The sequence below is a fragment of the Rhinolophus ferrumequinum genome, chromosome 23, assembly GCF_004115265.2.
Source record: "Rhinolophus ferrumequinum isolate MPI-CBG mRhiFer1 chromosome 23, mRhiFer1_v1.p, whole genome shotgun sequence".
NCBI lineage: Eukaryota > Metazoa > Chordata > Mammalia > Chiroptera > Rhinolophidae > Rhinolophus > Rhinolophus ferrumequinum.
The window spans coordinates 2,250,704-2,322,792 of NC_046306.1; positions in this window are offsets into that span (position 1 = coordinate 2,250,704).

A 72,089-nucleotide genomic window follows, 5' to 3' on the forward strand; every position below is an offset into this window, starting at 1 on the left:
GTCACATGACGCCACTGGTGGTGTGAAGGTGGAGGTGGGGCCAGGGGCACAAGTTCCGGATGAAGCCCCGGCCCCAACCGAACTGCATATTTGCTACAGAGACACTTCATTTCCACGGAAAGAGGCTCTGTCTTTGGCACACACTTCTTTCCTACCCGTGAGTCCTCCGCGGTGTTGGAGCCAGAGGCCTGTGCACGCTCCAAGAGACCGGGGTTAAAAGATGTCTGTTCTGGGTAATGATTCTGGGCGAATATTGGAGAAGTGGGCAGCACGCCGTCCAGACTCCCTGCTCCTCGCCGGATCGGATCGTGGCAGAACCGAGACCCACCACCCCCAGCTGCGCTGCTGGTCTTTCCGAGGAGAATCGTGCACCGGAAATCATGACCTGGAAGTGGCCTGCCAGCATCCGACCGCTCCCAACTGCTGTAACCATGTCCTTTGTTTTTAAGAGATAACCTTTGTGACAAGGGAGAAACACACCAGCCGTACTGGGGGCATTAAATCTTTGTGGCCAGAAGAATGATTTATGCCCCAATAAAGCCAGACAACACCTAATTGGGTAGGGTGAAACCACCAAAAATTATATTCACAATGAAAAACAGAATGAGAGCTAATTACTCCGGTGCAGTGTCCCATTTGGCTATAATTCCACAGTCAATTAGTATTCTGTTTAATTGTACAATTAATGAAGATATAAATTAAATTCATAGCTTGTTTCTGCCACTAAATTACTTATTTGAATTGCCCCTTTTTGGAAAAAAAAAATAGAGAGGCTCAGTATGTACATTCCGGGCACACCTTGCTTGTAAAACAATTACTCCACTATTATGGCCGGGATGCTGCTTGTGTGATTGGGAGCTGAATAATTTAATTTTCTCTTATCAAATGAACAGGTAATAGTTTCCTTGGCTGACATACAATCCTCCTGGCAGATCCCAGAGCACCCAGTGACTGGAAAGGCGACGTGTTAGAAGCAATGGGTTTGACTGGATCTGTGGGAAGCACAGCCAGAATCCACGTGGACCTATCCTACTCTTCGTGGGCGGGGGAGGAGATGAAATTCCCGATAAAGAGATAGGTGAAGCCGACTCTCACCCTCACTGGCCAGCGACTACGGAAGGAAATACAGTAATAAAAAAAGCCCAATTGTCAGCGGTTCTGATACAAGCTTCAGCTCCCTGGAAGTCGTCCCCCCGTCCCCCCAGGAGTGCCTGGAAGTCCACAGGGGAGCAGGCGCTCATTTATGCTCATACGCAAGACACCCCCACCAGACACCGCTGCTGTCCCACGCTGGCCCCCGCTGCGTCTCTACGGGGCACCCCCCTCTTGTGCCGCACTGGTCCCCTCCCAATGGCTGAGGCATGAAACCTTTGACCTTCCAAGGTTAAATGGTGGCCTGTTGTGGGAAGGAGGCTGGTTCTGTCGCCCTGGGGCTGCACAAGCAGAGGGGTCCTGAAATCTGCACAATGACGTCACGTAGCTGAGCTCATTGCGCTGCCATGACCCACCCCTTTCTCACTCCCCAGTGGACACCCGCCTGCCCTGGACACACAGTGCTTCTGCCAAGAGGGTCTCCCTTCAGCTGGAGTCCCTTTGGTCCCTCAGGAGATGGGTTTCTCACCCAGCTGCCCTGGCAGCAATCTATGTATTCCCTCTGTGCTTACGTTCCTACTTCATGAGATTAAGTCCTTGTCACATTGCACTGTGAAACTGCATCTGGGGGCCACCCTGCTAGGGCCTGATTCCCGGCTCCGGCCCTGTCCGCGCATGGGACCTTGGACAAAACCCTCTGTCTGCCTGGCGTCCTCATCAGGGCGATGGAGAGGACCGTGTTTTCCTGGGGAGTGTGCTCAGAGAGCCCGTTTTTATGATGCAATTTGGCCCTGCTGATAATACACCTAAATGGAGTTGAAAAGCAAAGAGCCCGTCAAAGCAAGTGAGTAAGGGGACCACTCCGGACCACATATCGGGACCTGGGACTTGGACTAGTGCGGGAAGAGAGTGGTCTGCGAGCAAGCACGCGTCAAACCAGTCAGTCCTTCGGAGGATCGCTCGGCCAGGCTGTGTGACTGAGGTGTTCCTGTTTGAACACAGTCTGAATCATTTGCTATAAGCAAACCACGGGCCTGGAGGAACCAGGCAGCACACACGTGTGTATGCACAGGGCTGCAGGCGCTTCAGAGAAAGGCCACAAACAGGGCTTGGAGCACACGGTGTCACTGAGGTCACACAGGACTCAGTGAAAACTGCCCCAGATGAAGTTCAACGAAGCAGCAAGACTCTCATGACTACTGCACGGGGGCTGAGCTCAACTGCACTGCAACGGAAGGTGGGGCGTTTGTAAGCCTGGAGACCCCTGAGGGAGGCTGCAGGACGTCAGCAGAGAGGTGACCAGTGGGGTGTTAGAGCCAGCGAGTTACTGCGGAGTTTGCAAGGGTTTCTTCTCTGAGACCAGCTGGCTGTTCCCCAGGAGCACCTGTGAGAGTCAGGCTCCTCCTCTCCTAGAGAGACGGGGACATGAAGGTGCTGGCTCAAAGAGATGGCTCCCAGGTCCTTGAGGAAGGTATTTCCTGGGTCGGAAAATGGGCTCCAGTCTGGGGGAGAGGGGAAATTGGCATACACTTCAGAGGGACAGAGAAGGAATTTTCAATTGCAAAGTTTTTGGAGGTGACCCTCTAAGAACAGGAAGGCCAGAACCCTACAGATCGGAAGAGACTTGTGTGAAGTTTCCTCTGGGCCAGGGGAGCGGTTGGCCGGGCCGCCTTCCACACACGCCAGGGGGCTCTGGGCTGCAGGCTGGTGGCTGGGGACACTGCTAGTTGCCTCTCCTGCAGTCATCTTGGTGGCATCAAGGATGCAATTTCCCTCCGAGGCCGCCAATCGCCCAGCCCTTGATTCTGAGTCCTAAATTCTCGGCAATAATATATGCGGGCAGGTTCACTTCCTTATTAGCTGTCTGTTAATAACCTTTGGGTCAGGGGCGTTATTGATGCTTGAGTTTAATTCAAATTATACCGGGATAAATCACCTGCCGTCCATAATCCTTACTTATTGAATTTCGTATGATCCATTTAACTTGGGCCTCCCAACCGAAGGCAGAAGCCGATTGAAAACGCGTCTCTTTATCCTCGTGACCTAATTTATGTTTTCCCTTTAACTTCTCCGCATACCTCATTGCTGTCACAGCCTCAGAGGCTGAGAAGATTAACGTTTTTCTGGCTTTATCTGGTGCCCCAGGAAACAGACCTGCTGGGAGGCCTGGCAGGCTCCTCCCCAGGACGTGGCTCTGCCTGGCACTGCCATTCACTTTGATCCCATCAAGCTTTTCTGAGCATCTGCTCTGGGTTTTAAAACATTGAGCACTTTACAAAACCGTGTGTTGACCCCCGAGAGGAGCCCAGTACAGAGAGATGCCTCAGGGAGCACTGGAAGGGTCCCCCCGGCAGTAGGTGCTGGAGGCGGGGGCACAGTAGCTCACAGGACACCAAGGGGGGCGGTCTCTGAGGCAGTGGGGACGGGGACAGATTGGAGTCACCTAAGAGGATTTGAGACAGACTCCCTCCATCCCAAGCCTGTGTTAGACTGGGAAACGGGGGCAGAGGTGCTGTGAGAAGGGCCGCACGGAGGGATTACAGGTGAAAGCACAGCCATGGTCTCGGAATGGAAAACAGGTCCTCTCACCCCACCCCCCCCCCACACACACACCAACTGAGACCCTTTGTGAAGATGGGATTGCAATGGTGGCACTAAATCTTCTATTTTTGAGATTTGGATTTCTGGTATAATTCAAATTAATAAGTGTAATCTACCTTGGGACTTTTTGAAAGCTTTCTTTTCTTTCTTAGCCTCTTAATGATTCTGCTTGCTGTACGTTTACTATGCAGGCCAGTTTCAATGGTTCTCTTTACTTCCGCCTAACGCAAGCGCTGTGACTTGGGAGAGGTTTTGCATCGGTATGGGATCCACTCCCGGCTCCAACTTAAATCTACATAACCCGTGAGAAGGTTGTGATAACCAGCTACACCGCACCTTCCCCCACACCAACTACAGGCCAAAGCAATGGACATCCTGGTTAGAAAATAGAAAACTTGAGACCAAACAAAGACTCCATGCAGAAGTTTGCAGTAGTTTCCAGCAGACTCTGCCCGGCCGGCCCTCCTCTTTAATAAATCTTCCTTCAATATTTCTATCTGACTCATGGATTCTTTCACGGCCCAGGAGCGAGAAGACACCGCACCCTTGAGTGGCCCTGGGCAGCAGAGAGATCGCAATTTGAAGCCTTCTAAGAAGGAAACCAGGAGCGGTTGGCATAGACGGCGGCCGCTCACCCGCGACCCACCGCAGGAGCTGCGCCCACCGATGACCGAAGTCCTCAGGCCCGTGGGAGCGCGGCCGGCACGCGTGCCTTAGGCCCTTCCGCTCCCCGCCGTAGGAAGCATGTGGGTGCCACGGGGTGTCTGCGACTGGACGCCAAGCGTCTCCCCGTACAGAGGGGGCGTGCCACCCCGAAGCCCAGATCACAGTCCCCGGGCCAGGCCTGTCACGTGCCCTGAGACGCAGGCCCGCGAGTCCCAGCCGTCAGTGTGAGTGACAGCCCCAGCTGCGGCCTCCCCCGCCGGCACTGACGCAGCAGCGCCCCCTACCTTTGCTCCCGGATTTGGCGCTTTCAGGTCGGGAGGTTTTCTGTCTCGTGGAAACTTCCTCGTCGCCACCAGTGAATGGTTCACCTCATTTCTCCTGACGACGTTTAAATGCGGGTGCGAGATGCTGCCTGGGAAAAAAAAAAGCAACCGGTTACTGTATCCTCAAGAGGACTCATCAGCAAGAAAGAGGGATTTGCATCAAAACCCTTCCCTTCTACGGTTTTACAAAGTAAGACCTGGGTTTTTGAGATTTTGAAATACTTATATAAAGTTGACGTTTTGGAAGAGCTTATTAGAAGAAAAAAATTACTCAGCGGTCTAAAATATCTGAGACTTCACTGACTTCTAAGATTGAATGCATTTTAACAACTGATGGGAAATTAAATCTTACATCTTTTCGTTTTGATGAAATTTGATTCTTGTGATTCACTCAGTTCAGGATTCTCAGGTTCTGAGTGAACTCTGTAACCGTCATTTCTTCAGTCAACGTGTATTTTCTTTATTGACAGTCTGTGTGTGATGGGTGCAGTGCTTTATGTGTGTCTGCTGTTAAGACAAAACTAATACAGAATGTGAATTTCCCCCAGTCCCTGCAGCTTTCTCTGAGGGCTTTACCTGGGGCTCCTCCTTTCACTTCCAGACTGTCCGGGCCCCTCACCCTTCTGCTCCTCTCCCTCCCGCTGTCCTGGACCAGCCCCAGACCCTGCTTGTGCTTTCTCTGATCAGACTCCTACCCAGTCTGTTCCCCGGCCCCATTCCCTGGGCTGAGAGATAAAAGTCTTTATCCTGCATTCAAGCCTTCAGAACCCAGCCTCATCTGCCCCACGCAGCTGTCCTCCATCCTCTGTTCCACTCCCATCCCAGCTTCGCGGGGAGGCTGGCCTCGCTCGCTGTCCCCGACTGTGTCCATCTGGCTCTGGAGTCCGGCGAGCAGCCTTGTGCAGCCATCGCAGCTCCATGTGATGTTCCTAAGAGCCCATCTGCTTCCTGGCCTGCCGGAGACCCCTTGGACCTGCAGCCCACCAGGCTCTCCCTCACATCCACCCGAAGCAGCTGTGAGCAGAAGGACCTCCATGCTTCTGTGTGCTGGACGGTGACCTTGATGTGAGATATCCATCTCATCAGTGCCACAGCTCAGAACTGGGGGCCCTTTGCAAAGGAGGGCTTGACACTGAGGCCAGAAAGGACCAAACTGAGGTTACAGCGGGGGAGACAGGGGAGGGGCATGCAGGAACCCCCTGAACTGTCTGCATGTTTCCTGGAAATCTAAAATTATTTCAAAGTCAAAATTTATTTAAAAAAGAGAATCGAGTTCTTTTATTGGGAAGAAAGATGTTATTACAAGCCAGTCAATTAGTAAAAGCAAACACCCCGGCTGCAATGTGGCGCCTGTCGTAGCCTCCACGTCAGTGGGATTTTATTTTGAACTTCAGCGTTTTTTACCGCGCAGTGTTCGGGAGCTGGAAGGGACCCACATGGCTTCCCAGCTTTTAATTTTTCCTTTTGAACTCCTTCTGCTCGTCATGGTACAGAATCCAAATGAATCCCAAATCTGATGCCTGGGCTCTGGGTTTCCAATTTCTCCCATTATTTGAGGTGAATTCACACCTCCAAAGAGACCGTCCCTTGTATTTGAAAGAACCCAAGGGGGAGAGAGAGGGCAGGGTGTGCCAGCAGCTGTCCTGTCCAGCTGACACACAGGCTGGGGGCTGAGAGTGTGGACGCTGACCATCCGGCCCGCCCACACTCTGGTAAGGGCCCTGCCACCTGCTACTGGCCACTCAGGGAGGGTTATGTAAACTCTGTGGGCCCTAGTCACTTCGTCTCTAAAACAGGAGGAATAATAGAGTTCTTGTGAGGACTGAATGAGTTAATACGAGAAACCTGCTTGGAACACGAGCTGATTCAGGACACACTAAGCGCGTTATTGCGTTAGTTATGCTGAGCTAACAAATCAAATACCCCATCATGTCCGGGGCTGCCATGACCCGGTCTCCGCCTGGCCTGCGGGTCTGCTCCATGTGGTCCCTTGCTTTGGCTGGGGGGGGGGGGTCAGGGGCCCGGCGTCCAGCAGAGCTCTGGGGCATCACTGTGCCCACACCATGGACAGGGAGTGGCACAAGGCACAGGAAGCACGTTTTATTGGCCTGGTGTTAGCAGGACAGGAAGTATAATCCTGCCAGAGGGAGGGCAGCCAACAGCTGGAGCAATGTAACAACCACAACTAGTAGGGTTACACGTCATCACCGTTATACTCATCAGCGCGACTCTCCAGGACAAGAGCTTTGCAATGAAAGGATCACTATCACTTTCCTCCTTTCTCATAAGTTTCTCAGTAGGACCTGCAGTCGGCATGAAACAACGCTTCTCTTTTGCATGGCTTCCTCCATCCAATTGCTAGAGAAGATGCACAGCATTTGAGAACTGATTTCTAAAAGAACACGTGTCACTGAGACAAAAGGAGAACAAAGATTGTTGTAGGACAGGTTCCCAACAAGGTGTGAGGGCATCTGCTTCAGAGCGAACAGGCCGGAATGGAGCCAGAGATGCTCGTTCACCCAACAATTGTTTTCCTGGACCCGTTTTGTACAATTAAAGTTAAATGAACAGTTCCGAAATATTGTGGGGTTTCTGATCACCTTTTGCACAGAGAGACTACCAAGGTCACAAATCCTCTGTTTCCCTGAAAATAAGACCTAGTTGAACCATCAGCTCTAATGCGTCTTTTGGAGCAAAAATTAATATAAGACCCGGTATTATATTATATTACATTATATTATAACTGGTATTATAACTATAGTAAAATAAGACCGGGTCTTATATTAATTTTTGCTCCAAAAGACGCATTAGAGCTGACGGTCTGGCTAGGTCTTATTTTCGGGGAACACAGTCCTAATGAGCCAGAATCTTCATCCGTTAAAAAGTCCAGAGGTTTAAGGAGAACCAGCCTGAGGGGGCCGGGGGGTGGGGTTCCAGGAGTATTTAAAGGTTGAACATTGCAGATCCCAGACCAAGAAGCCACCAAAAAGGTGACTTCAGGAGAAATACTGTACATGTAAATTCAGAGCAGCTAATAATTGGGAATTGGTTGTCCTGTGTAGAAAGTATGGCAGAAGAGGATGTGATGTCTTGATTCACTGACGATGAACATGACAACAATCTCGGCTTTTCAAGTTAGCCGTTAGGAGCATTTGAAGCACCAATTTTTCTGAAAGTGCAATAAAGAAGAAGCCGATGGTTGTAATGGCATTCCGTGTAGAGCTCTAGAGGACACTGATATTCATTCTTAGCGGTTATCAGTCTGACCTCTACCCAATAGCCCAGATTTATGGGAAGCTCGTTAAGGAGTCAGCCACGTCTCCACACGCCCTCCCCTCTGATAATTCATCCTGTCCCCCTGGGGGCAGCCGAGGGCCCTGCAGACAGACCGACTCCCAGCCGCTGACTCACAGGCCCTGCACGTGTGGGTCAGAATCTAATACCCACTTCTCATCTACAAGCTGAGAACATGCACGACAGTAGCAATTTAGACATAATTTATTGGATATATATGTATGTACGTAGTGTGTCTGTATATGTGTGTATATACATATACACGTATGTATATGTCTACATACATAAATAAAAAGTACATACATGTAAATTAAAAAGTACACGCACACTTTTGTCATCTCAGAAGTTCCTCCCCTCTCTTCTCCAGGTGCCATTTTGTTGGGCTTCTTCACCTCTGTCTTGATCAGAGGACATGGAGAATTGGGGCGCACGCTGAGACCTTGACCACCTTCCCATACCACGGGGCATGAGGCCCAGCTGATGCGTGGCGGTCAAGCCGTACGACTGAAATGTACGGGGATGCACCACCTTCAAGTACAGAAGTTATGGTTTCACTTCTCCATCATTTCAGTCCTTTGAAGTGCACTGTCAATGGAGAAAACGAAGGCCAGAGAAAGACAGCTGAGGTCATGTATGTTGCTTCCCTAACTTATATACGATGAGAAACGAGCACGCACACACACCTCTCTGTGTCCATCCATACGAATGTGCACTCTTTACACAGTTGATAAAGTGACAGGCAACTCCCAGAAGCCAGGGGACTCCTGGGAAGGGTGGTTGGCTGATGCTTGCAGGAACGCCGTGAAATCATTCCTCTCAACCCCCAGAGCAATGCCTACATACTACCCAAATTAACATTCCTATTAACAGTGAAATTCCTATTAACAGTGAAATTCCTATGAAATTCCTATTAACAGTGAGTTCTTTTTGTTTTGTTGTTAAAGGCTTTCTAGGAACAAAGACATTTGTTTCTTCCTTGCATTCACCTGGCCATGTCCCAGCAACTCTTTGCTTCCACCTGTGTGTTCTCAGCAGAGAGGAGCTGGAGGAAAACACGACCATGCTGCGTGGCCTCCACCAGAAATCACGAGCTCACAAGACAAGCCCCCTGTGCAGCCTGGCAGGTTCCTACAGTCCCCAAGCCCCATGGTCATACAGCGAGCTCCCCTGCGTCACCCCGCACCCCCCCGTGTCACCTACTGAATCTGAACCCCTGGGGGTGACCCCCCAGCCGTGTCCGTTGTAACTGAACTTGTGCTCAGGTTGGGGACTACTCCCCTGTTTCTGTCTTACATGCCCACTCTGCCACGTCCCTCCTCATTCGGACACAGTGATACCTCCTGCTCCACCATCACTCACAGCCAACCTTCCTCCTCCGCCACCAGGAACACAGGAGCTGTCACCAGAGGACCCCACACCCACCGGCCTCCATGCAGCCAGACCCCTCTCATCTGCCCTGTGGTCACTTTTGGAGAATGGCCCGGCTCTGGCCCAAGGCCACCACTCTGGCCCTGGACTGTTCTCCCCTCACGGCTCCAGGCATGGCTCCGGCTGTTCACCAACGCTTCTCGCATCCTGGGGGCATCTTCAGAGTGTTCAGTCGACCAGTACTTTGGTTCCTGTCTAAACCCAGGACACATGCCAACATCCAAAGTCTCTTGCTCTTAGACCCCCTCCAGCCCATTTCACTGTGTTCCTGTTACACTCACCTTCTTCCGAGAGCTGCCTGGACCTGTGTCAAGGCCGGCTCCCTTCTCCGTGGAGCTGCTCCATCAGCACTCAGCACTCATCCTGGGGAAGGGCCGTTGCTGAACCCAGCAGCCAGCTCCTGGTCCTCACTTTACACTCCTGTCTGCAGTGTCCTGCAGCTGACCCCGTGCTCCTCTCTTCCTCGGCTTCCGGGACAACAGCCTTCAGTGATTCTGCACTTTCCTCACCGAGCCTCCTTCTCTGTGTCCTTTGCTGGTTCCTTCTCATTTCTCTAACCTCAAAACGTGGGAACGCCCGGGACTCGCGTCTGTGCACTTCTCCCTTCTAGCGGTCCCTAAGGTAGTGGTTTCCAGCGTTGGCTGCACAGCACAGTCCCCAGGGAGTGGTGAGAACTCTCAGCGCACCCCAGATTGACTCAGTCACAGTCTCTCGGTGGAACAGAAGTGCCTGTGTGTTTCCACAGCTTCCCCGCTGATTGCTACGTGCAGTCAAGCTTGAAAACCACTTTTCTACAGGGTCTCATCTAGTTCATTGGCAAATCATCTATATGCTAACCACCCCAATTTTAGAGGCCCAGTGAGCCCGTCTCCCTCACAATCCAGACTCCCACTTGGCATCAACAGTGGGACGGCTGGGACGCAACCCAGACTGAAATGTCCCACCTGAACTTCTGATCCATGACTCTAAATTCAACCACGGTCTCATCGTCGCAAATGGAAAACCCATCTGTCCAGGTCCTCAGACCAAAGGCTTTCCGGGGTCCTTGACTCCCCTCCTCTTCTTGCTCCCCCTGCAAATCTGCAGCAAATCCTGTACATCAGGGCATATCCAGCACCTGGCCACTTCTTCCCATCCTGACGGCCACCACTCTGGGCCAAACCATCATCCTCTCGTGCCTGAGTGTTGCAGCAACCTCCTTCATGCTTCCACTTTCTCTTTTGACATGTCCAGAACGATCCTTTCAAAACATAAGTCACTTCTTCATCCTCTGCCCAGACTGTCCAGGGCCTTCTGAGCCACCAAGGGTAAAACCCGCGGGCACCATTTTCTTTCTGTGGACCTTTCCGAAATTACGTTTTATATCTACAGCTCATTCCATGCCATCGCTGATCACACACAGCTCATCAAAACACACGGTGGAATTGTGCGCAGCTACCACAATTCTACCCCTTCTCTCCGGGATAGGAAAACAGTTGTAGATAGTTGTAGATCAGCATTTTCTAAATTTACTGACCATAAAACATTTTAAAATTATAATATATTGCTATGGCACCAAGAGGAATTCATGAAATATAAATGCAGGCTGAGATTAAAATAGACAGCACTGAGAAAGTTCTCAAAGGTGAATTCGTTGCTGAAAGAAATGATAAAAAATTGAGCCACAGTCACTTCGCTTTAATGTGGAACAAAAACAAATTAGCGAACTCTGCTTGTGCCTACGTCAGTGAGAATAAAACATATCAACATAAAGTAATTTTCACATTGTGTGTTTTTGTTAGAAAAGAAAACACGCTACAAAAATATCTTCCTGAACAGTACTTTCTGGGGTCTACTCGGAAACCCCTGGCTACTCAACACTACGGGTGTCACTGTGCCTCACCCCGTCTGGGGGGGCAGGCTCCAATCTATTTCCACATTTTGTTGAATAAGAGTGGGGCGAGGACATTCTGCTTCTCCACTTGCCATGTGGTAGAGGAACAGAAGGCATCACGCACACTTCTCATATTTGGGCTCCACTGAAGAGGGAGACCCCCAAACATTCTCCCAGGGCACTGCTTACTCACTGATCTGCTCTTCACATCTTCCTAGGCTTGTCTTCCCTTCGAATTTTTCACTTTAGAAGTCCCAGACAGCGTTGAGAAGCTCAAGGACTTTTGTGGTTGTTGTCATTGCTTTTGTTTTGATAACACTGCCTCCTTCCTGCCACAGGTCTGCGGGGAACCAATCTGCGCAGTATAAATATTTCAGACACCATCAGTGATGCATAATGCCACAAATATATGTTGAAATATTCAGGCAAAATCCACAACCCAGCGTGGTGGTCCGTGAGCAGGCAACACTGGCCTGAAGGGCCGTTGGGTCATGCTGCCTGGACACCAGGAGGACGACCGTGGGTCACGGGGAAGGGATGGGCATGGTGGTTCTGAGCCAGGATGCCAGGGTCCAAATCTTGGTTCTGCTACTTAGTGGCTGTGTGCCAGGGCAAATGCTATAGCACCTCTGTACCTCAGTTATTCTATCTGTAAAATGGGAACAGTAACAGACCTAAAGGACCAAATAAAGATTTAGTACCTGGCACGTAGTACGCCTATATGAGCTTTAGACTATTCTTTCGGACAGGTCATGAGGTCGTGGAAACAACTGCGCTTAGTGTCTTTGTACAAATATCTATAAAATACATTTTAAAAGTGAAGGCTGGAAGCGTAGTCCTCGCACTGCCCCAAACACGTCCTGAATCTGTTCCACAGATGACACTTGGGGAGCCACGTGCTGAAACCGTTCATCCAGCTACTTTCCTTCCTGGGCTACACACCCTACGGAGCTGCCCACTGGACGTTTGTTTGGGAATAGTGACCACAATAAGTCCCATTTATTGAACATTTCTGGTCCCGGCACTACGCTCGTGGCTTCATGCGCTTTATGCCCAGTTTCTAAAGCAGCCCTGCAAGTAGCCATCTCATCCCCATTTTCCAGGTGAGGAAAATGTGTAGCAGAGACATCGGTTATCTACTTGACATCCTGGGGACAGTGAGGGGTTGCCTAGGGGAGGCCTGGTTGCCCTGTTCTGAGGCCTGCGACTTTCCCTCTGGCCCACTGTCCCTGCCTTCTTAGAGGACTGTCACCAACGAGGCACAGACACCCTGAGAAGAAATGCAGAGAGGAAAAGTGCTCACTGGGCGTGAGCAAAGGATCTGACCCTAGATGTCAACGGGGTCGAGTGGGAACCCTGGGCTGGGCTCCGAGAAGCCGTCAGTCACGCTGTGGCCTCAGAGGTCAGCTGTCGGCCTAGGGGCCCAAAGCCGACTTCTCTGCTGTTGGAAGAGTTAGAACGTTGCGCCCGCTGCACTGTGGAGGGCAGGAGAGGCACTGACCGCACGCGTCATCCAGAACCCTCTTCCCACAGCCTTTGTTCTGCAACACGAGCCACGTTAGTTCACGCAGATAATGAAAAAGCGTGCCATTCATTTCACCCAATTCTTTCTCAAACTACGTATTTACTGTTGCAAATCTGCTGGTAACTGGGTTTCTCTATAATTCCGCTTGGCCTGACTGACACTATAATTCTGAGACGTTGCCCTGGACCTTTAACCAACACGCAGTACCATAATCTCACCGTGTGAGAAGAATTCCTCGCACGACAACAGACAGCGCCAGCGATCTACAAACAACCTATGCTTTTGGTCCATCGTCAAGGTCGAGCTGCCGACTCGTCGTCAGATGGCAACGCCACACGCAGTGGAGCTCATATTTACTCAAAGATTCCGAGTGCTGGCTTTGGTGGGATATCTATTTTCTTCTCCTTTGTTCCCTCCTAGGCTGTAATGAATTAACTCTTGATATTCACACTGCGTAGAGATTCATTTTGTTTCAAAGAAGCATTTCTTTATATCATATCAGCGTATCCCATTGCTGCAAAGATGCAGTTACTTAAAACATAATGAAGAACTTTCATTAGATTTGGAAAAATATTATAATATATATATGAAAATCTTGATGGATGTGGAGAAACACGATGAAGGAGCTGAATAAAGAAATCAAAGCACCCATTTCTTCTGTTCATTCAGCAAGTACATTTATTAAGCTCCTTCCGGGAGTGTTTACAAAACTGCACTTTATATATTACAAGGTGTGCATTTTTATAACAATTGCATTTATCACTTTCCATAGTTGTCACCGTGGGGATAAATTACAAATCATATTTTGCAACAGTCTAGCCCAGGGGTGTCCAAACTTTTCTCAACGTTTTTCACCAAGGGCCATGTGCAGTAAAATACACAAACAGCCGGGCCACTCACTCGAGGTGAAGTACATATTGCCTCACCTGGTTTATTTAAGTAAACTAAATATATTTTTGGAATTTGCTGCGGGCCAATTAACAATGGATTGTGGGCCGCAGTTGACCCGCGGGAGCAGTTTGGACACCCCTGGTTTAGCCCCTTTTAAACACCTTTTAGCTATGGATTCGATTTACAAACGTTTTCAAAGTTGCGAGACTAGACACTGGGTGAGGAGGTGGGCTGTGGGCTGGCGGGTGACCTGACTGCACAGCCACGCACAGAAACCACAAGTCGCGTGGCCATGAGATGTGCCACACGGCAAGTCAGAACCACAGCCACCATGCTGATTAGACGCTGTCATCACTATTCAGTTAGGGAAACTGAGGCTCGGGGCAGGGGGCCTAGTGGCTTGCCCAAAGTTATCCAGCAAGCAGGTGATTGGTGTTAGGCCAAGTCACGCAAAGGGGCAGAGGACACTGAGTAACACGTTACTGTCAGGAAGCCGCACGCTTGGGTTTCCAGGCCGAGGGCCTTGAGCCTTATCGCATGGACTGGTCACAGCCCCGCCCTCTAAGGATGGTGCCATCTACAGACGTCAGGTGCTGTAGTGATGGCCGCATCTGCCCTGGAATTGCTAAGACTCGGGTCTGATGACCTTCAGTGGACGTCGCTTCTCAATTCATTACATACTTTATGCTCCTCTGTCCCTCTCAGGTCCTGCTCGCCCGCCCTTCACTCCAGCGTCCGGGGGAAAATCCCCAGTGTATATGCACTGAAGAGCACAAAGGAAGACCGCTGCTGACGGAGCCCGTGGGCACCCAGCACCCCATGTCCCCGTCCTTCTGAGAGTGGCCCACCAGTCCCAGCTTCTCCCACCCACTGGTCCCCACCACAAATGCCATGCCCTTCCCGCTCTCCCTGGCTCCCCAGTGCCCACCCACAGCCACAGGGGAGTGGCCTGGAGGTTGGTGTCACACAGCGGTTGGGACAACCAGTCCTTCCTGTGGTTCGTGAACCTGTGAGGAGACCACTTCTCTCCTGTGACTGAGTGTCAGATACTTTAACAGCTGAGATCAGCTGGTGGTGAGAAAGCATGATGCTGATAGCAGAGAGAAGCCAAGCACGTCCTGGAAGACTCTGAACCTTCAGGCCCACCCGCTCCTGAGAGCCAGTTAGTTTCCACCGTCCGCGGTTCAACCAGTCCCTACACATCCTCTAAACCAGAACTTTCCTTGTCCGTTGGCGAGCTGGTACTAGGTTCCTGCCACTTGCAACTGAGAAGTCTTCGTAATGCAGAACATGCCCCATGATGAGCAAGCTGCTTGGCCGTTAGTGTCTGTCCATGGTTCCTATTTGCGAGTCTCACCTTTATGGCTGCATTTCCACACACAGGCATTAAGTGCCAGCCTGAATGGACCAGGACGAAGCATTCACCAGCAACCCAAGGACAAAGCCAACAGCAACCTACACTTCTGTAATCACAGCTCCCAGGGACAAAGTCAGTCCATGCACTCATTCATTCACACATTCAGTACAAAAGGCCTCACTCAGGGCTTCCTGGCAGTACAGCTCCCCTCACAACTGCAGAGCACAGAGAGACGGACCAGAACGGGCTGACCCCAGGGAGCAAGTGACAAGACACAAGCAGGCTCACCGGTCACTGGGAGAGGACAAGTGTCACAGCCGAGGCACAGAGCGGGTCCCTGGGAGACTGGAGAGAGTGGGTACCGCCCCACCTCATGGGGCGTGGAGACGTGCCTCAGGAAAGATTTCACATAAGATTTACTTCTGTCTGACTAAGGGGTAGGTAAGATGGGGAGTGGGGACGTGAGTTCCAGATGGGCTGGGACCCTGTTAGCATTTCCTTCTGACCCTAGTCATAAACAAACAAAGAGCTGGACAGAAGCCTGACAGCTCGAGAGAGAAAAAAGAGGTCACCTTTTTGACAGATGCCTAGCAGGCTTGTGTACCCAGCGCTGAATGAAGCAGCCTGGCCTGTCCGATCACAGGACAGCAAGCCACGGCAGGTCCCCTTCAGAGGGAGACACACTTTTACTGCACGACAAAGACCAGTGGGAGTGTGCGCTTTACCCAAAGTGGACACAGCAAGAGCAAAAGTGATGATGACTCTGGAACAATCAAAACCCAGACTGCTCTGTGGAGAGGACGCCAGAACCTTCCTGCTGCAGAGAGGGAGGCAAATCCCAGAGAAAGGAGCTTGACACAGCACCCCAAACTCATTGTCAGAAGCCCTGCTCCCCTCTGGGGATAAGTGGCAAAGAGAGAAACCAGAGGGTTTAGGGAAGGTCTTTCCTAGGTAAGCAGCAAGACTGTAGAATAAATGCTCTATTAAGCGTGGTTTTAAAAAAATAAAACAGAAAATGACATATTTTATTTTTCCTACCATGGAAAAACTAGGAATAGGATTGCAGAAGTCGGCAGGTGATGCCGCTGACGCGTGCCCTCCTGCTGAGTGCAGGACCCGGACACAGGCTTCATGTAACGTCATGAACACATTTAACTGTGAGCAGCCCTGCAACCAGGGGTCCCGGTCACTGCCCCTGGACAGATAAGGAAACGGGGGCTTAGAGGTATGTGGGGATGTGCTCAGGATGACAGCTACCAAAAGGCAGAACTGGGTTTGGATCCAACACTTGAGGCTCCAAAGCCCACACGCCTCCTGCCTCCGGCCTGGAGCTGGCATACCGAGCACGCTCCTTTCCAGCCATGATGAAAACTCCACGAGGAAACAGGACCCAGAGCCGGCCTGGGCCTTTGGGGAGGAGCCACAGCTCTGTTCTCTGGGAGTTTGCTTGGCTGCGTCTTGGCTTGCGATGGAGCAAAGCAGAGCATAGCCACTCAGCAAGCAGGACGGCGCTCCCTTAGCTTAATTACAGGTAGTCGGCACGGACTCACCACGGAACGCCACGCTTGGTCAGTCCCACAGAAGTGTTCATGGCAACAGCACAAAGAGTCCACAGGAGAGAGCCCGGCGATAATTTACTTGGGCTTCAAGAAAGCATTTGATATAGTGGCACACAAAAGACTCATATTCTAGGTCAGCAAGCCTGTAATGGCGAGGGAGCTGCCTGAATGGGAAAGGAGCTTGTCAGGATCTTCAAGATAGAGAGGATAAGAGTCGTGCAAACAGCTCGGGGGAAGGAAGACGTGACAAGTGGAATTCTGCAGACACCAGCACTCTGGCGCTTTGTTCATTTCCTGACTATTCTGTCAGCGATGCTGGAGTTAAGAGGAGGCCAGTGGCTTTTTCCGAGGGCCTGGAGATGTAAGTTTAAATTCTTTAGTCCACGAGATAGTCCGGAGGGGCGCGTGGGTCAGGAAGAAGTTTTATTTGGCGGTTGGAGCTGAAGCAGCGATTTTCACTGAAGTTGCTTGAGTGAATTTAGATTCTTCAGAGGATTTAAAATTGTCTAAGCATCAGAAGGCTTGCGCTCTGGTTTTTGCTCTCGGCATTTCTTTATCTTCCTAGTAACCACTTTTGCGATTTCTCTTGAGGAGTCATACCTGCTCACCCCCTCAGCTCACATGGCTCCTTTTATCCTCACCCCTAAAAGTGGGGTGCAGAAGCCTGACCTGATATGACCGGGCCCTAGTACTCCCGAGGGCACAGTGATTGGTCAGGGGGACATGGGACCCACATCCTCCCCATCAGAGCGGCCCTCAGGACTCACTGGGAGACGACCACACCAAGCCCCACCCTGCCACCCGCCACAGGCCAGAGTGTGGCACATCCCTGAGCTCTGCCGCCCTCCCTGAGGGGAGGCGGGCTGCGCGAGGCCACTCCCAGGGGAAGGCAGGGCTCCCCGCCGACACGTGGCCCGAGTCTGGGCGCCGGCCCCAGCGCTCAGTGTCTCCTGCACATTGAGGCCAGTCTGGATTGATTCTTCTGTTACTTGCAGCACAAAGATCCTGAGGAAACACATCCCTCCAGTCCAACAATTCAGGCACTGCTAGCAGGGTTCAGACGCAGACCCTGGGATGTGGGCACAAGAGATGACCGTGCGGCATTATGGTTACGGGAGCAGCTCTGAAGCCAGCTGCAGCGCTGGCCCCCACCTCGGCCAGCCGTGACAGGGCTCAATGACCTTACACAGAAGTCTTCCGAAAAGAATCGGGAAACCTTTCCAGACCCCATTCACCCATTTCACATGAGAGAAAGCAGAGACCCACAGAGGGTCCCATCCACAAGTCCCGTGAGCTCCTGCTTCCAGAACAGTGACTTGAATGGATCGTTTAGCATAAGACGGTTTTGTCCTAGGCATGTGTGCACCTGAGGAGTCCCTCTTCCTCATCGTCATCGCCCTCCATGTTTGTGCCCTAACGAACGGTGTGATGGGTGCCGACAACCCCCCAACCCCCCCTGTGTTAGCACAGGCGCCCGCATGAAGCATCCTAAACGTCAGCTACTGTCATCAGCCTGGTTTGCACGTGGGCACAGCGAGGCTTAGGCAAGTCAATATTCATCTGGTCGGCAGATACTGTCCCCGTGTCTGTAACGTGGCTGCGACTGTGCTGAGCACTGAGAGCTGCGTCGGGAAACGCGGTGACCTCCCTGCCCCTGGAGGGTAGTGGTGTGTGTGGCTGGGGCAGGGAGCAGGGGCGGGGGCACAGTTCTGATGGGTGCTGGGGAGCCAGGAGCCGTGGGGGCATCCAGGGGCGTCCAGGAGGTGCTAGGATTTATATTTTTAACCCCACATTATGACCCCCAGAGGATCGTTTATGGATTTTTTAGAAGGAGGCAATGAGCCTGGCACTTTCAAAGAACGATTTAGACTCATGTGGGGCTGCGGAACTGAAGGGCACCCGAGGGGGGTGGAAATGCTGGGGGCAGAGCCTCTAAGGTGCTGGGGGCGCTGAGTACGGAGAATGAAGGCAGGGGCCAAGGATGACGCTAGGTCCGAGCGAAGCCCCGGGAAGCGGGCTGCTGGGCACAGCGGAGGGACCACAGCCCGAGGTCCTGCAGGGAAGACGGGGTAGAGCTGGAGTCACACCGGGTCTGAGCAGCCTGTGACATGGAGGGCTGCTGAGTGCGACGTTGGGCTGAGGGGGCATCTGGGAATTTTCAGGTGTGGGCAGCGACGCGGTGGATGGGAACCTCGAGGGAAGAGGAAAGGGCGAGCACGGAGTCTCGGAGTCTCGGGGGCCCACAGTGGAGAGCCAGGCAGGCCAGGAGGAGGAGGCATCAGGGCGGGGCCGAGGCCTATGGACAGGGAAAGCTGACTGGCCCATGTGTGTGTCAGTCAAATAGCTCAGCAGCCAGTGAATGTCACTCCCGTTGGAAGGAGACATGGAGGCAGGAATGAGGGTGTAGCCGGTGGGGAGTGGTCCGTGGGGAACGGGAGTAGGGCTTGTTGCTTGTGTGTCATGAAGAAGGGAGATGTTTCTGAGCTGGAAGAGAGGGTGGCAGCTACCAGAGTGAGGTTATGGGAGGGAAGAAAGTGTCATTGAGAACCTGTTTCGCATAAAGCATGCGATTCAGAACACAGGTGGGAGAGGAGACCTCATATAGGAGGAGGGTCACCCCTTCCCCTGCAGAGGAGACGGAGTGAAGGCTGGTGCCAGTGGGCGGGAAGGCATCACCCACGCTGGCCGGCCAGCGGGTGCCAGAGGCGAGCTTCTCTCTCCGGCTGGCCTGGCACCAACATTTCTCTCCCTTCAATCACACTAATTGCCATTTAACGGCTGCGTGACTTTGAGTGTAAACAGTTCCCAACAATGGACTGTATATGACCCTCTGGGAATAGCCGCTGTTTAGCAGGGGGCTTGAGTAGGTGATTTTAACACATTCACGGTGTAGCGCCGTCAGTGCTGATCAAGGGTCTCAGACTCTATCTACAGAGGAGCTCTTAATGATTCAAATTCCCAGGCCCCAACTCTGCTGGTGACACAGGTTGGCAGGGGCACCAGGGGAAGCCGTCTTCTGTAAAACCTCCTTGTCTTGTAAGATGTCTGCTCAGGTTTGGGAACAATGCAGTTAAGACATTATTGACAGTCCGTGGCATTTGATGTGGGTCCCTGGGTAGCCAGGTCTATACTCAGAATAATCAATGGTCTCCACAGTCGGTCTGGATTCCAGGCGTCTGCAGAAATTGATTTGCCAGAGTCCTGGACTGACTGTAAACTAGTGGCTCTCGACCCTGGCTGCACGTTAGAACCAAGGGGGACTTCACAGGCTGAGCTAAGACCAGCTGAATTTGAATTTCTGGTTGAGGGATTCATTATTTTTAACAGCCTGACTGAGGTATAATCTACATATTATAAAGATCACTGCTTTAAGTACACAATTCAGTGGTTTCTAACGTATTTGTACAGTTGAACAACCATCACCATAATTACATTTTCATCACCTCACACAGCTTCCCAGGTGACTCCAGCGTGTAGCTGGGGCTGAGACCTGCAGGAAAGAACTTGACTGAGCTATGCTCAGACCACACGCTGCCTGCATGGTGGTCAGCCAATGCCACGTGTGCGGGTTCTGAATTGCACAGAAATTACGAAAACCCAAAGTCTCTTTCAAAGTCCCTAAGACGTGGCATCTATTCAGTCCAATAATACTTGACTAATTCATCTGTACTGGCCACATCCACTCTGTGCCAACCGTGCCATGGGAGCCAGACCCAATAAGGGGCAAAACCAGGTGGGTTCAGGAGGGTCTCGGAGTGTGCAAACACAGGGATCGTGAAGGCAACTGTCATCCGTTGTCTGATAGAACACACACACGATCACACAGCAGGCAGAACATACAGGCCTGGAACATACTAAAACTGGAAACATACTAGAACTGGAACAGAACATACTAGAGCTGGACACTCGCAATAGGATTTTTGATTCTTAGTTGCAGTGACCAGAATATTGCCTGAACTCACCAGATGCTTTGCTGGTCATCGCAATGACCTATGTGCACTGTCATTCACACATAGAAAAGTATATCCGAGCTTCACGTGTTGGAAGCGAGCGAATGACTGACTTAAAACAAGCTGCAGCCTGGTGTAGGAGCCGGGGGTGGAAACACGTGTGCACACAGGTTAGCACATAGGCGAACTCTGCATGACTCGGAAGTGAGAGAAAACGCGGCTTTCTTCACAACTTGTTATTTTGATGATCAAAATAGGGGGTGCTTGGGTTGTAAGTGGGACCAAATGAAAGTTCTGGCTGGACGTGTGCCTCTCACGTTCTGGAGGACTTGAGGAATTTAAATGTGCGAATGGACATTCGAACACGTTCTCTTTTCTAATTGTCATGAAATGCAGGGGCACATACTTTGAGACCCAGGTGAAATACAACTGCCCTGGGGACAACGCTGCTCAGAGGCCAGCATTCGTCCCCCAGAGACTGACCACGAGCCCGTCCGGCCCAGACTGGCTGTCCGGCCTCGGAAGTCCGGCCAGGCGGGCAGTGTGTGACGCCTATGGAGACGCATGCAGTTAGCCGGCCTCAATGACAACCTGGTTGGTGCACTTCGGAGGAGAGAGAGACTGGAGCCAGTTCTGTGATTTAGATGCCAGTAATCAAAGACGTGGCTCTGTCCTGGAGACACATGGGCTTGTAAAACCGTCCCCTTGCCATTAGAATCCTATAACCCAGCTGAGAACATCTGTCACCAAAAGACAAGTCATTTCCTCCACACCTTCCCATCCCGCAGCGCCTGTCATGTTCACGGAACAGCAGGGTTGAGGGGCGGCAGGGGGGGGGGGTCGCTGGGCTGAAGAGCTGCAGGCTTGTGACACTGTCCCTGACGGCTCCTGGAAGGCAGGGCTGGCAGCTGGGCGGGCTGTGTGGCTGGAACACCAGCAATGATTCACGTGTTGATATGTTAACTAGGGACAGTCATTTTTCTGCAGAGCAACCCCACAAATATGATGCCCCAATAAACTGTGCACTTCTGTGCTGGCCGATGGCAGCATCTCATCTGGGGAGGCACAACTCTGAACGAGAAGCTCCCAGGGAGGAGGCAGGTTAGGGTTCACGGGCCCTTCCTTAAATCCTTCAGATTAAAGCCCCCCGCTGCCTGAACCAAGGAGGGGAGGCCCTGAGGGTGGGTGCTGCAGTTTCTGGATGGTTCTCTGGATGGTTCTCTGGATTATGGTGCTGGCACCCACCGGGAATAATAACAACACTGACAAGACCAAGAACAGTGACTGATACGTAGTCCTCGTTCCCTATGTGCCAGACACGGAGACTAAGAACGGCCTGCGTACCAGCTCTTGGAAGACTCACAGGTTCATTAGACTCGTCACTAGTGAGTCTGGAAATTAGATTCACCGATTTCCAGAAGTGGTGGGTGTTAAGGCTCAGAGAGGTTAAGTGACTCACCCAAAAACGCTCAGTACGTGGCCAAGCTGAAGCGCGAGTCATCCCCACATCTAAGCTCTTGACCACAGTAAGAAGTGGGTGACAGACCAACAGCCCGAGTCCCAGCAAATGCCCGAGACTCTTCCTTCTACAGACCATGTTCTCGCGGCCGAGCCCCCGGCTCATGAGGCAGCCAGCACCGTGCGAGTCACTCCACTTGTGAGAATTTCTCTCCCTTCCCGGGACTTCCCTTCCCCACCCCCAGACGAGGCCGTGCCGGGGCAGAGTGAAGCGTCCTGGGGAAGCCAGGCCTGTGGTGTGAGGAGCTGAGGACCGACCACCAGAGCATGGAGGCCCATCCAGGGGCCCAGGGGGCGGTCGTCAGGGGCACAGCAGCAGGCAGGACAAGCGAGGAGATTGGGGGCGCCCGCCGACGTGGGGGCGGGGGGCCCAGACTGACGTGATTGCAGCAAGTCCTCACCTATGTGAGGGAGGCAGTCTTGTCTCCAAGAGCGTGTACTTCTTCCAACCCAGACCTCCAAAAGCACATCCTCGACCCCCAACAACAAAAAATGACAGTCGGGTTCAAAGCATTTGAAAAATACTGCAGATTCTAGGCGCCCTCAGGAATAATTGAACTGCAGTCGTTAGCTAAAGACTCTAGGAAATCCTGATATCAAAGGAAAAGAATTACCTTCCTGTAATACATAACTTACCAAATATATTTGTTCATTATTAAGTGAACCAGAAACACCATCCTAGGGGGTTCACCCTCCCAGAGCAGCAGGGGATCCTGGGAACGCCACACGCCCATGGGTTGTGGCAGATGTCCCAAATGGGGTGACAGGGAAAATTCCAGCCCCTGGCCCAAGGCTGGAGGCCAGGAAAAACCCCAAGGCCAGCACTTCTCCGGTCTTGTTCATCCGAATGGAGACGGAACAGCCTCTAACGTCCTGCATGTCCTTATCCACGAAGGCAGCAGGCTGACTGCGGCTGTAAGGTGATTTGGCCTTTGATCGGTCCCTCTTTAACATGCAAATTGTTATAACAGGGACACTCTTGTTTCTGTTGGTGAAGCCAGGAGGTCATGGGAATGTCCTTGGTCCTAAGAGTTGGTCAATGTCAGTTTTTCTGAACAGCTACGGTCACACTGAAACAGCTCCAGTGGTCCCGTGAGGGCACAGGGGGTCTTATACACTGAGAAGCCACGGGGAGAAAGAAAGGTTGCTGCTCAGCCAGGGAAGGCTGCCTCCACACCCTTCTTAGCAGCAGTCCTTCTGATCCGGAAAAAGCCTGTCTGCTCTGAGCTCTCACACCGGCTTGACTGTGCCAAAAAAAAAAAAGCCTACAGCTGAATTTCGGAGAAGTAGCTGGATTACCCTTCATAGCAAAATTGAAGTGTGCATTCCTGCAGCTGGGGTCCTTCGTCAGGCCCCCCAAACACTGAAAGGCGCCCAGGGTGGACACAGAGTGCCTCCAGCGACTTCGTTTTGGGGGAGGGGTGGGGATGGAGGCAGGGCCGCTTGTGGCTCCGGGTCAGGCCGTGCTGTGAGTATAATGACATCACGGACAGGACGCTAAGTCCACATATCCCCCGAGGAAGCCGGGGCCCTGAGCCAGGCGTGATGCGGAGACCGGAAGCTCCCGGGCGTAGAGAGGTGTTCCGGGAGGGTTTTACACGTCCACAGTGTCCCAGCACGGAAGTGAGGGGACGTGCGCGCAGAGGACGTGCCGAGCAGCGCTGGCAGGGAGCCGACCTTGGAATTGATCTCAACAGGCTCCCCCTACTCTCCTCTCCTCGAAGGTCATGGTGGGAGATGCCTCGTAAGGAAGCCAGGCGGTGCCGTGAAGGTGCCATAACAGAAAGGATTAAAGAAACAAGCTTCAGCTTAATATTCTGTGATGAGCTGGGCTCAAAATATTGCACTGCCCAGCCTGAGACAGAGCTAAGAAACCTCCTAAGACGGGGGAACCAGCGAGACACTACATTGGCCTCCGTCTCCACCGACATACCAGGGTTTTCTCTCATTTGTCACGTGGGGTCCCCTGCACCACCATGTCGCATTGTAAGCAAAAATGAGATGGTCTGGAACCCTCTGCTTTAGCGGTACAAATATACGGCTTCCACACTTAAGACCAACGCTGGCAGAATCCAGCCACGTGGTGACGAAACCTCCAATAATGTCACCACACATGAAGAATGAGCTGAATTTTAGGAAAATCCAGGACTGCAAATGCCACAAGTATGCCTGGATGTAACTACAATTCCAACCTGGAAAGCCCACTCTAAGCTCTTGTAGTTCACAGCTCTCTACTCTGTTCCTTCCTGGAGAGCAGCTACAGGGAGACCCCCAAATGAAGTTACCCCCAAAATACTCAATATTTTCAATCCCCACTCTATGATACTCAGAACTGCACGGTGCAGATAACTTCACTTGAATCCAAACTCCAATTTGAAACCCAGCATAAAATGCACTCCCAAGGATACATAATTAGACAATGTTTATTACAGCGGCCTGAGTGCTTAGTGTGTGAATATGGGTTAATCTTGGATAGATTTAAAACACCACCTGCTCACTTCTGTTAAAAACTATATTATAACGGTAATTTCTGTTTCACCGAAGTACTTAATCCTTGCGTATTTGGTTTCATCTTCTGACTATGTATGTAGTTGTTTTCAGAATCCGGCCCAGCACTCCGAGAGCCTGCAGGCCGCCCTGACCTGGAATCCAGGACGTCTCTGAGGCGTGGCTGCCAGAACAGGCCCGCCCCTGGGAAGCCACGGCTGGTGGAGTCACCACGTCCCTTTCAGGACCCGGGCAGCTGAGGCTGCCCCAGGGACGGGGCTGGCGCTGGCTATGACCTTTCATGGGCTGTGAAGGGCAGAGGTAGCCGGCCTTCACCTGTGTGCTCGATCCTCCAGCCCAGAGAAGCTCCTCGGAAGCCACACCCTCAGCCTTCTCAGTTCTGTTTCCCAGAACCAAGCGGGAAGATCAGCCCTGAGAAGGGCTAGGTTTGCATTTGTGCTGCCTCTTCCACAAAGTGACCAGCTTCTTGGAGAAAGGCTTATGGATGTGAGGGCTAGAATGTGGTGAACAATATGTACTTCATGCCCGGCCACCAAAGCCAGACTCCTGCGGTCGTCTTCAGGTGACATAGGTCGGCGTCATGGCGGACACCCCAGGCTCTGGAGGGAGGTTAGCCCATGACTGCCTCCGGGAGGAAGTGTGTCTCCGTCTGGAGACATTTTGGTGTCACAACTGGGGAGGACAGGATGCTTCTGGCATCTAGTGGGTGGAGCCCAGGGACGCTGCTGCATGTCCTCGGTGCCCAGGAGACCCGCAGCAAAGAACTATCTGGCCCCAAATGTCAAGACTGGGAAGCCCTGTGCTACGGACTGATTGGTAGTGTTCCCCCAGCCCCCCAAAGTCCTATGCTGAAGACTTAACTCCCAACATGACAGCATCTGGAGGTGGGACCCTTGGGAGGCGACTGAGGTCGGATGAGGTCATAGGGTGGGGCCCTGATGGTGGGATTAGTGCCCATTACAAGGGCGGCACCAGGGAGCTCCCTCTCTCCTTCTCTCCACCCCCCGACCCTCCGAGGACACAGCAAGAAGGCAGTCGTGCACGCACCAGGAAGAGAGCCCTCACCAGACTGCACCTTATCTTGGCCTTTCAGCCTCCAGGACTGTGAGAATATGGGTCTGTTGTTTCAGGCGCCAGCCTGTGGCCTTTTGTTAGGGGAGCCTGAAAGGATGAACAGACCCTTTGCTAGCCATTTGACCTAGCGTAGTTACTTATTTCTTATTTATTCACTTAGCATCGTTATTCTCTGTAAAAGGAATAACAGTGACAGCGCCTCATTATCCAGAGGCTGGCAGGATTAAATGAGATAATAAACGGGAAGAGCCCCTGACCTGGGAGCCCTCTCTTTCCTTCTGCCTTTCCCTGTGCAAACAGCCATCTTCATAAACATCTCTCTAACCACTTGCATCTTTGACTTCACCGTAAGTCAACAAGCTCAGGATCTTTTCAGGCCACATCTGCACTGGACAATGGTCAATAAAAGGTCTCGGGCTCTTCTCCATGTGTTCCCAGAGGAGTACCCAACAGATGCAGACCTGACCATGGCACGGCCCCTCTTCCCTCCAGAGCCAGAAGGAATCGCTGCTGGCAGGACAGCATGGCACCCTCTGTGGCTTCACACTGGCCCTGGGACCGGCTGCGGGAAGTCAGGTCACCAAGCCTGCCTCTGCCTCCATTTACCCGTTTGTAAGACGGGCATCAGAACCGCGCCTGCCCGGAGGGTGAGGTCATCTTTGTAAGGTGCTTAGCGCTGCGCCTGGCACACGGTTAGTACCATGTGCTTGTTAAATAGCACCCACTGAGGCCTCAGAGACAATAGGAAGAAAGGTGGCCAAAATGAAGCCTAAAAGATCAGGAGCCTCTCAGAGGCACCTACGAGGACAGGACAATGAGGTCAGACCAGGCCCTTCCAAGGGGATTGTCCTCCACGCCACCAGATACCAGGTCCCAAGTGCCCCCGAGCTGTCCCTGGAGGCACTGGGCGCTGGCTGGGGAGGCACAGACAGAGCACCTCGGGCGCCCTCAGCCGGTTCCAGCTTGACTGCCTCTCCCCACAGACGGCAAGTGCTGCGTTGAAGGCAAAGGAATCGGAATTAAACAGAAATGAAGTTTAAGGTCGATTTAGGATATTATCTTTACAGGTCAGCCTGGTAGCAACAGGATTAAAGAGAGTCTTGTAGGAAAGCAAAATCATAATTTTAGTTTCCTCCAATAGACCAATTTATCTGCAAATGGGAAAAGGCTTTAAAGTAGAATATTCTATAATAACATATTTAAAAGATTCCTAAGAGTAGCCATTTTACACAGAGTGTATCTTGCCTTTCTGTTGGGCACATACTCTAAGATTAATTCACACATTTGAAGAGGTTAGAAGACAGATCGGAATGCAGGAGGAGGAGGGGAGCTGGGGGAAGTGTTTTCCTCGGGACACACACATAGTACGGCAGAAGCAGGCATGGAGAGGCGAATGTCATTTTCGGTGCCGTGAGAACAATTTGAAAGTGATTAGTTCTAGTTCCAGATCTGCGTACAATAACAAGAGGGAAAAAATGTTCCCTTTTGTAAAAGGTCTGAGAGGAGTACCAAAATTCCATTTACAACATAAAATACAAAATTGATTTGATTCACATCTAACATTTTAGCGTAACTAAGTAGCTTTCAGTGTCGGATAGGAATGTGTTTACTGAGGGTTAGTAGCAGGATTTTCGAGATCGCCAAGCACTTTTTGAGGAGTGAGGAAGGAGGAAGAGGATTACTCCTAAGAACCAAATGCTGAGCTGCCAACTGTTTGTTCTCCGTGCAGCAATGTCTGCGAGACACCCAAGCAGTCCAAGGAAGACACATCTGAGGGTGGGTGTTAAGCCAGCGGACAGGTGCTCAGACTCACAGACAAGGAAATGCTGCCCAGGTGGCTGGGACGAACCGAGTCGCCCCCAGGGCACAAGCACCGTCTTAGGGGTGCAGTACTGACCAAACCGGATGCCCTCATGTCACTCCCCTGCCTGTGGGAGAGGATGGCCGATGGATAATAACATGGTGAAAAGAAGCACATGACACGATGTGTCTGGAAGTGAGAAGGGCCATGAGAAGTACACAGCAGGGCAGGGAGAGCCAGGCGGCTGGGGATGGACTAGGGGAATGCGTTAGCATTTTAATAGCACGGTGTCCACCGAGCACAGTGAACAGGTGGAAATCTGGGCGAGGACTTGGAGATGGGGACGTGAGTCATGTGGTTGGTTACGTGGCGAAAATTGTTCCCGGGAGAGGGTAAAGCCAGTGATCACAGAAATGAAAGAAGGAAAGAAAAACAACAGAGAAAGGCAGCGTCCAAATGTTTCTACTATTCATATTGGGTGATGAGTTCTCAACAATTAATTTTCTCAGATACATTTAGGGCAACCAATTTGGGGCTGCTCTTAAGAGGCTGAACACTTCCTGTAAATACACATTTCTATACAATGCTTAATTTTAGGAAACTCAAAACCAATGACTATCAAGGATAAAAATCAAACACTTAAAACGTTAAGTATACTGTTTTTCAATTATTGGGGTTGTTAATTTAACTAATTGGTATTTTAAATTTGAAGCTCTCAAAATCTGTAAAATATTTATAAGAGAGAGAAGGAGTACCACACACTGACAGTGGGGAATAATAAATCTTTTCAATGAGGAAATGAAAATGTCATTTAGCATTTTTGTTATTTGCTTTCCTCTGAGTGTGTCAAATATTGTAGGGCAGCAGCAGACGTAATTAAGTGTATGGAGAAGAGAGAGGAGAGCTTTTTCCAGAAACTATGCAAATGAGAAAATATGCACAGATAATTAATTATGTGAGTGTCACATTCTGTTCCCCATTTGGGCCCAAATTTGTTGTGAGATAAGATGAGTGTGTGAGGTATCTTTGATGTAAAGTTTTTGCTGCAAGCTTTAAACGTGTTTACCCCCGTTAGCCAAACAGATGCCTGAAATATGACCGAAGATTTGACACCTAATACGTCTCAGGAGAAATCAGGAGACGTGGGCATCAGTCACCTGTGGAGGCCGTGTCATGACTGTGGAGTATTTTCCACTGCACCTGATGATTCACACCTATTTTGTAGCAGAGAGAATATTTATATTCCAAAAGTAATCGCAGTTTGGAGATATTTAAACTACATTTTGTATTTTACCGAGGCAAACAAATTTGTAGGAAATATAATTATTATTTATAACCTGGTTGTTTACCGCAGTAAATACTAGACTTGAACAAGCTTGAGAGAAACTGGTAATTGTCCAAATGAATTTCTGTGGTACGCGTACTTTGAGAGGCAACCAAGTTCATCGTACTTAGAAGACCGAACAGCCTGGTGACCATTTATGGATGATTATGACGCACTTTGGGAAGCTCCTTGGCTTGGTTGGCTCATCGATGGTCGACAGTTGCCGTCAGCACTGAGCAACCTCAGTTCCGATTCACACACCCACCTGCCGGTGAGTCCCCAGACCTCCGCTCCTTTAATCATCCACTCCCCACACCCCATCCTGCTTTCTCTATGCCATCATTCACACGGTCATGTTCTGAACAAAGAGCTAACACTGTGCCCAGATGTTAAGCTCTGAAAGGCTGGGGTTCCATGCAGATTTGCACGTCCTCACACACTCCCAAATATGGGGTGCACTTGTGTCAGGAGCAGCTCCTGGTCTTAACTGTTAGATGGGATGGCAGCACTGACCACCCCCCCCCCACACACACACACAGGATTGCTGAGGCCACGATTTACTTGTTGAGTTTCCCGGGCCGCACACACCTGCCTCCAGGCTCGCAAGCCACAGCTGCTGGTCAATTTTTCAGCAAGCCGCCGGTATGCGCGTCTGCAGTAAATGGACGCCAGTTTTCACGGTGAGAGGGTCAAATGCTCACTTCTCAACTCAGCTGTGTAACTTGGCTCCCCGCAGGGAACATCAGACCAGAAAAGGGATTTCAAGTCCCTCTGTTCACAGATGTGTGGCGAAGCCTGTGTGACAAATGGGCCATGTCCATGGTCGTCTTCCCATGACCATTTAATTTCCCAAATCAAGTGTTCCGACCTTGGTACTGAGGCCTGGCCAGCAGTAACACCCTGTGCTTTTGCTACAGAAGCAGTGTCTGGCATGTGCCCTCGAGGCTGTTCCAGGCTCCCGCTCACACGTGGGTCGTGACACTACGTTGAAGTCTTGTCCCTAGAGCTGGCTCCTTCACCCCACGCTGCAGGCCATGCAGAAGCGACCACATCAGATAGAAGAACACTGATCCCCCAAAACTAGTCTCCACTACAGTAAGTGATGTCTTGTCTGCTGCTCATCTAGAATTCATCTAAATTGCTTGCCCAGGATCTGACAGCTCCGAATGCTAACAGAGATGGTGCATTTTATTATCTTTTAGCTACAAGTTCTGGGACATGTCATCAAAGCTGATGAGGGCTGCATAGACTTCCCCCTACTCCCTAGTTTCTTGTGTGTAACCTGTATGAATGCCTGCACACATACACACACACACACACACACACGCACACACGCATACATGCACACACACACGCACACATTCACACACACGCACACGCACACGCACGCACATGCACTTTGGGTGTCTTCCGTTCCTGTTGCCACTTAAGCAGTCCTTCCCGTCACATGCTCCGCCTTCTTCAAGACTGACACGCAGCTCTTTGCATTTCAACAGACATTCACGCAACAAACTCAGATTCACAGAACAAACTGATGGCTGCCAGATGGAGGAGGTTTGGGGGGCTGGGTGGGGAAGGTAAAGGATTCAGAAGTACAAATTGGCCGCTATAAAATGTAGTGTACAGCACAGGGAATATAGTCAGTAATATTGTAATAACTACGTGTGATGCCAGCTGGGTAGTAGACTTATCGGGGGGATCACTGCATAAGTTATATAAATGTCTAACCTCTATACTGTACACCTGAGACTAATATAATATTGAATGCCAACTGTAACTGAATTTTTTTTTAAATTTAAAAGGTAGACATTCATAGGGATGGTCATTGATTCATCCTTTGACTCATTCAATAGGCTATTATTTATTGAGCAACTATGATGTGATAGAAACCGTTTAAGGTGCTGAGTGTACGTTTGAAACAAAACCATCTTCAATCTAGAGACGTGCACGGACGATACCCAAGCAAGCGTACAAATAATCATATAATTACAAAGTGTGTTGATGAAACCCAGTGTAACCTACACTGTAACGGGTCCCAGGTTCTTGCTGGATAGGGTGGTCTGGGAAGGGGCCTCCGAGGACATGGCATTTAAGCCTATTCTGTGGGATGAGAAGGAGTGACCCCATGAAGGCGGGGGGGATGGGGGTGGGGGAGGAGGGGTCAGTGTCTCCCCCGTAGGTGCAGCAAGCTGAGGAAGAGCCCCAAAGCCAAAGTGTAATATGTCTCGAGACAACCCTTCAAGGGGCAGTGGGAAGCATGGGTTTAGCCGACCGGAATCTGCTGAGGGCCGTAGAATGGGTTTCTATTGCTGAAGGATCATTTGTCTTTCTCAACACATGGAGCCTGCGATAAACTGTGCACGTTAAGTCTTTTCAGCCATTTTGAAATATGAATGTGTGGGGTTGTTGGAGCCATGGGAAGCCAGGTGCCTCTGTCACCACAAGTCCCCAGGCGTGGCCCTTTCTGAGGTGGCTGTGGTCAACAGTGGGCCTTTCGGATGCACTCTGCCTGAAGCCACAAGCAAAGCGCCCCAAAGAGGTGACTGAACCCCAGCAGCGGTACCCACCTCCAAGGACAGTCCTCAGAGGGAAGCCGAGACATCACCTTGGCATCTCCACTGGTCCCAGGAAGCGCCCGCATGCCAAATGAGCCACCCCATCAGGAACTGGACGTGAGATCAAGGCCGACCCAGAGGGGCCAGTGAGAGGAGAGCCCAGGTGGCCTGAGAGGTAACGCTGGGCCTGAGTGAGCAGAGGGGACAGACCACGTCTCCCTTGGCTGTGCTTTCAGCAGCCACAGAGGCCAGTGGGGACTGGACAGTGGCCTGGCCAAACCCCAGGAGCGGCATCTCCGCAGAGCTCGGCCAAGACCCCGGTGGTGGCCCAGGGTCCACGTGCCACTCTGAAGGACCCACTGCCATGAGCTCCTCGTGCACCTGACATGTCTGGGGAGAGGCAGAGGGAAGAAGTTCCGAGCTTCCACCTGCAGGGACTGATCCAAGCGGAAGGGTTACCCTGGGTGAGTGTTAACTGGAGTCTGTTTCTTGCTAAGCGGGGGTGGACACCACGAGCAAGATGGCGCAACTTAGGGACACACCTAAAAGCCGGCGTTTCCTCACACTGGTCTAGTGGGTGTGCACTGCTGCCCCTGCCCGTTGAGTAGCTCCTGCCTGCTGTTCACGACAGATGCCATGAAAGGGACAAGGAACAAAGAGCTACATGAACAGAAAGGAACCGAGCAAGTCGCGGAATAACCCACATTTCCTCATTCGGTGGGTGCAGCAACGAGGGACGACGCTACGGAGACTCTCCTCCAGGACAAGGGAGTGAGGCTTCTCAGACGCCCCTTCAGACGCCAGGAGCCCCCAGCGTTGCCATGCTGCATCCCCACTCGCCCAGCACACCTTCTCTCCACTTGGGTTGAAATGCTTCCCTCAATCCCAGGCGCTGACACCGTGGTGAGATTTCTGTCACATTCCCACAATCCTGTGACCCACAGAGGTACGGTGGTTAAGGTCCAGTGCTCATCAGATGCTGATGCTCAGAACAGACCCCCACACCCGAAGGAAAAGGGCTCAGCCAAAAGCAGCTTTTGCTGTCTTACCTGAAAATTGCGTGATCTCAATGCAGTTCACGAATGAGGGAAACTTCAGGAAACGTGGCTTTTGTGAAAGAGCAGCTGCAGCAGCCCCTCCTGCAACCAAACCATTAATATTTCAGATATAACTGGAAGTATAGGCTGGTTTTAAAAAAAATTTTTCCCCAGAATTATAAGGAGAGATATAATTTGCACAACGTTTACTATAGACGGTGGGTTTTAAGGTAAATTTTCTAAGTATGGATGAGAGGCAAGGGTACATCTTTTTGTCCCTGATTCAAGTTAGATCGTAAAACCTGGCGAGTTTTACGAGGCATTAATGCAAGGCATTTCCAGGCTGGGCCTACACTGGAGCAGCTCTCTCTGATAAGCATAATCTTCTCCCCACATGCGAGCTTTTCAGACATAATAAAAAGAACTGTCAGTACAAGTGTAAAAGAATGTTGTCTTACCAAGTGGGAATGAAAATGAGCCCGGCCAGGTATAGTGTCACACCACTTTATTGGAATTTGGAAATCAATATGTGCCTGACTTTATCTTTTTCCTCCAGTTAATCTCTCGAAAAAAAAAATAATAATAACACATTTGGCAAAGGAAAATGAAGCCTCGGTTCATTGTCGGTAGTCACTGTCAGATTTCCTATGTGATTTTTTACGGCCCATATGAACCTGTATTTAGGACACTTAGGATGGTCCTTCTTCCCAGAAAAAGCTGGGGTGGATAAAGCTTAGAGGACTGCATTATTTTCTTATAGCAATCTGTCTTCATTACCCAATGGATAAATAAGCAGAACCATCTTTTTCTTTGTTGCTTAATTTGATGTATCTGTAAATGCCAGGTGGATATTCTAGTAGGAACTGTTCAGATTCTTCTCTGATATATCATTCTGAGTCAGAAAGTAACGTTTCATTGGTTTTCTTTAGCGTTATTTCCAGATATCCCACACGCTTGTAAATACCGGGATTCTGTACCTTACACACAACTTCTGGGATCACTGGCAAGAATTCACTGCAGTTTTATTGTTTAAGTGGGAAGCTGTTTGCAAGCCTGGCTTTCAAGTCAATGTTTTCCTTTGGGAACAGAAGGTGCAAAAGTGAAAATATGTCTCACTCTTTCCTTAAAATGGGACCTAAAAATGTTTTCTCAGAATGCATCATGCAGATCTGCGTGCGATTTCTCCTAGATCGTCTCAGGAGGCAAAGAGCAAAAAGCAAAATAATATCTGAAAAAGCACCAGAGGGCATGGTCATAGTGGGTCTATTCTGATAAACTCTCAGTGGTCGAAGAAAAAAAGGTTATGTTTTCAGAGCTTCTTTATTTGTGTCCTTTTCCCCCAGAGAAATATATGTATGAATCTTTATTGCCAAATCGGAAGCAAAAGACGCAATTCAGGGAGTAGAGGCCAGTAAAGGCGGAAATAACCCAGATTGTGTCTCAAGAATTCTAAACACTGTTTGTTTATTTATTGGAGAGATACACATCCTCGTTAAACAAGGAAAGGTTCAATAAAACCCGTTTCTCTGCAAAGAGCAAGCTGTTCAGTGTGAGACTTCATCTGACCTGGAGCACTCGTGGGGATTGGCTGGAATCTGACCCAGCACCCATTTCCACAGGAGAGGGCAGCTAACCCCACATCTGGAGCTGGACATTTTCCAAGAAGACAACAGCTGCCTCTCAGTCTTGCGAGGTTAACGTCCATGTGCACAGATTTGTGCGTTTTTCGAACTCTCTTTTGCATGGTAATTAGGAAATGTCCAGCAATTTTCAGGGGATCTTTAACCTGACATTATTTGGGGGGTTGTATAAAAGAAACAATGCATCAAACTGTGACAGTAAAGCTGTCTGCTATCGAGCAGGCAAATGCGGCCACATTCTCTTACACAGAAAGCCATGATCGCCCAGATATGTCAGCGGTATGTCTGCAATCTCCCCGGACTCCCAGGGAGCCATGAGTCCCTGAATCTCCATGACTTCTGGGAGGCGGTGCTTCTCCATGGACAGACCCCACCCTGCTGCCACAGCTGAGTCCGTTTCTCTGCTGTCTTAGCACTCAGTGAAGAGTGGGACTGAATCCAGTTACTCCGTCGCTACTCATGAGTTCTCTACCAAGCAGAGAAAAGTGCAAGTCTGCTAGGGCGGCCTCAGCAACGGGCCACAGACTGGGGCCTTTAAGAAAATACATTTACTTTCTTACAGTTCTAGAGCTGGAAGTCCAAGATCAAGATGTCGGCAAAATTGGTTCCTTAGAAGGCCTCTCTCCTTGGCTTGTAGGTGGCCGTCTTCTCCCCTTGTCATCCTCTGTGCGTGTGTCTGAGAACTGTCTCCTCTTATAAAGACTCCCGTCCTACTGGATGAAGACCCCACCCACACGGCCTCATTTCACTTTAATCACCTCTTTACAGGCCCATCTCCGAATATGGCCACATTCTGAGTCACTGGGCGTCAGCACCTCAACAAGTGAATTTGTGGGGGGACACGATTCAGCCCATAACACTGTCTGTGTTCTGATTCACGGCTGAATTGATGTGACAGGAGAAGACGGTCATTCCACCAGTTAATGAATAACCACTGAGCACGTGGGGAGGCGTGAATGTGGCAGGTGCTGAGGGGGGTTGTGAGCCCAGCCCTGCCCCCAGGAGGCTTCCTGGTGAGCAGACAGCAGACGTCTCAGAGACAGGACGCTGAAGGATGAAACGTGGGAGAAGACCACCTTGAAATAAAGGTTTAAATTTTGATGAAACATTTTCTCTTCTGTCCATTAAGCAAAAGGCATTCTTTATTTTCAGAGGCAACATTCAAGAGAAAGCAAGAACAAAATCTAACCCTGACCTGGGCCAGCTTCTCCTTGTGTGTCTGAGTTTGAAGCGCTATTGTTTCTGGCTGAAATATTCAAACCGGATGAGAGCACGTAACACAGGCCGTGAGTCACGGCCGACAAGACTTCAGCCGCCCTCAGCGGTGTGAACACGACTGGGGCCGCGGATGTTATGGAAGTGATTTCCTGGCAAAGCCCAGTTGTTGTTACTTCCTCTTTCCAGCGTTTGGCTTTCTACCAAGTAACGGGAAATTAGTAGAAACACATTGAAAACACTATTGTGAACAGGTACGTGATTCAAGCAGCCGACGTTTAAGTGACAGCTGAAGCATGAACGCAAATACTAGCAGATAAATGTGTGTGTAATTTTAGAGTTAATAATTACATTGCATAATTTTCTTGGGAAGAAGAGTTTATAATAACATTTTCTAAAAGTGCCAAGCAAAGTAATTCCACACTTGGCAGGCCTTAACACTAAACAATTTGGCAAACACCTCATTAACCAAGTTCTTAGGTCAAAGAAAGTTTTTATTTTATTTAATTCAGGAGATTAAATTTAAAAAAAAAATAGGGCTGACTTTCTTATTTTATGGTTCCATCATTTTTCTTGTAATTACAATTTTACTTAATAATATGATGCAAAATGTGATTCTTTCTTAAGAGTCAACAAGGTAAAAGGGAGGTGGCCACCTCGTTTACGGACGTCCAACCGGATTGATTTTATGGACGTCCAATGGGATTGATCGTAACAAGCGCCAGAAGCCACCATGGCAGTTCTGAGTCCCAAAGAGCTAGTCATAGCTGCCGTCTCCATGGAGGCAGGACTCAGCGTTTCAGTCTGAAGCTTGTGTGCAGGCGCTTAGCTGACAGCTAAGGAAATAATTTTGAGGACGAGGACATATTTTGTGAATTTGACCCTATCAGGGGGAGAGAGTCCTGGGGCTGGTCCCGCTCTCGGTTTTGTCCTATGACTAGAAGGTCCTGAGAGAGTTGCCATTTAAGTGAACGATTCTTCATAGAAATGACCAGGATGTACCCATCTGCCCTCCCGAGGCTTCCATGTATATCATACACTTGCTTTTCAATTCCAGCTGGTAGCTTGTTAAGAGGCGAAACTGGGAAAAGAGCCCAAATGGACCAGGCTGGGTAGGGGGGCAGGGGAATCAGATGGGTTTGACGACTGTTCGTTTGTGGATTTGGTTGGTTACTTACCGAGAGATCTCACACGTTTAAAACTACTTTTAGATAAATTATATGCATTTATTTTAAATTTCTTACAAGTGAAAGATAAACGAAAACCACGTGGAATACCAGCACTTAAAAATGCGAAAGGATAACAAACAGTCACAAGCCCACTCCCACGGCACCTCATTCCCCAGGAGGCGGTGCTTCTCTGGGCCTGACCCACTCACCCTCCAGGTTCTTTCTATCTGAGGCAGTCGGTCTAACCTCCCAGAAAATAGAAACATACTATGCATGGGTTGCATCTTGTTTATGTCACTTAACAGCTCAAACTCAGCAAATTTCCCACGTCAATCCATAAAGAATCTTCCTAGTGGAATACGTCGGCTTTGTTCTGTGGACGTAATCATAACTTATTCACATAGTCCCTGTTGATGGATGTTTATGGAATGTCCATTTTATGCACTTAATCCTGCAAAGAAAATCATTGCATGTAGGTCTTCGCTTACTGTTTCTTTAAAGGAGACACCAAAAGTAGAAATTCCTTCATCATAGGGTCATGTACATTTTTAAGTTTGATACATTTAGCCAATTCACTCTTCACGGTGGTTGGGCCCTTTCATGGTCCTGCCAGCAGTGGACGCGGCCCCGTGTCCCCACCACTCCGGCATCTGTGAACGTTACTGACCTCTCGTTTGGCTGTTTTACAGGCAATAAAGGTATTCAATTGATGTTTTTCTTTTGCATTTATTAATTACTGGTGATGTGTAGAGTCTTCCCGTGGGCTATTATTGAGTTTGGCTCTGTTCCTGGCCCCAAGAGTGGAATCAATGGAAGCCCCTAAGATTGACATTATCATTATTAACATTCTATTACGATGATCAACAAGCCGGACGATGCTGGCTCACGGGTAAGGAGCTCTTCCCCTTTCCTGTCATTGACTTTCATCGTAACGATTCCTCATGTGCTTATTCACGAAGAACGTACTAAGCATCCAGCCCGCAACAGGCTGTGTAGTGAGGAGGAGACAATGAAAACCGGCCCGTGGCTTCACGGGTGTGGGCACTCTGTCACCTTCACACTAGAGAAGAATAAACCACGAAGGATGGGTGTGGAGCGCTTTAACGCCACGGAACCCAGTGAGCACGCGGGAGTCAGGACACTGGACCCAAGTCCGAGCGTCCATCACTCGGAAACAGACAGGAAGGCCATGTTTACTTTCCCGCTGGGGAAACAGTTCCGGAGTCACGATGTGTAGTGCACCAGCCAGACTTCCATCAAAACTAATTAAGCTAACATTCATATGTGGGAGGGGTGGTCACTTGCTAAAACAATGTTTGCTATTATATTTTAATTTATCCCATCACTACCCTAGCCATGCGTTGGTTACTGCATGTCCAATATGAATGATAACATCTTCCTATGATAACAGCAAAAAACACCAACAGGTGACCTCTGAAAATCATGTTTGAAAACAGATAAGTGCATTTAAGTATAATTGATTGCACAAGTAATAACGCCCAAAGTGATTACACAGTCTAGTACGTACAAAAGTAATTACACTTCAGAAAATCAAAATTAATTGTACACTTCTGGTGCACTTTAAGGCTGTTGACAATTTTATTGTAGTGCTTCTAATGAAATGAAAATTATTAATAATTGTTCCTACTTGAGTGTGACAAATTGTCATTTGGCTGGAAAGGCAGAAGCACCAGCAGCACTGCCAATTATAATGCTTGTTGCAAGTGGCGGGTGGGTATTAATGTTCAAAGTGGTATCAGGCATCTGTATTATTCCAGCGACCAGCAGCCGACAGGCCGTAGCTCCTGAAATGGATGTGTGTGGATGTCTGCAGAATTTTCTCCTTCTCTAGAACGGCCAGGCGTGTACATTGCAAAGGACTGCATGAAGTGTGAGCGTTAACTCAGGCTCACACACCTGTGGCCCGAGGGAGGTCACCAAGCCAGGTGGACGTGGCAGGAGAAAGCCTCCTTCACACAGGCAACTGTCATTGATCCCACTGGGTCTTCTGCGATACATTAGGAAAACAAGTGCCCCACTCCTGGGCACCCAGTGACAAATGAAGACTCTGTACTTAGGAAATTTGAAATGAGTCATTTTCAAAGAAAAATATGCCTGGTGTTCACAGATGGGTTTTTATGTAAATAATAAAACAAAAATTAAATTAAGCAAGTGGCCCAGTTTCAAGGGACACAGGGATAGCCCATAGGTTCGGGACTGGCCTGGACCTTAGACCGAGACTCTTTTTTTCCCATTGTGGCAAAATACACATAACATAGGATGGACCACTGCTGGCATTTGGGACTTTCCTATTGTCGTCCACCATCACTCCACCAGTTCCAGACCTTTCCGTCATCCTAAAAGGAAACTCGTACCCACGGGCAGTTGCCCTTCAAACCTCTCTCTCCCGGCCCTAGGCAAGCCCTAATCTGCTTTCTAGGGGCTCAAGGGAGTGTGGACAGTGGCCTTTCCACCCACTGCCATGTCCACCATGCCCACGGCAGGCCTGGAGGCCAAGATGGGCTCAGGGGTTGCTCACTGAATGGACGAGGAACCACGATGGTGTCCAGATGGCAGCAGTGGGCTACATGGACCTAGAAAGTACGGTGTGTTCTTGACTCTGAACTGCACTCACACCCGTGACCCGTCACAGCCGTGGTGACAGGCCTGCAAGGCTGGCATCACAGTCTGCATTAGGGTTCTCCAGGGAAACAAAATCGAGTGGTGTGTGTATATAGAGAAGGTACCAGGGAGAAAGAGAGGAGGAGAGACACAGATTTGAAGGAAGTGGCTCATGTGATCGTAGAGGCTCAGTGAGTCCAAAGCCCTCAGGGGAGGCCAGCAGGCTGGAGACTTGGGGGAGAGTGGCATTTCAGGTCCAAAGGCCGTCTGCTGGCAGAACTCTCTCTTGCTCTGGGGAGGTCAGACTTGGTTCTATTGAGGCCTTCAACTGATTGAACGAGGCCCACCCACACTATGGAGTGAAATCTGCTTTACTCAGAGTCCACCCATTTCCACGTTCATCTCATCCACAAACAGCCTTACAGAAATATCCAGAACAATATGTGACCAAATATCAGGGAGCTGTGGCCCATCCCAGTTGACACATAAAAATTGCCCATCACACGTTCTGCTTCCAAATTGATGTGTCCTTACCTTTCCGAGTCAGGAACTCAACTGACAGCAGCAAGCAATTGAGCGTCTGGTATCTGGAATCTCGAAACGGAAGTGGCCACGTGAGGGATCCTGTGGGAAATCACGTGCACCTGGGTTGGCCGTGCTAGTGGACACTCCAGAGGCACGCACGACCTCTGCAGACCCACCCAAAGAAACTCCCGAAGTGTTTACTCGAAGTCTTCTGGCAGTTTCTCATGGATACATAAGGATTATCCTTAGTTACTCAAGGAATCCATCAAGAGTTCTTCTGGCTTCCCAAGCTTTCCTTAAGAAGAAGTGTTTTCATCAGTGTTACCTACTGTTTACTTTTTCCTGTGTAATAGTCATGGCAGTGAGCTAATTACCCACAGAAAAATCACTGGAGGTCTGTGTTGACATTATCAGATAAGAATACCTGGAAAAATGTGTAACATCTCTCAAAGTGGGTATTCTAGTGCCATGTTCAGTGGGCCACGCTTTACTGGCGTTTGAATTATTTAACGTTAAAAATAATGCAAGGTTAAACAATTAGTAAAATCTCTATTTAGGCACAGACGTAAAAATGTAGGCCATTGTTTCTAGTTAAAAGTTACTCAAGAGTTGCGTAATTTCGAAGCTGTAGAGCCTGGCAATGCCAACCTGTGTCTGCAGGTCACCCACGGGCAGCTCCCCTCCCCTGGGGACAGGAGGCCTGGCCCGTCCGGTAGGATGAGTCCTGAATCCGGCGATCTGGGTCCAGAGCAGAAGCCAGCCTTGTTAAGAGGCCAGCTAGGAACCTACACATATGGACTCAAAGGACAACCCGCCTGTGAGAGCCCCCTGATGTCACGTGGCCTGTCCTGAGCGGCTTTCTCACGGGAGGGTCCAGCCTGAGAGCTTCTGCACACCCTTTGGTTTATGTGTCCTGCTGATTAGTCTTCAGGTAAACCACCCTCTGCCTGAGACACCTGTACGCGCGCGCGCACACGCACTAGCTGGATATTGATGGCTGCAGGGCCTTCAGCCAGCTGGCACACAGCCTCCTAATTCTACTCCTCGGGACTTCGTCTTCATGAAATGGAGGCTTGGTCCCGTGAAGTGTGTGGAATCACAATGTCTGGGAAGAACGGGGGCTCTCACTCCCTCATATACAATTTAAATTCAAGAAAAGAAAATGTCAAATAGACAAAGGAAGTGCGTCAAAAACTGACTTTCTCATAAGGACAATTCCATGCTTTTGTGAAGCAGGAACAGCTGTGAAAGCGTTTCCCCCCAGTGCCCCACCTGGCCGGTAGCCTAAGCCGGTGTGGCCAGCCTCTTCCTGAGTCCGCAGTCCAAGGCCAAACTCAGACAGATGAAAAGCAGGTACTGCTTGTGTTTTGCAGGTTCTTGCCATTTCCCCAAATCTCTTCCTTTCATTTAGATGCTAACATGTGGATTCCCAGGGCCCCCTGGCCTGCCCTCAGCTGCTGGGGAGCAGGCTTTCTTGTGGGGAGACAGGCTGGAGGGCTGTCATCACTGGCCTGGGAGGGGTTCAGAGCCTTGGTCCTGAAGTCTGAAGCCCAGGCTGCCCTCTGCCCTGGGAGCCCTGGGCAATTCACTTCTCTGAGCCTCGCTGTCTGATGCATCCTGTGTGGGTGTGACAGTTAGGGGGACAGTGCATACTGCCATCCTAACTCAGACACTCTGGGCGGCCAAAGGGGGCCAATCTGTAATTATGCAATGGAAAGGGGACTGCTCCGACAGAGCAGGTCTTACAATAACCCCGCACCCCGTCCTCAGAGGATCACTGCACACATCCACTGACATGGCGGAACGGGGGAGGCGTGTACGGTCCCAGAGAATGTGACTGTCACCAGTGTGGTCACTGCCACACCATTAAATGTCAAGTAGGCATGAGAGTCCTTGCTGTGTTAGCGGCACTTTTGCAGCAGGAGGGGGCAAAGCTGTGGGGGAACCGTTTTCACACGGTGACGAAACCACAGTGTTTGGCCCGTTATTAGCACAGAGCGTCTCATTGACGGGGGAGCCGAGAAGCGGAGGAAGTCACCTCTTCACTGGGGTCTCTGGGCTCCTGAGCCTCATCCACACCCTGTCTCACCAGGAGCGTGTCTCCTGCCCCACAGGCCCTGCCCTCGGTGGCCGCGCCCTCAGGGAACGTGGCAGGCAGCGTATTTCCCTGGGCTGGGCTCTGACCAGCGTAGGTGGGACACCTTCTGTCCTGGGAGGAACAGGTGGAGGGTGGGCGCCAGAGTCGCTCCTTCTCACCTGATTTTTGGCCTGCCAGTCGGTGCTATTTGGGAATGGGAAAGGAACAGGGCAACCGGACAGCCTCTGCTGAGACACTACATTTCCATAAAAACACAAATTCTGCCTGTTTGCTTGACGCTAAACTTTCAGCCTTCTCTCAGGAATGTGTTCTTCAACGAGTTTATTTCTAAGTAAACATTTTCCTGCAGCTGTTGCTCCCTTTTGTACAAAATCTGTAACTGCGCAGGTCTTTGCACATTTTAAGTGGACACAGTTCTGTGACGTCTGGCATGTGAATTCTGTGCCAACAAGGATTGAGGCCTCAGCCCACCCGTGTCGTGTGACCAGAAGACAGGCGCTGTCATAAATGGCTCAGCCCACGACAGGAACAGGTGAAACTTTCCAGGTTGAAACTCCAGCCCTGTGAGGGCAGCGTTGCTAGCTGCCACACAGTGTGCCAGTCCCCACCTTCTTTTTGCTGTGACACTCCGATGTGGCCTGGGACAGCAATGTCTCAAGCCCCCGCGACCAGAAAGAGAAGGTCACAGAGGTGTTGTGCCCCCCACCTCGTGTGGATGAACTGCTGGTATAACAAAGCCATTGCACAGAACTCAAACGAGCAGACAGACACTGTTCATTTAAGCAGTTATAATCAGTCTGGTGCTTGCACTTGAATCCAGGGAGCCTTTGCCCAAAACTAGTGGTGATTAGAATGCACTCAGTGACTTCAGATCCAGAACAGTGAGCTGTCCCAGGATTTTCCTTATGATCCCAGGAAGACGCTCCGAACCCTCTGAGACTCAGTTTCTTCATCTGTAACTTGGGCACATTAATAATTACATGATGAAACGTTCGCGATCATTAAATGGGGTGATGTCTGTGAAAGTACTTTGTGGCTGTCAGCTATTTGTTGGTGCACAGACTTGACCTAGACCAACAGATGGAGGAAAGGTTCAGAATGTGGTTTTTCAATTGAGAAAGGGAGAGAGGGATGTGAATCAATCTTCCTCTGCCTCCCTCCTGCTCTCTGCCCACTCTGCTCTCCATAAACAAACCCTGGGCTGCTCCAGCAGCATCTCCCAGGAGGAAAGCCGGGAGGGATGCACCTTGTTTGTCACAAGTCCTCCGGAAGCTTCCCCACCCTGAGACTGACCTGCTGATTCCTGGACCTGAGAGCAAGTGGCCTAACTAGTGAGGAGGGGGACAGGCAACCGTCAGACAGCCAGGGGTACAACGGCCCCATTCGAATTTTGCTCCTAATTTTAGAATCAATACTTTTTATGCATATAATTTACGAGGTTAGTAATGTCGGCTTTGAGGCATGAATAATAATCTATCATTAGCACAACACAAGAGAGATTTGGTTTTCTATCTTAACACTAGTTCTGAATTGCTTTTTCCTGAAGTTAGGAACACGAATGGTGTGTTTTGGAAAAGTTCAAAGACACCTGTTTCCCAGCGTTCCCACCAAGTCTCACTTTGGTGACAGGATTAATGAAACAGACACTTTCCTCCTTGTTATCTAATTAACTTAATCATTTATTGAATTCTGGAGTTCCCTTGTCAAAATGAAAGACCTTTCCCTAGTTATTACACCATAATGCTAATCTCCATTTCAATACAATTAAATATGACTCAACTTAAAGAAAAAAATTTTAAAGTAAAACCAAATGTCAGGGACTGACTTGTCTTTAAAGCAAATGATTTCTTACACGCAAAAGTGTTGGTGGTAAAATACAATGGTCGTTATTTGCAGGCCAACCTGTCATCCCAAAGGGAGAACTTGTCTAAATGAGAATGGAGCATCGGCCCAGAAGAGTCTCTGCTACAGGAAGTGTAATGCAAGACACATTGTTCCTAAATTAGTTCCTAAGAGGTGGACAGTTGAACTACCCCTCAAATACAACGTCAGGACAGACCGCCAAGGAATAAACAATCCTTTGATTGTGAGATTCAAGAACAGACTGCCACTCTGGGGGTGGGCCGATACCGGGCTTTCCTGGTTCCAGTGGGCTGGGCTCCTGTGCTTTTAAATAAAGTTTTATTGGAACGTAGCCATGCCATGTGTTTACGTGTTGTCTGTCGTCATTTTGGCACAATAACCGCGGCAGATGAGCAGTTTCGACTGAGATAGCAAGACCCTCACAACCATGGCAGAGCTACACAGGAACTCACGACGCGGGTACACTGCAGTTCTGAGGCCTCCATTCCAGTTTGGTCACCATTACCAATGTTAAAAAAATAGAACACACACACACACTCACACACTCTCTCTCTCTCTCATTCACTCACACTCACACTGTGCAAACAGAGATTTGGAGCACTCATTTAATAATCGAAATACACCACCACAGATTAGTTTTCCTAAGTAATTTTTCTCTGTGACAACATAAATGTACTTGGTGCCACCTGTGGCTCATGGACCGCACGACGGTGTGCCTGTCTGTTTATTGACTCATTTTATCACATAAAACTGACATGAGCTTCTTATTAATCTGTCCCCAAAGGATCAAAACGCTTTGATAAATGTTAGTTCCTTGAGGTCTGGGAAGAAACGAAACGGTTAGTTAAATGTACTGTGACGCTGAAGGAAAGCCTCTCATTCCATTTAACTCGAGAGCCAGCGAGATAAATCCAGGGGACCCATAAAGTAAACGACACCACACTTTCTTAATGGCCAATTAGGGCCCACTTTCCTAAAGCAAATAAATAAGAAAGATGTGCAGAGGAATTTGGGGGTTTCATTAGTTGGTTAAATCCTCAGTGGGGCTGTGTACGTTGTATATGGATTATGGCGAAAATCCATTGCTGGAGGAACTGTAATCGGGGGGCAGAGACGGAGGACAGAATAAACTCATTTTCCCGGACGGAGGTGAAGGCTCGCCATCTAGTACCAGACTCACCCGGGAGCTTGTTACAGTGCATGCTCCCGGGTGGACCCAGGGGAACCCGAGGCTCCCTGACGCGGCCTCGGCATTCTGGAAAGCTGCAGCCCTCCTTGCAGAACACCTGGACGGGTGTCCTTTGCTCCATCAGCCCCACGGCTGCTCCCTCTTCCCACAGGCCACAGACCTAAGCCCCATTCTAACCGCTTTAATTGCATGTGGCCCTTTCTGCTGGTTAGGGAGCCCAGCCCCCAGCGTCCCAGATGATGCTTGGGTCTCCTCCCATCTGGCTGCCCCCACCTCTCACACCTCAAGCTGACCCCCCCACACCTCCCCCTGCCGTGGCGGCCTCCTCTGGGGTCCGCGACCTCCCAGCCTGCACAGCACTGTCCCTGTCTGAGGACTCCCGCCCTAGGGATATGGCTCAGCCTCCCACCCTCAGGCCTTTCTCAAGTCCCACCTCGTCAGAGGAGCCTGTCCTGGACCCGTGAAAAGTGCAGGCCCCTCGCTCTGCGGCAGCACGCTCTGCTCGACTCTCTTCACAGCGGTGCGACCTCCCGCCCACTCCTCCCTGCACGCGTGTGGCTGTGTGACCCGCCGCCCCCAGCGCTAACACTCGAACTCCCGAGGACACTCACTGAACTGTTTACGTGGACGAATAAATGATTTCAGTTTTCACACAGATTTGACCTCCCAACAGAGCGGCACCCAGGGGCCGCGTGGCCAGTGCAGGGCTGCGGTCTAGGGGCCCGTGTCCCGTCTCCTTTCTGAGCGTCTCCTTCATGAGTTTCAGCACATCTCCTCTTCACCATGGAGCCTCCAGGGAAGGTGGTGCCGGGGTGAACCTCTTACGTCACCAGGGAACCAGACTCGGCCCAATGTGGTGGCCTTGTTATGGGGCACTGGTACTGCTGGGTTTTGTTTTCAGGGTTTCTTTTTTTGCATCCCGCATCCCAGCCTCAGAGCTTGTGGAGAAACAGCTCACCTGACGGTCCTCAGGCAGAAAGGAAGAGAGCCCAGTGCAGGCTTCCTTCGAGGTGATGAGGTGACGCTGCTGCCACAAGCCCAGGGCTGCAGGCCGGGCCCCTCCCTCCCCATCATCCCTGGGGGCACCACCATCCATCTCCCACAGGCACTGCCTGGTAACCCCCCTCCCCTGCTTTTCCCTCAGCACCTTTCCTTTGGACAACCTGGGAAACAAATGCGAGCAGCTGTTTTGAAGCCCCCAGAGCGGATTTAGGAAGGCACTAATAGGCCCGAAGTCTCAGCGCTTGGAGACAATAGACGCTGCCCATGAGACAGTCACAAGCAATGGTCACACAGGAGAAGGAACTTCCTCGTAGCCCAGGAGGAAAGAGCGCATGGAGGGGGCTATCTGCCTGGCCTGCAGGGAGAGGACACCGGAGGGGACGAGAGGTCAGCTGCTCCCACATCCTCCAGATGGCGAGCTCAGGACTGGCCTGTCCTCTTCCAGAAGTGTCCCCCAGGTTCCCTCATTCATTTCTTCATCCACTGACGTGACAGGCAGACACTGGGCATGGAGGCACCACAAACAGGCACTTGGGAACCCACTGGGGCTTCTGCTCTCATCACTGAACACGTCGCTCCGGGATATCTAGTCTGCTTTTCAGTTCCTCCCTGTCGGAAACCTTTGATTTCCCATCAACACAAGAGAGAACTGGTGCTCTTCTCCTGCGTCCCGAAGCACGTTTCTGGGAACGAACACAGCCACACGCATGCCTGCTCCTTGCAGCTCGCCGGCTCCAGCCGGGGGAGGACCTGCTCCCTGGGGCAGAGCTTCGAGTGGCAGGTCTGCTGTGGTCTCCGGCTCGTTCTTAGGTTTCAAAATGTTGTGTTGATGGAAATAAATGTGAGAAACAACAAGATGCAGAGCGCCATGCCACATCAACGCTGTCCTGCGTACTTCATAAGGATGCGTGCACATCTATGGTCAGGCGTCAGTCACACTGGGCGGGGGGGGGGGGGTGCCCAAGGGGGCAAGAGGAAGACAGGAGGGGCTCTGGAGTCATGGGGAAATCTAATACGGAAAAGGACGTCCACAAATGGATAAAGGGATGTGCTCTGAAGAGGCCGAGAAACCCAATCTGCCTTTAAGGAAAAAAAGAAAAGGAAAGAAGGAAGAAGGAAGGGAGGGAGAGAGGGACGGAGGGAAGGAGGGTAGAAGAAAGACAAAGGCTGCTTCATTCAAACTGGCTCCCTTGATCCCCCCCCAGGGGAGCCCCACGCTGAGGAGGGGGCGGGGCACAGGACTCTGTGAGGCAGGCACACCCCTTGGGTCCAGTGGTCCAGAGAGCCCGCCCGGCTCCTGGCCTGTCCTCCCTGCGATGTGTGACACCCGCTCACACTTCCCTGCCATCTTCAGCCCGCGTCGGCTGGGATCCCGGCTCACCTGCTCGCTCGCAGAAGGAACCCTCAGTGAACGGTCACAATAAAATAACACTGGAACCTGAATAAACATGTGTGAATCGACTGAAAACAGAGACATGTTCAATGCAGGGTTTTATAAGCCCCCAAAGTTGATGGTAAGCTGGAAAAACACTCTCCTGAGTGGGCAGGGGGTCTGGGCTGGGGGCTTTTAGGTGGAGCTGACGACGTACATGCTTCAGGACCCAGTGTGCAGACCTCAGGGAAGCCCCGGCCTGGGTGTGTGCGGTCTCCCCACAGCTGGTCTCCCCACCCTCAAAGAACAGGGTTCTGTCTCCTGACGCGGCCTGCCGAGCCCTCCGTTTCATGGCAGCCACCGGCTGGCTCCAGGGCTGGGACGGGGCTGATGACCCTGTAAGTCTGGCCAGGAGAGGACGTGTATTCAGAGTGACACTGCTGAAAAACCTGTCCAAATGTCGCCAGCCACAGCCACTCCTGCCATCTGCACATCTCCGGGGCACAGGATGAGCTGGCCGCTAATTGGGCAGAGGCAGCAGTCCCTTTTCTAAGGTAAATGAGCAGAGGGCCTGGCCCCAGGTCCCAGATGTGGCTGTTGTGATGGCTTTCAGTGTCCCAAATGGTCCCCAGTGGCTGGGTTTCCGCTTTGCTGTTTATCCTTAATTGACCTCACAGATTCCTAGGGCAGCCATGCTGTCCCCAGCAGGCGATTTGAATCCTAGTGTCACACGCTGAGTACTTAAATACTGAATGCCGTTTATTTTATTAACATTATGCTCCTTTTATTTCGCCGGTACTCACAGCTAGGGCTTTATGCTGAATGTTCTCGGAAATTATATGTGACAGGGAGTGTGTTACCTATGGATTTCATTTCAGGACAGAGCGCGGGCATTACGGAATGTATTCTTACAGAGAGAAAAATCCGTTAAAACCCTGAGTGACGTCCCCTCAGCGGTAGAGGAGGGTCTGCAGGCCTGACCACAGGGCGTCCCTGACCTGGTCCTCGCAGGCCCCGCAACTGTACCTCCAAGACCCATCCTCTTGCTCACTGAGCTCATTTGTCAACTTTGTCAATACTTCTCCTTCGGAGTCCTCCCAAGCCAGCGATCACACCTGACAGAACTGCCCGCTCTGGAAGCAGCGTCCTCGTACGTTTAGATGTCCCCCCAGCCGCCAGCACATGGATTCCCTGCTGGCTTGGAGAGCTGCTCATGGCAGGATCATTGATCGAGATGCTCACTGTGCTCCCTCCATAGCTCCCACTCCTTGTTCCAAGATGGCAGCAAGACTGCTGAGCTCTGTGTCCTCACGGGAGACGCGTGACTCGAGGCCACAGGCAGAGTTACCTCCACACCCTCCTCCAATGCCTGTTACGAAATCCCAGGCGTTGTTGAGAAACTCTAATGCCTTCACCGAAGATAATGGGCTGCCTCCCTTTGGAATGCAGCCCTGCCTGGCACATTCTCCACCGTATCCAGCATGTGATGCTTTTACTGCGTGAAGCCCCCTGGCTCATTCATTTGTTCCCCCACCACACACTTCCTGAATGGCGACCAGTAGCCAGCCACGACTGTGTTCAGGAAAGGGGCTGGGCAGTCATCTCTGAACCAGCAGATCACCTTCAAAATGGCTGTGACAAACTGTATGAAACATTCATTCGATAGGGCATGCACACCTCACGCACGTCTATGGATGGCTTCTGAACATGTAAAATCACAGACACACAAGCAAGCACACTATTTAGAAAAGCAAACATATAAAATATGTGTTAAAAGCGGTTATATTTGAATGTTGGACGATCAGTGACTTTTTCCTATTTATTTTTGCATTTTCTTCAATAAAAATGCTTCGCTTTACCATGAACAGAATGAAGTATTTAGCGATACTGCACGTGCTCACTGGGTGTTGTAATCAGTAGTAATCAGTAGCGGCTCATTCCTCACATCTTAACCATAAATGCAATGACACCAGCCACACTTCTGACGCACACATCACACCTTTTCCTTATTTCCAAAACAGCCGTGTCTGAGAAACGAATAAATATTGGACCTGTGCTAATGTGCTTAGTATATCCATGTATTAGTATCACACAGAGCTCTGAAAAACTGAAAAATAGATGCAGTGTAGAAGCAATACTACTGAAAAAGAAAGAAAAACCCGACTCTATGGCAGGTATTGTGTAGGTGGTAGTTACTGGAAATATGAAGATAAGGCAGAACAGCTCTTAGGAGGGATGAAGCTTCTTGAGATTCTCTACAGGAAGAGAAGTAAAGAAAAAGCAAACAGAAGATGCAGGAAAAAAAAGAAAACTCTCGAAGGAGCCTAGAGCATTCTGTCACAGATAACACATTTACCATGTGACAAATAAAATGCACCGCCCAGTCAAGGAGTGTCTGTCCGTCTGTCCGCCCGGGGTCAGGGTGAGTGGGACGTGGGCCTCTCAGAGAGCTCCACGCTCAGCCTGGGCACTGCATTGTGTGTAGGGGCTCCGATCGTGCCACATGCAGCCCCACCGGTCCCCTGAGGTCCCCTGACTGCTGGGCCTCACTACTGGGCACCCCCACATCTGCAGGCTCTGCACCCACTGCTGCACCCCAACATCTTCACCAGATCGGCCCAGTCGAGTGTCCACCCTCCAATGGTTAATTTCATGCATCCATGTGCCTGAGTACGGGGTGGCCAGAGTAACCGCTGTCCCTGCATCTGTCTGTGAGGGTGTTTCTGGAACAGATTCACATTTGAATCTGCAGACTCAGGAAAGGAGGTGGTCCTCCCCAGGGTGGGTGGTCATCACCCAATCTGCTGAGGACATGAGTGGGACAGAACATGGAGGAAGGAGTAATCACCCTTTGCCTTCCTGCTTCCGGCCTGCCTGAGCTGGGGCATTTCATCTCTTCATGGCACCTCTCATCCCACCCTTATCTATATGTGTCAATGGTATATGTCTCCAGCCTACTGGTTCTTTTTCTCTAGAGAACCCTCATGAACACAAACCCTTTCCATCTGTCACACTGCCCCTCACCCCCGTCCCTCTCCCTAGAGTCCAAACCATTTTATCCTCTTCCCATACCTTGGCCCATAAGAGTCTTATCACCTGCCTTTGTTTTATTTATTTACTTTTTCATTATATTTCAAAACATATCCCTGCATTGTGGGAAACACTGAAGAAAATACAAAGAAAAAAAATTAATTTGCTCTGAATTCCACCAACAGGAAGAAAACAAAACAGAACAAAAGACTGTAAACAAGTCTCTGTGCTTCATGCCACAGACAGGAAATGTGTCAGTGGGACGGTAATAATGATGTCAGTTTACTGAGCTCCTACTGTGCGTCAGGCATAAGAACACATCGCATTTTATAGCTGTGAGCACCATGGACCATGCTAACCAGTATGACCCCCATTTCACAAATGAGGAAAGTGAAGCCCAGCGTTTGAAGAGACGTCTCTGCTCACACAGCTGGTGAGCTGGATGGGTGAGAACCCAGGCGTCTTCTTTGGAGCTCACATTTCTGTGATGTGCTACTTTGGCTAATCTTGTAATTTAGAGTTTTTCCTGGGCCAAGACATAGTCTTTGAAGCAGTGCTTGTGAGTACAAAAGGTTTGATCGCATGGCCACCCAACAATTAAATTTAACCAAACTCTTATTTGATATTGAGATTACTTTCTATATTTAGTTATCATAAATAAGACTGAAATGCTATGTTTATACTTCAGTCTTGAAGCCCATCCAGCTGATGCCCTTCTCCGACTCCAGGCTTCAGGCCTCAGCTGATTTGTACCACGGTTGAAGGAATTAGATTGAGAATCTCAGAGGTGCAAGGAAAAGACACGAATTCCCATTATCATTAATTATTATGCTATGTCATTCGGAAAATCTAGCCTATGCAATAACATAAGAAAAAAATCAATATAATTATTAGAAACTAGTAGATTGGATTATTTTTGCTAATGACATTATCCACCTTGAATGGCTGATAAAATCAACCAAAAGTATAAAAATAATGAGTGTCCATTAATGTGCTGAGTTGCAAAAAAGATAAACAAAGATCAACAGTTTTACTGTATCTTAGCCAAACAAGTTAGAAACGTGACCGATGAAAGGCACATTCATAGCAGATATGAAAATGTAAAATGTTTTAAATCAATTAAGAAATTTACAGTATCAATATAAAGGTAATTATAACTTCAATTTTAGACTAAACAATTAAATGAGGGGTGTTACATCCTCTACTGCTGGGAGAGAATTCATAAAGCTCTAAAGATGCCAGTATTACCCTGATCACTTATGCATTTAATGAATTGCAATAAAGAGCAAGCAAGATTTTTTCTTTTTGCAATTACACGAAGTATTTTAAATTTTATGTTGAAGAATGGGTAGATGATAATGAATAATAAAAATTTGGAAAAGAAGATCAAGAAAATTTTGTCTGCAGATTACGAAATTAAAGATGTTAAAGAAGTTATGCAGTGAAATGGCAGGTGATAAGGGTGGTGAATCGATTCAGAGAGGAAAGGGGAGTTTGTACCATATAGTGTAACAAGGCTAGTGATTAGCATTTGGGATTTTAATAAATGTTCTGACCTCAGTTTACATACATGAATGAAGCAAAGCAAAACAATATAATACTAATACTAAGATAAGAGAAAATATCAACATCTAACTGGATTGCAGTTAATGTTAAAAACGAAACCGCAAAGAATGACATGTCCACATGTATTCCACAGTTCAAGGATGACATGTCCACATGTATTCCACAGTTCAAGGAAATCCTAAACATAGAGCAAGGATAAACAACCATGATACCACCAACCTCATATTTAATTATAGAAAGAATAAAATACTTTCTGTATAAAATATGCTGTAAAAAATGAAACGTATGCCATATAATTGCCAAAAAAAGGGCTTACACGACAGAAAATGCTCATCTCTTTGTATTATATATAAATTTACTAATCCTCACAAAAACAGAATAATGAGCCATTCACAAGAATTAGCAATGACATGAGAAGAATCACAGATAGCTAATAAATATAGAAGGGCCGTGTTCAAACTCAGCGATGATCAAAGGAATCTCATTTTAAACAGCCACGAATCTCATTTGTTGAACTGCCATGATGAAAATGTATGCGTTTTAAAAATAGTTTCAAGAGCTGGTGAAAACATACCAAGAAGAGTATCTGAATGCATTACTGCTAAATGTTTGAAATGACAAAATGTTCCTGGAAGACAAGTTGGCAACAGGTCTACGGAAAATCTGAAAATATTGCATGCCTTTTGGTGCAGCCATCAAATAATTTTCGTTGCTCGTTTGTTTCGGTGAAGGTTTATTGCATTTGCCCTGTTTTAAATCCTTTCTGGGTTCGTTCACGTGACCCTCACAAAGCCGGACGCAGGGAGTCATTACCACCATGGTGCCCATGTGGGGTGCTGGGTTGGGGCATGAGGCCAGTCCAGGAAGAGCTGACAGCCCAAAGCAGACTGCCGAAGCCAGAGCACAGGGGAGGGCCCCCATCACTCATACGTCCCACAAGCACAAGTCCTGGCTTCATTATTGATATGGGCAAGAAAGGGGAAAGATCTGGAGCAAGCTAGAGAACTGAAACACATACAATGTGGTAGGAGGCTGAAGGTTATAGAACGTTGGAATTATATATTTTCAAGTAAAGAAATAACTTTTTGGTCTTCTGAAAAGTTAAAAAAATGACACATAAGTAAAACAAGAACAAAACCCACCAAAATATTAGTTGTGTTGAGCTCTAGGTAAATAGAATTGGTAACTGTGTATGTGTGTGTGTGTGTGTGAGTGTGTGTGTGAGTGTGTAATTTGGTGGACACCTGCTGGTACCTACAGTCTGTGATGAAAGGAAATAAGAGGGGAGAAGAAATTAAGAAGTGTTTCTGAAAGGTTTCAAATGTACCTGAAAAGGGCCGGAGCTATTCTGAAATTAATTTTACTCACATGAACAGTCATTTATTACTAGTTTCATTCACGATGCACTTACTGCGAGAATTGAATCGAGGCATCAGAAACCTCCCACTTGTGTTGACTTGTGAAACATCTTCTACAATCGCGCTGTTGGTGATGTGTCCCTGTGGGCTGGGCACTCAGGGGCCTGAGGCCCGAGAAGGGCCCTGTCCACCGCGATGTCCTAGAATCCAGACCGGGTGGGCAAAGGACAGTCTGCGTGTGGGGAGTTGGCACCTGTTTCTGTAAATAAAGTTTTATTGGAACAGCGTCACACCCATCGGTGCCTTTGGTGGCTTTCCCACTACTGGAGCAGAGCTGAGTCCTTGCAATACAACACAGATCACCGGGCAAGCAAAGCCTACAACCTTTATTACCTAGGCCTTTCCAGAACCGTCTACTGGAGCCTGAGCTAGACCATCAAGCCAGGACCTGCCAAGGAAGTAGGTAAGAAGTGACCTGCCACCTTCAGCCGATTGTCAGACCCATAGTAGAGGCTGGGGGTTGGGTGGGCCAGGAGTGCTCAGGGAAGAAGGTCCAGGGGACTGAGGGGCGGCACTAAGGTCAAGTGAAGGGGGCTGAAGCGCTGTCCCCTGGGGCCTGAGGGACTTGGAGGAATGAAGCCTGAACAAGCTGAACGGAAAGAGGTTGGATGTGATGACAGAGGACACAGCTGTGCTGCAGAAGGGCTGGGTCCCTCTGGTGAGTGTTCGCATGGAGGTAACGTGAGGAGGGCAATAGTGAGGGAGAGGGAGAGGGAGACAGGGGAGAGGGGGAGGGGGAGAAGGGGGAGAGAGAGGGGGGCTTGGGGGGAAGTGGGAGGGGGGAGACGGGAGACGGGGAGAGAGGCCAGACTGTCTTACATCATCCTTACTCTGCCACCTGGGGAGTGAGGGCACCTGAGCCAGAAGCCGCTAGGGGGCGCTCGCGCTGGAAGTCAGGGGCCAAGGGAAGAGTTGAACCCACCTGCCAGATGGATGCCCTCACTTCATGATGGTGCAAGTGGTGACATGGAGCCCTGGTGACGGGCTTTCATGGCCTCTCCACCAGGGGCACCTATGCCAGCTTAGGAGGGGCTCTGCCCTCCTCCCTCTGCCCATCCTCCTCTCCAACCCGAGAGGTCAGAGGCCGTACTGGAACTGACAGAGCCAGCAGACAAGAAGCCCACCCAGTCCACGTGCCACCCCTGCCTCGTGGGGGCCTGAGCGGGGGAGGGGCCGGGTTTTGAGACTTCTCAGCGTGGTGGTCTTTGGTGCCTGAGCGGGGCTCTCTCCTGACGGGAAGGGATGGAGGGCTTCCCTTATCCGGGAGGGTGAGAACAGTCACGGGGTCTGGCCTGGTGTGGGGACAGAGCCCCAAAAACCAGTTTCCAGGCTCTTGGCCTCACATAGAAAGGTGCTGGCTCAGGTAGTAAATGGCCATCGACTGTGATCAAATGGCCAGCAGCTGTGGCTAGTTGGCCGTCAGCTGTAACCAGTGAGCCATTGGGCACTAATATAACTGCCGTGGCTAGGCTAGCAGAAAAAGGGGGAGCTAGCAAGAAGATGGTGGCTGAGGCTGCAAGCGGCACAGTGAGGGGTGAGAATTTGTTGCTCCTGGTTCCTGTTTCTCCAACCCAGCTGCCAGTGACAGTATAGTGGTGTGACTCCCCTACCTATGGCTCCGTGGGTGTTCCTTTTTGGCCTCACCATGTCCTGCGTTCTGGTGTGGGGAAAGGGATCAGAGAACCCGCAGGCCGCCCCACATGACAAATCCTGCGCTGTGAGCAGGATCCCCCGCACGACACCTGGTCTTTGTGTAACAGACGGGGGACACTGGTCCCACAGAGCCCGTGTGCACCCGCAGAGGAAGAAGGAAGAATGGTGTGAGTCCAGGGAGTGGTGGGGACGAGGGGGCCCCCTCCCCAGCTGGAAGGCTCTCAGAGGAGGAGCCTGACTCGCCTCTAGCTACTGATGTTTCCTGGGAATTAATGCAAGCACGGCTGTGCCAAAGGTATTCACATTTAAGAGAGCCCAGAAATCTGAAATTTTGTGCAAAATACATATTCAGCATTATATTCCTGTGTTTTTTTTCAAAGCAACTCACAGCCAACACTGAATCAAACACCTTATCTGTCAATTAGATGTTACTGAGTTCTTTGAAATGAAATCCAATCAGCACCAATATGCACATTTTAGGCATGTGTGCTCCTTTCCTTCTACTCTTTCTTTTTATACTAACATTTTGTATAATATAGATACTCTGCTGCTGATTTTAGCAACAATCTCAATCAAAAGATCTTAAAGCTTGTATAAAAAATAAGGAAAAGAAAAAGAAAACACGTAAAATGACAGCACTGTGCACACTTCCTTCTTAGCCTCATTTCTGTGATGCTCTTACTTCTCCAAATTTAAAAGACAGGTGTTTTCATGGCATCAACATAAGAATCCAACACGCTTCCTCTATGATTCAGGAAGAAGTCCGCACAAAAATCTTCCCCCTGCTCTACTTGGAAACAAACTCAGTGAGCACACCTCAGTATGATTTTGTTCAAATCACATCTTCTTCCTGTGGACCGTGGACTCTATTACTGGCTGTTCTAAACACAGTAAAACTATTCACCCGTGAAATTCACCTGCGTGAACACGCTCATCACGGAGACGTTAAAATAAAGGAAACGTATGCTGGAATTTGAATGATATTAACACTGTGCATTATAAGGAAATACTCCTTGTCAAAAAAACAAATATCAGCTGACAATAAAGCCCAATTCGAATGCAAAGCTGAGATACACGTTCAGTGTATAAGCTGAACTTGACTTTCTCTGAGTCTGTACATGTTCAAGTGATGGAAGCCAATGTGCGAATTCATTTGTTCTTTGCAAATTCACATTCTGTCCTTTAGATGCCTTTTAGTCGTTTCCGAGATGAGTCACCCCGTTTGGGCCCCCTGAGACAGCCCCAGCCTGTCTGCACTGCCCTGAGCTGGGGTGAGGGGCGGAAACCTCGGTCCTCTCCCTGTTTAATACGGCGAACGGGTTACCTCTGCACTGCATGCAACACACGGAAATAAAAAGATGCCTGTTGATTTCAACTCTTTGATCTCACACTTTCCGTCTGGCTGGAACGCAAGCTCACAGTGTTCTCAGAAGAGCCAGCTCGAGGACTCCCCTCAAGTGTGGGAAGCACAGAAGAGCCCCCCCTGCGGTCCTCACATCTCCTGCACCCCCACTTAGGGGAGGGATGCTGTCAGGTGGGCCAACCTCCCTTTTCAGAAGAAGAGTGGAATGGGGGTGGTTCAGGGGGCACCGCTGTCCCCCCAGAGTCTCTCTGCAGAGTATTTGGAACAGGGCTTGTCTGCTACACAATGCCGTCAGGACTGACTACTCCTCTCCAACACCGAAAAACAAGCAGAGCCTTCACAACCACGTCCTCCTAGGGGACTAAGAAGCAAATGTACCGGGGGGAGGGGAAGTAACGGGGGGGACGGGGGGAGAAGTGCCATCAAAAACAGGAGGAAAGGACGGCCGGCATGCCAAACTTTTGTTTTGTCCTTGGCAAACTGACGCACTGGAGGGATCTCAGTTTAACCTGATGTACTGTCTCAGAAGAAAGGAGAGAGGTCTTTTCAAATGAATGTGCAACTTATGACACAATTTACAGAACGTTCACGGACAGATAAAGAAGGTCAATGACGCCGACCCCTGTGCACCCAGGCCCCGGAGGGACGGCTCGCTGTGGAAACTTCAGACGCCCCGTTCGCTGTTGGTCCCTACCTACCCTCCACCCCACACGCTCACGGGGCTCAGTCCTACGCTGGGCATGCTGTTTGCCTTTAACCTTGTCACCCACGTAGGTGTCTCGAAATAGTACAAATAGGCCTGTCTGTTAAGGCGAATGCACTTTTCCCATGTCTTCCCACGACTTTCCTCTTTGCTCCACACTGACTTTGAGATCCACTTCATCTCGCCAGAGGTCCGACAACTGCATTTTCACCACTGTACAGGGTCCATGGTTTTAACAGACCAAAGCATAGATCCAGCCTACTGATCAGGGGTATTTTTTAGAACAGATGTACTGAAACATAATTAATTAGCATAGTTGCAGAGTTATAGAGACATCTCCATTTTCTCATTGTAGAAATTTTTAAATCACAAAACAAAGAAACAGTACCTGTTAGAAGACGCCCCTCTCCCTTCTCCCTTACAACCAGCCTCTGCCAAACACGAATCCAGTCTGTCTCCATAATTTTCCTGTCCTGCACACTTCATCTATTGAAGCATCAGAATCACACAACATATGGCTTCTTTCACTCAGCAGAGTATTTTCAAGGCTCATCCACGGTGTAGCAGGTGTCGGTACTTCATCCCTCCTGTGGCTGAGTAGCCGTCCACTGTGTGCGTATGTGACCCTGTTTATTCAGTCATCAGCTGGTGGGCAGTAGAGTGGCTTCTACTTTCTGGCTTTTGGGAATAGTGCTGCTGTCAGGTCTTGCATGGACACACGTTTTCGATTCTCTCGGGTATCCACTTAGGAGTAAAACTGCTGGGTCAAACGGTCATTCTGTTTTACGTTCTGAGGCACAGCCAAAGTGTTTTGCACGATTTTACAGCTCCATCTGCCATGAGGGTCAGATTCCTCCCCATCCTTGCCAGCACGGGTCGGTGGCGTCTTTTTCACGTTAGCCATCCTACTCTGTATGAGCTGATATCGCACTGTGGTTTCGATGTGCATTTTTCTATGAGTAATGATGAACATATTTATGTGATTATTGATATCTGTGTATCTTTGTTGCACAAAATTCTATTTAGCGTTCTGTCCTTATTTTTAGAACAGTTTTAGATTTACAGAAAAATTGCAATGACGAGTCCCCTGGTACCTCACACCCAGATTCCCCTGTTCTTCACTTGGCATTCATGTGCCACCTTCAGCTGCTGGTGGCCCCAGGTGTCCCTGACCTGTGGCTGGGTCACGCCAGTCTCTGCCACTGTCCTCACACGGCCTCCTCCCGGGTGTGTCCAATAGTGGGGTGGACAAACACTGCCTTGTGTTCACAATGGAAGCAACTGATTGGATCAGGACAGAAGTTCGGACCAGCCCAACACATTCCCTCTGCCTGTTGCTTAGAAGGACCCTTGTCATTAGGGCCTGCCCAGGAGCCCTGGGCTTTTCTCATCTCAGGATCCTTCACTGGGTCACATCTTCAAAGATCTCCTTTCCCACATGAGGTCACATTCACAGGTTCCAGGGCTAAGGGTGTGGACAACTCTTTTTTTGGGAACCACCATTCCACCCACTATAGCGACTTATGAGGTTGGACAACTAAGTTTGCGAACTCATCCTAGAAAAAGTGCTCCATACCTCATTGCTGAATATCAGTACGGTCACCTTTGAAGTACTCCCCTTAGGAAGCTATACACTGACGCCAGCACCTAGTCCACACTGCAAAGCAATTTTGGAACTCTTTTTCTGGGATGGCCATCAGAGCTGTCGTCGTATTACCCTTGATGTCCTGAATGTCATCAAAATGTCTTCCTTTCAATATTTCCTTTATCTTTGGGTAAAGAAAGAAGTCACTGGGGGCCAGATCAGGTGAGCAGGGAGGGTATTCCAATACAGTTATTTGTTTACTGGCTAAAAACTCCCTCAAAGACAGGACGTGTGAGCTGGAGCATTGTCGTGATGCAACAGCCGTGAATTGTTGGTGAAAAGTTCAGGTCGTTTAACTTTTTCATGCAACCTTTTCAGCACTTCCAAAGAGTAAACTTGGTTAACTGCTTGTCCATTTGGTACAAATTCATAATGAATAATCTCTGATATCAGAAAAGGTTAGCGACGTCATTGCAACTAGTTCGCAAACTTAATTGTCAGACCTCGTATCTGGTTATGGGTAGAGTGATAATCTTGAAACCTTGCATGTTCCAACTCTCCCAGCGTAGGAGGGGCTGCGTGAGGAGGAGGTGACCATTCCTGGGAGACTGGGAGGCCAGGCAGAGGGAACAGTGGGGGCGACAAACACCGCCTTATGTTCACAATGGAAGCAACTGATTGGATCAGGACAGAAGCTCGGACCAGCCCAACACACACACCGACACACTTATACATCACTTGTCACATCACGTTGTCGCAATTCAATCAAATTTCCCCACATGGCCTGAGATTAGGGTCTCAGCCTCTGTTACTAAAAATTATGGTTCTTTCAGCCTAAAGTGCTTTTTATATCATTCGTTAAGAAATGGCTGTTGAATAATTGAAGTCTATAAATAGACCTGCACAGAATATGTCCAACCCAACATAAATTGCCTACTTTAGAGAGTGTACACACATATTACTGCAAATTCACACACACTTTCTCACACACACACTCACACACACACATGCACCCTACACATGCACTCACACACACACACACACACATGCACTCAGGCACACTCATACACACACGCACACACATTTCTAAAGTACGCTTTATGTGGACACTTTATAATTCACAAAGCCACATATGTGTAGTACTCCTGTGTCTGATTTTCTTTTCAGTGAAAGTGCTTTTGAGTTGCCCAAAGACAGAGCTTCTCCTTTGGAGTGGGAGCAGCAAAGGGATGGAGCATCAGAAGAGAGCCTTTGAGACGGGAAAACAGGGTAGTTGAGGACGCGTGCGGCTTTGCCTCATCTGTTCTGCAGAACATATCCAGGAAAGGCGTTTGTGGAATCCACCCCTTTCCTTGAGCCAGGAGAATGTTGTGTTTGGTTAATTCCCCTTAAGATGTCTGGTCAGTAAAAGTCGAAACAAAGCCCAGGCCAACAGCCCCAGAATTCTGGAGTTAGCACCCCCTGTCTTTTCTTTAAAAACGGAAAGACCCAAGTAATCCATCCTGCTATCCCATGTGCACGGCCAAAGTGACTTCTTCAAATGAGAATATATTGTCAGCTGCTTTATCCTGCTCATTCATTTTACTTTCATTAGATCCTTTGTTTCTTTGCTGTTCAGAATATTACACCATTTGGCTCTAAAATCTGCATTAGAAGAGCATTAATTAAAGACAGACACATTGCAGTGGGGACAGTGTTAAAATTATGCTTGAAGGTATAATGTAATTAATTTTGTACAAGAGAAACAACAGAGAGAGAATGAAACTGGAGGAAATAACACCACAGCCCACCAAATGATAATGAGAAATACAATCGTAGATTAGACAAAATATGAAAAGACATATGGAGTAATTAGACTTCAAGGCGGGGAAATCAAAACACAAGGGGTCGCCTGCTAAGTGCCCCTGAGAATTAAATGGAGAACACACACCTCATGCCAAGACTGCGTTCCTGGGGACAGGATGCCTTGTGCTAGGTGTCTGCCTGCTGGACGAAGATGATTACACTGCAAATTTCCTAAGAGCTTGGACAATGGAGTTGAGAAAATGACTTGACTTAGAGGCAATCCTGTTTAATGACAGTGGAAGAAACAGATAATGAACTCCGATCAAGTCTATCTCCCTTTGAGGCCCAGGCCAGAGCTGCCACCATAAAGCACCAAGGCTTACAGATGGGGGCCTAGGGCCGACCTGACTGACAAGGTCTTGTAAGAGTTCATTGGGATTCTTTGCACCTGCAGTTCAGTGGTGCCTGAGGACACTGGGATGGAAAGGTACAGAAACCTCACGAAATAGAGCCTCATCAAAAAGAGAATGAATTTATGCAAAACATGCTTCGTGTGGGAACCCATCCTGGGACGCTAGGTCACCGTGACCCTGACGCTGATCAGAGACCATAAACACAGGAAGCGGCGGGAAAGGCTGCTTCAGCACACGTGTGGCCACGTGGTTCATCCACCCAGCACCCCGGTTAGACTCACAGTTAGTGGTCCATGGGGGGAGGGTCTTAGTGGCATGGACGGTGGGCCTCCTGTGTATGGTGCCTGTGACGTGTGACATCTCATTAAAGCCGCACACTGTGCAGGACTCGGTGTGTCGTTTCACAGAGCAGGAAAGGAGCCTGCGAGGTGAGTGATGGCCACGGGCGGGCAGCAGAAGCAGGAAGGGAACCCCCTGCAGGGAGACGCCAGAGCCCACCTGTTGAACTTGACCAAAACCTGTTCTATGACTGTGGTAACAAATCGCCACACGCTTAGCCTAAAACTGCACCCATTTGTCATCTCGCAGTTGCCATGGGTCTGGGCACGGGGTGTGTGGCTCAGCTGGTTTCTGCTCAGGGACAGAATCAAGGCGTGGGAGCTGGGCTTTCACCTGGAGGCTCAGGGGCGGGGACCACTGCCCAGGGCACTCGGTCGGGTCGCGGTGGGAACCCGGCCCCTGCCTGCGCTCTGCCCAGGGTCCCTGCGCCTCCAAGCTGGCAAGGACCCTGACTCCTTCCCAGGTCAGATCCCTCTGACCCCCGTCTGGCACGCTCTCCTTCCACCTTCTGGGACGCGCTCCCCACTGCCCTCCTGAGCCCCCACCGTGGCCCCTCTAATGTCCACATTTACTGACAATCTACTTACAATGACTGTCTTTCCTGAGATTGTTTAGGACTTCTCCCCCCTGCCCATTGGAACCCTTCCTTCTACACAGCCAAATGTAAGAAAAGGAAACTTTCCTTGTTTCTACCATAACAGAGCCGCCAGGCGAACACAAACTCCTTGGGCTAATATTCTTCCATTCTCTTAGCGCTGAGTGGTGTTGGAAACCCGAGTGGAGGACGCACAGCCCGGCCACCCGTCGGGGAGGCAGGCGGTTAGGAGGCACCTTGGAGGAGACATGAGGAGAAACACGCAGGGCTCTGCGGGGGCCAGTGGTGCCCCATGCACCAGGCGGGTGGAGGGCTGGCGGGGAAAGCTGTGTGACGGAGGGGACTAGAAACCAGGCCCTGGAAGTCAGCAGAGCCGGGTGAAAGGAGGCGTGGGGAGAAGAGAGGGCAGACACAGGCTGGAGGCAGTGCTCATGGAGGGCGGGGAGGCTTGGTGACAGGCGGCTCGGGGTCCGCAGCGCTCAGGGCCAGGGTGGCACCGAAGACCGAAGACCTGGGCCTTGGTTCTGAAGGTGAAGGACAACTGATGAAATCTCGGAACGTGCAGATTAGTGTGGAAACGAGGCCCCGCCGTCTCCTTCTGTCTGCCCTTGACCCAAAGAGCAAATCCCTTCGCTGCTGCGTGGGCCGTGCTTGCGTCCGTGAGCCAATCGAAGGACGCCCCCACTCACGGGGAGGTCCGGGACATTACGGGGTGCTCTGCCTAGAACCCCAGCTGCAAAGCTGCTGTTTGTATAGCCTGTCTTTCTCTCCATCCAAGTGCCCTCTGGCAGTCCGGTCCAGTCTGCCACTGAGAAGTGGGGGCGGCGCAGAAGCCCCGTCTCTCTAGTCATGGGAGGATCTTTGTTCTCGGCCATTTCCATCTGCATCGTCAGTATCTGCTTCCTGTTGACCTGGCCCGAGGGGACCTCTCTGGGATTTCCTGCCTGACAGGCAGGCGTGGTAGACGGAGCCCCTGGGGTCTTTGCGTGGGCACCTTGCCAGAGTCGCTGCAAGCCCGTGAACGTTCCCCAACAGTCACATTAATTGGAAACATATGAAGTGCTCCCCTTTGATGGTAATCTTTGTCAGAGCGGAAGATTCATGATGAACAATGATGGAAGTGGCTTTGTAAGAAACGCCACGCGTGGATGCCGGGTTCACTGGATTTTTTCATAGCTGGCACCTCTCAGCTCCTTCTGTAAGCTGGAACCCACTTTCAGGTGCTTCTCGGTCATTCCTGCAAACACAGCGAGGCTGAGTGGAGAAACCCAGTCAGACCCGATGATCGAATGCCGGGTGCCTCGTGCTGGCCCCCTTCTTCTGCCCGGAATTTCCAAACTCGGAATTTCTAGGCTAGAAGTCACTGAATGTCTGCAAACGGTATTCTTTAGCTTTTAACTTTCACATAAAACAGCATAAAAGATTATCACATGTCCAAAAAAAATCTGCTTAGTGCTTGTAATAAATTCCTGTGTGCGCCCCAGATGCAGGACGGGAAGCGTGTTGTCAGCCCGTTCATTCGTCATGGAGCTCATTTGTATTTGGGTTGCAGGCATTTAAAAAGCTGTCAGATGTGTATATATTAATATCTCTATTTATACATATGCACACTTCCAGATGCATCTAAATACACACCCACACATACACACAGATATATTTTCTCCGTCCCAACCAACTGCTGTCAGTGGTGTCTGCTCTACTGGAGACGTTCCCAGTGACATATTGCCAGCTATTTTCTGGAAGGAATCTTTGGGGTCATCTCATCTCTTGCATCTGATCCTGAATAATTTCTTTAATAAGGAATTCATTGTCTCCTGGGATGGATCATTTGGTTGGTAGCCATCTCTATTAGAAATTGCTTCCTTACTTTGAGGAGATGTTTGTTTCCCCATCATTCCCACCGTTTAGGACGCACTGAAGAAGTGTGCCTGTCTCCTGGCAATTATACGAGAGGCTGAGTGACAGGAGGGAGCTCTGCAGTGAGGACAAACGTGAAAGGCACCGGCTGACTCGTGATAATTCTGACTTCAGGAGAGAAAGAGTCACAAACAGGACTCTGTGGCGTGTAGAAGAGAGACGCTTAAACAGTGGGAAAAACTGACCTCTAAGAGACTAAGAGGAAAATAAGCCAGGAAGACCGTGTCATCAAGATGCCAGCTGAAACGAGATGGCACACACCGATGGAGTGGTTGGGAGAGCTGGTGAAGTGACCGTACAGAGTGTGGGCAAGGGGAGGACACCTCCAGGGCTGGTGAAGCACCAGCGTCCCCACCAGTGACTCTGGAGTTGGCTGATGGACGGAGCGTGTCCTAGAGGCGAGACCCGCCCAGCAAGAGCTGTCGTCTTTGATGAAGACCAACAGCGCTGTGGCCTGGACCACAGGGACCCAGAGGAGCAGATATGCCAGCCTCCTGCCACTGAGCTGCTGTGCCCCCGCTGGCTGAACCCAAGGGGAAGCAGAGGAGGGTGGGAGCCCAGCTGGGCCTGGGAGAGATCGAGTAAGCACCTGAGGGGAGGACTGAGGAAAAGATACAAGCGTGATGATAAAGGACCTGATGGAGACCACACTTGAAGGCAGCTTTCTATCCAAAGGAATTCTGCATTTACAGAGATCCCTGAGATTCGGCCACAACTGGACCAGGATGCAGTTTAGAAACTAGTATATTTTAAGTGCGTGCTCTGTGCCAATTGCTGCTGGGGATACCGCAGTGGAAGAGAAATCTGCATTCCCCCAGAGGCCTCAGGGCACAAGTCAGTGCATGAAGCCTACACACCAGACGACACGTGGCAATGCTGCTACACACGGTCTGGCGTGCCTGCGCACCTGTTAAACGAAGCCGGGTCCGGCTTAGCATGGAGTTATCCAAAGGTCTTAATGCTGACACCTGAAAGCAAAGCGGCCCACCTTTCAGTGATCACAGAAAGGAACCCAAGGGAGGGAGCCCAGTTCATGCAGGGCTCTGGGGAGTACCTGACCTTGGTGCACCCCGGGAACAAGAACAAGCTTGGGGCGTCAGAACCCCGAGAAGTGCAGTGACAAGAACAGATTCTGCAGGACACTGGGTGCCAATCAATCCTGTCACGGAAGCCATCGGGGGGGAAAGGGGCACGATTTGACATATGATTTTAAAAGCTCATTCTAGGGGTGGCTGGTGAGCTCAGTCGGTTCGAGCGTGGTGCTAATAAAAGCTCCTTCGAGCTGCCATGTGATAAAACCAGAAAGCAAGGAGAGAGTTTATAAAGCAAGTTCAACAACTGAGCAAGAGGTTATGGAGGTCTGGGCCCCAGTCAAAGCGGTGGAGATAGAGGTGCGGGATTCAAGATGGGTTTGGGGGTGAAGCCAATATGGACTGTTGATGTGGTGTGGGCATTGGCTGGAGTCGGGCAGCTCAACGGAAACACAATGTGAGACCAATTCTGTAATTTATAGCTGCTGGTGGCCAATATGCTATAATAATATATTGTATTTGGCCCATTTCATCCAAAATATTATCATCCCAATATGCAATCAGTAAGAAAATCATTCACGAGGTATTCTACATCCTTTTTAATAACACATCTTTGACATGTGATGAGCACGTTACACTACGGCAGATGTCCGTTCAGACCGGCTCAGTGGCCACACGTGGCTCATGGCTGCCACCTTGGACAGGACTTGACAACTGAGTGAAGGCTGGTGCCATTAACCAAGAGGACAGTGTGAGTCGTGGGGTCAAGGTTAGGGTGTACTTTATCCCCTATACGTGAGGAATTCCCAGGACACACAAAGGGCGCTGCAAAGCACAGAGTGGGATCTACAATCCCAGTGACCGGGAGCCCGTGTAGGTGAGCGGCCCGGAACACACGAGGCCATGAGACAGGACACGGTGCAGAAGGGACAGACGGGAAAACACAGGACTGAGCTCAGGGAAGGTGCGTGTGCACAGCAGGGTTTCTCACGCCTGGCACTACTGCCCTTTGGGCTGGGAGTTTATTTGTGGTGAATACGGCCAGGTATTCAGCACTGACCCTGGCCTCTACCCACTAGATGCCAGGGGTGCCCCCCAAACCTCCACTCCAAGGTGTGACAACCAGAACCCAAAATGTCCCAGACCTTGTCAAATGTCCCCTGGGGGAAAACGTGCCCCTGGTTGGGTGACTGGCAGTAGGACCGAGAAGGAAAAGCCAGCAATGGAGACGGAAGTGCCAGTGAAGTGGGAAGGCTGACAAAGCAGGCACAGGGGGCCTGGCACCAAATAGATGGCATGTTGGGGGGAACGGGGTGATGACAGTGGGGGTGCTCTAGCTCCTAGACGTGGCTCAGGAAAAAGTCACTGGAGTCCTGTATTTTGTTTAACCCAACATACAGAGAAGCCGGGCATCATGCCATGAGCCTGGCAATCTCTCGGAGGACGCTGGGCGAAAGGAGACCAGAGAACAACTTCACTGAAGGAGGGAAGGAAACAACAGACATGTCTCAGGGGAAGAGGGTCTCGTGCCCCCTCTGCCCACGAGCTTCCTTCCTCAGCAGGCAGAGGCACCGAGGAAACCATTCTCTGTCAAAGCACTCACATTACAAAAACACAAAGAGAGGGGAATTAATATTTTCCCGAAAACACAATGTCATATTTATTCCACTTTCTGCAACTTATTAAATTCCCTGCTACAGTAATTACAGCCGTGTATTGTTAGAGAGGTATTAAACACTGGAGGAACTTATTACTGTCGGAGATCATTATTAAAACTACAAAATTTTGCCTACAGAATAACACAAGCAAAAAAGAAAGTTATTAAAACTCACTTCAGGAGTCTGCTGTGTCCTTGGGCTGCATTCTAAAGCAGAGTAGGAAACCAATCCTCTGATCATTTTCATTTACTGCACTGTCACAGCACATCCTGGCTCTACCAATTAATCTTTGCAAATTGTTAGCCCTCTTTCTGAGTGAGGGTTGAATTTTGATCGTCTATTTCTTATGACACCTGGAATGCACGGAAACGCTTCTTAATCTGTTCTGCAGTGTCTTGCTAAAGAAGCTGACTCAACTTCAAAGAAGGCAAAATACACCTCAAGACATAGTAATACTCGGGAAATGACACGCGTCGCTGCCAGGGAGCTCACAGGCCACTGGGGGCGTCCTGCGGGCCCCCAGCAACCAATTCTCTCTTTCAGATGGGCTGATGCCCCAGGGCAAAGGGACTGGCAGGGACAGTGAGTTACTTTCAAGGAACCAACGTATCGTCAAGCGAGTGACGCAGACCAGTGACGCAGATCCAGGGCAAGAGCCAAAATACAAATTGTTTTGCCCCATAAACGCAGTCTTTGGTCCAGTGAGAAATATCTGGAACCCAGAAAGCCCTGAGCTGGGAGCTGGGGTTGTACTGACCACTGTCTGAGTGGCAGAGGCTTTGTCTGGGTCACTCTGGCACATTTCGGGGCCCAGGCTCAATCCTGATGCGGTTCCTGCCCGCGTAAGAGTGAGTCCCTAAAACAGGGATCCCCAAATGCACGTGGGCGTATCTTGGGATATATGTTAAATGTTCGGATTCTCAGGCCCCACGGAAGCCCTGCTGAGCAGAAGCGGGGGAGGGGGTTGGGGAGTGGGGATGGACATCGGGTCCCTGTGACCACACAGACCTGAACGCTGACACTCAGAGAATTACTACTCAGAGATGCCGGGTGCACTCCTGGCTAGGAGTGGTCCCGATTATTTTAATAACAATTTTGGCATTTTTCCATGCAAAGTCAGGCTTCTTAGATAAATTCCCTATGGGAGTGTGAGCACACGTTCATTTGAAAATATGTTAATCACTGCTTCGAATGTGCAGTGCCAGTCAGACCAGGCACCAGTGGGATGGCAGAGCAGCTTCCAGGACAGAAAATAAGTTGGCAGACCCAGCCGCATTGATTCTGTGGATTTAAAATGCCAGATAAGACCTACCTACTTCAAATGTTCTGGCTTATTCTTCCAGCTGGGTGACTTACGGAAAGCAGATTTTGAGGAACGTGTCCTCACTTTGCTGGGGAATTGCTTTTGCCCTGACCATTATGTTTCCAAATTAAAATATGTTTTCCCCCCTGTGGCTTATTTCTGGATAACTGAAAGAAAGGGAAAGTTTAGAGATCACCATGCTCTATTAGTTGAATCCTCAAAATTCTGGTTTACTTATTTTGCTGTTGCATTAGCCTTTTAAATATTATGCCATGTCTAATAAAAATGAGTAATAAGGTGTTTAGTGCTGTCGATAAATTCATTCTTTAGTAACTAGGTTATTGGTAGGAAAAAAAATGTTAGGATTGGAAGCCAGACATAGTAGATGGGCAAGGAAAGGTGAAGTTAATTATAAAATTTTGCCAAGGAAATCCTCAGCCTATCTCCACAATTCTAGTCCCAGGAAAAATATATTTATATTGAAGTGAAAGAGTTTCTAAGTCCACATAAATAATTGTGTTTTAGAGTCTCAGAAAATAGAATGCTTTTTCAAAAAGAGTTCATTTTTATTTAAAATAGAATGAAAAGCATCTTTTCCTTAGGCAATTTTATTTTAAAATTGTAATAGTTATTGTGTGTTTTAGGGATAATCTGATGGTGTATATCCAATTACTTTAAACATGTCAATAAGTTAAATCAAGGCAGAAGTAGATGACAGGCTAAAGAGACACAAGAAAATGTTTCCTCGTTTTAGCAAGCAAAAAGGAAGGAGGACTTCCCCTTATGCTCACGATAGAAAAACAGGAGGTGGGTTTAACTTCTGAAACAACTAGCAAACAAGAGAAAACACACAAGACAACACTGAGCAGACTTTGGACCCCGGGAGGTGACGGGCAGTGACTCTCAGCAAGGGAGTCAAACAAGCTCGTCCCTGCAGATGTCCCCGTCCTGGGGAGACTTTCCAGCCACAAAGGTGGGGGGCCCACACGGGCTCGGTGCACTCACCACATTGAAGAGACTGATTTCAGAGTTTGCAGATCTCAAAAGGATTATACTTTGTGAAGAAGCAGAGTTCTGGAAAGGGAGAGAATGGAGCACGAGAGCGGTGCGGGGAGACAGCGAGTGCTCGCTGGAGATTTTCAGAAGGGTCCCCTCGAGACTTAGAGTGCACACGCGAGGAAACTAGCCATGCCCAAGCCCAGGAAAAGACTCCCAGAAAGCAACAGGTGGGCGCTCATTCATGGCCTGAAGCACTTTGTGCTCCCATCACACAGGGTAGAGAAATCTAGAACATGAGACATGGGGTTATGTGTTTAGAAGATAGTGCTTGAGCAATGGCAGAAATTATCCCTAGACTTCCAGCTGTTCTGAACTCACCCTGACAACATCTACATGTCTCAAAATCACCATATTGGTTCCAAGTAACAATCATATGCCAGAGCAAAGCCCAATAATACTTAAAGAAATACAAAAATACTCCACCACCAAAGAAAGTAAAATGCATAAAGTCTGGCATTCAACCAAAAAATTTCGGACATGTAAAAAAGCTGAAAAATATGCCAAAATATTGCAAAATGGTTCCAAATTTGATAAAAACTATAAAGTCACAGATGCCAGAAGCTAAATGACCCCCAAGCAGGAGAAATGTGAAGGAAACTATACCAGGAGATACCATAAGCCATAGGCGAGGAGGAAGGAAACACACGCAGAAGGACGAAAATAAGAATGACAGCAGACTGCCCATCGGAAACCATGCGATCCAGCGGACAGATGAGTGTCATTGTTAAAACATTAAAAAGTGGGGAGGGTGACCCATTCATCCAAGAAATTCTATCCCATCAAAAATATCATCCAAAAATGAAGGCAAAACAAAACTTTCTGAACGAAAACTGGGAGAATGTCATGCAAAGACATTGGCATTGCAAAGAATGTGCCGGAAGTCTGTGGGCAGAAGTAAGAGACCAGGTGGAAACTGATCTACACAAAGGAGTGAAGACCACTTCCCTGGTGTGTGTGAGCAGATGTAACATATTTTTATTGTCACTGACTCTCTTCAAAAGAGAAGCGCTTAATTAAAAAAATAATACCAACGTAACCCAAGATTGAAGATCTACGTAAGAGAAAGTAGGTGACAACGACAGCACAAAGCAAGGGTGCCCAGCCCGGTAATGTCGTCGCAATGTACGTGGAAGGGTCGAATATTATTTAAATGTAGGCTGTAAGTTAACAATACGTGCTATGAGCCCCAGAGAAACCCTTGTTGGAAGGAGGTACGGCGCCTAAGCTAATTAGGAAGACAAACCTGAATTACAACAATGATCAATTCATACAAAATAAGGCAGGAAGAAAAAGGAAAATGTAAAACTGACGGAATTTTTTCAACAAACGGTGCTGGGAGAACTGGAAAAGAACCTCAAACTTGACCTTACACTATATCTAAAAAATAACTCAAAATAGATTACCAGCTAAAGTATACAAGCTAAGACTATAAAACTTTTAGATGAAAAAAGAAAACAGAGGAAAATTGGACTTATCTTGGCTTATGCAAATATTTCTTCACCTGGACACAAGGAAACATAAACTATAAAAGGCACATTTGATATGGGACCTCAACAACCGAATTTAAAACTTTTGCTCTTCAAAAGCCATTGTAAAGAAAGTTAAAATGCAAGCCAGAGACCAAAAAAAAATGAATGATATATGTACATATTAAGGGACCAGTGCACAGAATATATAAAGTATACTGAAAATTTAACTGTAAAACAAGTAAGTTTCTTTAAATGAGCAAAAGCCCTGACCATACAGTTAACATACACAATAGATGGTGGCGAATGAACACATGGAGAAATGAAACATCAGTACTCATCAGGGAAATGCAAATTCGAACCCCAGTGAGATATCACTACACCCCCGCTAGAATGGCTGAAATGGAAAGTGCTGGCAAGGAGATGGAGGACCTGGAACTACCATACGCTAGTGGCGGAAGTACAGTGGTGCGACTACTGTGGGAAACACCTCCCCTGTTTCTTATAAACAGTTGCCCATCATATGTCCCAGCAATTCTACTTCCAGTTATTTATCCAAGAGAAATGAAACCATATATGCACACAAAGGCTTGTATGCAAATGTTCACAGAAACCTTTTTTATAATAGCAAAAAAATTGGAAGTTGCCTAAATGTCCATAAGCCAGCAAATGGACGGACAAACAGGTACATTCATACAACTGAATGCTACTTAGCACTGGAGAGAGACTGAACGACTGACAGCAGCATCGGGGAGGAATCCGGAAAATATTTTATTGGATGAAAGTAGCTGGGCCTGGAGATTACATATGTTTGGTTCCGTTTATATGAATTCTAGAAGTAGGCACAACTCCAGTGACAAAAGCAGACCCTTGGTCGCCAGGGTCCAGGGGATGAGGGAGGGGTTAACAGGACATGGGTAACTCGGAGGTGACAGAAAAGTTCTCTGTTGTGATCGAGGTGGTGGTTACCCAACTGTATTCATTGATCAAAACTCATCAAATCGTAGCTTAAGCTGGGCACCTTTTATCATATGTAAGAAGTAATTTTCTAAAGCCCACTCAAAGACAGAAAAACGGAAAGGGGAGCAGGAAATAAAGATAATGACAAAAAGAAAGTAAAATCATTACTCTGAGGGGGCCGGCCCGGTGGCGCAGGCAGTTGGAGCTCCGTGCTCCTAACTCCGAAGGCTGCCGGTTCGATACCCACATGGGCCAGTGGGCTCTCAACCACAAGGTTGTCAGTTCGATTCCTCGAGTCCCACAAGGGATGGTGGGCTGCGCCCCCTGCAACTAGCAACGGCAACTGGACCTGGAGCTGAGCTGCGCCCGCCACAACTAAGACTGAAAGGACAACAACTTGACTTGGAAAAAAGTCCTGGAAGTACACACTGTTCCCCAATAAAGTCCTGTTCCCCTTCCCCAATAAAAATCTTAAAAAAAAAAAAATCATGACTCTGAGTTGTAACAGAAGCAAACAACGATGACGGACCTAGAAGATTCATTGTACTTCAAGCGCTCAAGCGATGTCAGCCAAAGGATCCACAGTCTCTGCGGGAGGAAGAATGGATGGAAATGGCCCTAATGATCCTGGAAGTGACAAGTGGCTCTGTCCTGACAGCGCTGAGCCTGCTCAGTCAACACTGGGTGACGGGAGGGAGGGCAGAAGGGACAGAGAGAACATGGCACTGCATGACTCAGTGTCCACTCTGTGCTGCCCTGCCCTCAGCGAGCTTTGCGGATGGATACAGCAGAGAAGACACACACTCAAGAAGATGAGTCTGGCACAGGAAACCAACTCATCACAGACAATCCTCCACACAAGTTTTACAACTTCAATTATGTTAAGTGTCGTGAAAAAGTGAGCGATGGCATGGGGGCTTCTAGGAGTATGGACCATTGGCGACGAGACTTAAAGGGTCATTTGAAGTTGGCAGGTGAAAAGGGGGAGGAAAATTATCCGAAGCTAAGGGAGCAGCATGTGCAAAGGCCCAGAGACAGAACAGACCATGAGGTACTCGAGAATCCCAAGGGGCCAGGGTGCCTGCGGCAGAGAAAGCAGACGGTGAGATATGTCTGTAGTTCTGAACTTTCACTGTATGTCACATCCGTACAAGTAGCTTCTAAAACAGCCCTA